General features: G+C 45.2%; 2 protein-coding genes across 3 annotated transcripts; one reads left to right on the top strand and one right to left on the bottom strand.

Annotated features, from left to right (window-relative positions):
- Positions 1-14,642: 14,642 nt before the first annotated feature.
- On the top strand, positions 14,643-15,248 carry RAB9B (RAB9B, member RAS oncogene family). The gene has a single exon (XM_044682764.1). The coding sequence runs from the start codon at positions 14,643-14,645 to the stop codon at positions 15,246-15,248; it is 606 nt and encodes a 201-aa protein (XP_044538699.1).
- A 27,305-nt stretch (positions 15,249-42,553) lies between these two features.
- Positions 42,554-57,919, bottom strand: PLP1 (proteolipid protein 1). 2 transcript variants are annotated; one of them, XM_044682558.1, is made up of 7 exons: positions 57,814-57,919; positions 47,299-47,485; positions 46,217-46,478; positions 45,058-45,226; positions 44,422-44,495; positions 43,702-43,767; positions 42,554-42,971 (listed from the first exon to the last, which is right to left on the bottom strand). In XM_044682558.1, exons 1-7 carry the CDS (start codon positions 57,815-57,817, stop codon positions 42,900-42,902), a joined length of 834 nt encoding a protein of 277 aa, XP_044538493.1. In that variant the 5' UTR covers positions 57,818-57,919; the 3' UTR covers positions 42,554-42,899. The 2 variants fall into 2 exon arrangements, with proteins under 2 accessions (XP_044538493.1, XP_044538494.1); XM_044682559.1 differs by having other exon boundaries at positions 46,322-46,478.
- Between the last annotated feature and the right edge of the window lie 12,781 nt (positions 57,920-70,700).

Genomic DNA, 70,700 nt, shown 5'->3' with positions numbered 1-70,700 from the left:
GGGGGGAGTGCGCTGTGGGGGCGGGCAGCAGGAGGGACGCATGCGCGCTGCCAGGGATGGCAGGGGAGGGGGGTCGAGGAACGTCTGCCCCCACTGTCCCTCCCTCCCAGGAGCCCCTGGGCCGGCCGCCTGTACCCCATGCCCCGCCAGCAGCTCCCAGCTCTGCCCATTTTCCTTTCGCTGCCGCTGCTGCTAGCATAATGCCACCCAGCCTTGCCCACGCACCGGAGGCCTTGGGGGCAGTGCCCAGTTACAGTCTGCTGTGCCCTTAGTCTCGGAGGCCTAAGCTGGCGAACAAGGGGGCCAGCTAAAGGAGATGGATGCTGGGCATTGTGGGAGGCGCAGCCCGCTCTCTCAATCCAGGTGATGACTTCTGTTGGGCCACAACAGCGGGGGCATGTCATCCCTCAGCATGGGCACGGCAGCCAACCTGGCAACCCCGCAAAATGAGTTTGGGGGAACGGAGAGGGTTTGTTTTTCTCCAGAGCATCGGATGATGCTGGGCGCTGGTGCTGCTGCTGGTGCTGCCCAAGTGTGTGTGTGTGTGGGGGGGGGGGGTTAGGGGGAGGAGATAGTCTGGACTTTAAGAACAAGTGTCTTCTCCCGGAAGGGGCTCTGCTTTTTGCCTAAGGGGTCTCTAGAGTGCAGCTAGGGGTAAAAGAAGCCCTCTCCCTCCTCCGAGCCAGCAAGCGAGCGAGCGAGCGCAGGGTTTTCCACTTGATGTGATAGATACCAACCGTGAGCTAAGTGCTGTGTCACAGCCAGCTGGGCTTTTCCCACCTCGGACTCCTCCTTGGCGCATAGTGCCTGCCGCCAGAGCCACTCTCTTCCACATATTCTGAGGCCAGCCTTGCTTTCTTTCCCCTTCATTCCCTCAACCCACACCATTCCCTCCTTGTAGCTAGACAGTAGAACCCCACTCCATATTCGTCCTGGGCGATCTATGGATTCCCAATTGGAAAGACTCCCTCACCTGATGGCAACTGCTCTCATTGCCATTCTCCTGTGCTCCCTCTCCGTGATCAGAATAAAATCGGTTCTTTTCAAACGGCTAATTCTTTCCTCCCTCTTGGGCCGCTCCCCCCCTCCCCCATTTAAATCAAGGACTATATAAATGAGCTGCAGTGTGAAAATTGCTGAGAAACACTGCTCTAGTGGATACTTCATTCTGGGGTCAGCATGAGTCAGAGCAGCACACTGAATGAAATGGATAAATGATTCCTAGATGATGTTTCTAAGTCTGCATCTCAAAAGAAATTGAGGGAGGAAATCCAATTTTAGGGCTTTTCATTTGAATCCGTTGAATCCCATTTCCCCCAGGACAGGCTACTATCAGAATTATCTATCTGAGTACAAATATCATTCTGATTGTGGGACGTAGACAGAAGAGACTGGCCTTACATGTTTACGTTCTCAGACTGCCTTGGACAACTTGTTGATACCCTTGGACTGTTACATTTACATCTTTGCAGCAAGTGCATTTTGGGAGAGAAAAATGGTTTGCTTTGCCCCTGTACTTTGCCACTTCTTCTCATGGTATTCCTAAAAGAGCATCTCTCTCCTCTACCAACAGTGATTATTACATGATAATAGAGATACTACTATTACAGGAAGAATTAGGATGTCTTTTGGTTTTCATTTTGGGAAAGGAACAATGTTCTTATCAGTTCAACATTTTTCTTTGTTTCAGAATTAGAGAAAGAACATTGGAGTAGGAGTCAGAAGACCTGAATTCTTGGTCAGAATCTGCCACTAACATCTTGGGCAAGTCACTTCTGCTTTCTGGACCTCAGTTTCCTTTTATGAAAAATGAGGGCGTTGAACTAGACAATCTCTAAGGTTCCCTCTAGCTCTGATAGTCTATGGTTCTATGACTTCCACAAATGGAACTCCTTATTTTTATCTGAAAAGTGCCACAAATGATAATGCTTTTGTTATACTCTTAAAGTAATGACAATACAAGAAAGAGTCAAGAACTAAGGTGATTTGTTAACCTGACCAGACAAGCTGATTAGAATTTAAGCTCAAATCACATGGTTGCATGAAACTGACTTGTACATAGTCAGGTGAGATTTTATTGCAAGTATACACAGGAACAGGTAGGAATGAGGTGAACCTTAGTTAGGCGAGTATAATCACTACAGACTGATACTGACAGCCATACTCGCCACATAGATCATCTCAGTTCTGGGGTACATAGCAGACTATGGTGGGCCAAAAAAATATGAGGCAGCAGTTGGGATACCAGCCTAAGCCTATGACCCTGTCAGGGTCTTGTCACTATTTTATTTTTTTTTTAATTTTTTAAATTTTAATTTTGAATATTTCCCCCTAGTTACATATTTCATGTTCTTTCCCTCTCCCTGACCCCCACCTTGGCTGATGCACAATTCCACTGGGTTTTACACATATCATTTGTCTTATCACTATTTTAAGATGAAATTTTCCTAGCTTTGCCTTATACAATTCATGTGCAAAAACAGTGGAGGCAGAAGCTAGGGAATCTGATTTCTGAGCAGCAGAAAAAGCAACAATGAAGATATGGTATACCAGTACATTTTTACAATACAAGATCTGGACCATTTGAGCTGATTCACACAACTGCTTTCCTCTATATCCTATCCCTTTGAAAGAATATATTCAAGTCTTGATGACATATTGGCTTATTGGGTGAGGGTAGGGATGGATAAACTTGTGGTTTTTGTTGGCATGATGACTGCCACTGATGTTTACCAGGCAATACATACAAGTCATTACGACTTCATTTATCTGGGGCAAGGAGGCTGTGTCACCACATTTATGGCTCCGGGGACTAATCTGATGGCACAAAAAATGAGATTCCACAGACAGAACCAAGAAATTTTCAAACTAAGTGCAGGCCGCCCCCCCTAAGAAAAAATGATCTACCCCAGGGGTTATGAGAACAATGTCTATAAGCAAATATGATATAAAGGTAGGAAGAAAATATATAAAACTGTGGCAATTGAAAAATTATTATTGCGGTTTACTTTTTCCACATGCCATCTCTGTTTCCACTGTGGATTCCCATGGTAGGGATATCTTAAAATTGTCTTTTTTTTACAGTATGTCTCTTCTCATTTCAGTCAATTCTTATGAAAATTTGTTTCTTCTGTATATACACAAGTCGAGAGCTACACAAAAGATCATTGGGTGTATTTTTAAGGATTAGAGGAACTTACTGTAAGAGAGGGAGAAAGACATTCTTGTAGAGATATTGATGGCATTTTATAGAGTTTTCTTTTAAAACCCTTAACTTCTGTGTATTGACTTATAGGTGGAAGAGTGGTAAGGGTGGGCAATGGGGGTCAAGTGACTTGCCCAGGGTCACACAGCTGGGAAGTGTCTGAGGCCAGATTTGAACCTAGGACCTCCCGTCTCTAGGCCTGGCTCTCAATCCACTGAGCTACCCAGCTGCCCCCCATTTTATAGTTTTGGCCTAGGAGTTACGGACTGATATTGCTTAGTTTTGTTGGGCCTGGTTTCTTTAATTCTGTCTTTATGATGAGCAAAGTCTGATTCCTGAATCGCCAGTTCATAGTATATGATGTCATACTATCCAAGAGGTATACTAGTCAGGTCTATGGTCCACCAGGTTGGGGGCTGCCCCTTTCAAGGGAGGAAAACAGTAGCGTAATCAGAAAAGTCCTGCCATCACCTTCGTGAGGCTGCTTCACTAATCCTTACTTCTGCTCCTATATAACCACCTGGGACTGATTTCAATATTCAGTTGTGTTCTTCTGAACCATTATTATGGCTTCAGTGCTTCTTCATGAGCACTTTAGGAAGTGACCTATTGACAGTCTCCCTCTGGTAGTTGGTTACAGATTCATCAGCAAGCTCATCACTTTCAATAATAACTTCTTGCATGAATTTGGCCTTCTAATTTAGTAAGTCCATTTCTCAAGTTTCTGATGTGTCATGTAATAAGGTCAAAATAGAATCACAATCAAATAGTAAGAAGCAATTGTGATCTCAGTTGTTTCTGCCTCACACAGTAAGTTCCACTATTACGGTCATCACAAGGGATAGGTAGCACAACCAACAATTGGTCAACTATCATATCAAAATTGGCAAGAAACTATACATGATTAATTCGTAGCAATAACATTGCATGAAAAAAGTCAGGGAATGATACATCCTTCATACCAGTTAAGTTCCTGCTAAGTCTTTCCAAAAGTTTCCATCAGTTTTCTCAATTTCCTTCTTTTCCAATTCTCCTAAGTTTCAACCCTACATTTCATCCAAATATGGCATATTGGTTGGTCATAATATAATCAAAACCAAACTTGACATCAATACAGGAGAAAATAATTACGTCAAAAATAAGAATATGGAATATACCAATATTGAATAAACAGAAGAGCTTAAAATGAATTTAAACTATTAAAACAATAAGTAAGATCTTCCAACCACACACTCCCATGATTCCATGTTGTAGAAGTTACAAAATAGTCTGTGTATTATCCGCTCAACATTCAGGTTTCTAGGAAACAAAGTACAGAGATGATCATTGTTCACATTTGAGTATACGGTGTAGGCAGCTTCTTCTTGATAAGAAAATGATCCCAGATGACAATTCATATTTCAGTTCAGTTTTAGTGTTGGTGCTGATTGACTTTCTTAAACAGTACATAATGTCCCAATTGTGCATTCTCATTGTAGTCAAGATAGATCCAGTTCTTGTAACTGGAGTCATTTAGAAGAGGTCCTTTCTGTTCTGTGCTTTTATCAGGATATCTTCAAAGGTGGCTGAGCATGCTTTATCTCGGGTTGTGATCTTTCAGAAGGGGCAAAAGACCTCCTTGACTTAAGAATGCTTGTTATGTGCTTTCTGCTGGATGGCTTCAAATGCAATAATAATTACAGAACTACTGTTCTTCAATCAGTGGAAAGAAAAAACAGGAGCAACAATAGTTGATGCTGATCATCTAGGGCTACAAAGTTTATAAACAATCCCATATTTGATACTAAAATACTCTAGCTACTATATCATCACATGAGAAACAGATTTTCAAGAGTAATTTTTCTTTTTTTTTTTTAATTTCACTTTTCTCAGTATCAGAGTGCCTTTGCTTAGTATGGTCCTAACCTTTTCTCAGCTAAATGCTATTGTAACTAGATGCTGATTCAATGCCAGTTTTGTTCAGCATTCCAAGAGCCTTTACTGGCCAAATATGTATTTCAAAACTAAATATAGATACACACAAATCAAGCAAAAAAATTACTACTATAAAACTTTAGGCTCTCTCTTGTACTTCACTATTTCTAAATTATCTAGGCTAAAACTGCTATTTAAAGACTAAAATGGTTGCAACTTGTAGCTTCAAAGGTTTTTGTCTTCTTCTTTGGAACTTCTTTCTATATTCAAAAAAAAATCATGTTAAAAAAGGGCTCTTGCAGCTACCCCATAGGAGAGGAAAAGGGGGCTACTGTTTAAGAGCTGACAAAGTCATGGTAGGGTCAAGAAAGCGTGTGGATTAGAAGACTAGGAGTTAAGGAAGGCCTAGAGAGAACAAAGAAAGTGAGAGAATAATTTGTTTTATTCTACCTTTTTCAGAAGGGAAAATCATTCACCTTCAGAATTCCTCGGGTCTTATATACAGGTTTCTCTCAGAACAGTCAAGGATTGAGAAGAATGTTAGCTCCTTGAGGTGTGCTCTGGACTACTGGGCCATATGGGAAGGGGGAAAGCGTTTTTGTTTTGGTGGATTCTAGATCAAACTGTCTCATGTTTAGGAAGACAGGTGTGAGCTACAGACTACCATCAGGGAAGTCAGCATGGTAGGGCAGAAGTGTTGAAACTTGGAGCCAATTAAGGAGATAGAGTAAAAGGAGCACTGGATTTGGGTTCAAAGGAGCTAGATCTGAACCCTGGCTTGGCCAGCTACCACCTAGAGATCTTCAGCAAGTCACTTAACATCATCCGTAAAATGAAAGTTAACACCAACTACTATTGTATGCTCCCAAGGCTCCATTATAGAGATAACTTCTGAGGTCCCTTCTAGCCCCTAATTATGATCTTAGGATCTTTGGGGATCAACAACTGCCACAAAAGAGAGACAAGCTGTAAAGGCCAATGAGGAAAAAAAGGGGCCTTCTGCTGTTTGGAGGCAAGACCCAAGTCTACAGCTATGAAATCAATGGCTACCTTGGATTGCTTCCCTAGGGAAGGTAGGGGAGATATAAAGTGGTTTAAGAGAAACCTTGCTACAACTAGAGGGAAGGGTAGGCATGATAACATAAAAGCCAAAGCTTTAAATTCTCCTGGTCCACTATTCACAGGGACTGGATATACAATTTTTCAATTTTAGGACTGCTGGTTTAAATTTACATTTAACCAGGAGGTACTTGCTTGCTTTCCAGATTATAATTTAAATGTCCCAAACCCAGAATTCATAAAAGTATTTCCCAGTTTATTATAATATAAATCTATTCGAAACTATAATTATGCTATGACCATAGATACTCCAAGATCACATGATTTGTGCCTATATTCTCTTTTATTGCCTACATTGCTCATAGAAATGCACAGACATACTTCTCTCTATATATATCTATATCTATATCTATCTATCTATCTATCTATCTATCTATCTATATATATATATATATATACATATATATATATATTCCAAGTCTTAGGAACTTGGAGCCTCTTAGCTTTAGCCATAGTATGTCTTAATAGATTATACCTGACCACTCACATTCTCATAGGTCTTTCTTTGAAAACAGGAATGTCCATTTATTATGCTGAAAGAATTAAAATAGATATTGATCATTTGGGGAGCGACTTAAGCCTCAAGACAAGTATGCGAGTCATTGTTGATCAGAATAGGCATTAGCCTTATCAGGTAAGTTCTTAGTTTGAGGAACTTAGCTTTAGTAACTTCTGATAGTAAATCACACATACTAGGGGAAAGAGAAAATAATGGCCTGGAAGGCAGAGAGTTCATGAAAGGGAATAGGCATCTTCGGATAGGATATTGGGAACAGAAGCAGAGGCTTGCAACTCGCAGTAAAAGTTCATCAAGGAACTAGACAGAGCAATAAAAACATACCTTTCCCAGGTTGGTTCTTGCTGAGGTGCTTTGGAAGTCTTGAATGGAAAGAAAAAGCCCGAGACTGAGTCTTCCAACCCTCAGAAAGAGAGAAAGATCTCAGAGAAGAAAAGGGGGTAGGGTAGGTAGCAAATGATGGCCAAGTACCTCTTCAAGCCAGGGAAAGAGAGCACAAAACAGCACAAAAAATACCTCCTCGGAGAGAGGGAGCAAAAGAGAAGTGTCCATCCTCAGTCATCCTCAGCTATCCCTGGTTTCAGGAAGCAAAGCAGAAAAGGGGTGGGATAGCTCAGGAATGAACTCAGGGTACAAACGTCAAAATTATTCTGTCTGCACCCCCACAATTTAATATTCCATGGGGTAGGTCATCTCAGTCCACCACCACACAGAAAAAAACATGAAATTTAGTGGACATGCAATGTTATTGATACCAATTTGTATTCCGAAAATTGATGAAATGCCCCCAATTAGAATCAAATAAAAGCCTGATTTCCTCCCCATTATAATTTGCATCAGATTCATAATTAACAAAATTGTGACTGTAATGACTTCTTCCAAATGATTCTTTTCTTTTACCTTCTTTCTTAGAACTGATACTAGGAATTAGTTCCAAGGCAGAAGAGTGCTAAGGCCTAGGCAATTGGGGTTAAGTGACTTGCACAGGGTCACACAGCTAGGAAGTATCTGAGGCCAGATTTGAACCCAAGACCTCCTGTCTCAGACTTGACATTTTATCCACTGAGCTACCTAGCTGCCCCCAAATTACTCTTTTACTAGCAGAATTCAAATTCTTTACACAAATTCACAAGTATCTGCATAATCCTTCACAATTAATCGTATACTGAATTTATTCCCCAATGCTGGTCAGATATGAAGAGATAAGGCAGATATTAATTTAGAATCCAAAATTTTATAAACTTTAAATGACTAATTCAAAGGACCTGACTCCAAAGTTGTTTGAAATTTCTTTTCACTGATAATCATTGTCCTCTCTATCCTTAGACACACAGGCAGATACACACACACACACACACACACACACACACACACACACACACACACACACGAACAGTCAGGTAGATGCCCAATTATTTTTTCAGAGTCTTTTTCATTGGGTAGCTTATTAAAGAACAGAACAGTAAATTGTAAACTAAATTAACTCCTACCACACTGGTGAACATAATTAAGCAATGGACTCATACATGTATCTACGTACACACACACCTACACATCACATCAGATTTAACACAGGACCATAAATCCAGACTTCAAAGTCATAAATGCTTAAAGGAAATTAGACTTTGACTAATGTTTCCAAATATGTTATTTCAAGTTTACTGAATTTGATTTTTCATACCCCTGTGCTTTCCCCAAATCACAAGCCCTTCTCTGAGCTGGGGAGGAGAGAGGAGAGGGATGACCACTACTATTTTTTTTTACTTCACCTACTCCTCTTGGAAATAGTTTAACTTTAGTTGCCTCCTCTGTTCTCCATATCTTCACAACAGACCGTATACTCAGACAGGACTTTTTCCTTCTCGGCTATTGCCTTTTTCATTAGGAGGGAAATGAGGCCGTCTACGTGGCCATTTTTATTTTCTTTCAGTTTAGTCATCCAGTCTAGGACAGGAAATTCCATCTCCTTCCCCTTCACTTTCTTCTTCTGACCAGGCTGCCCTGCCATCTCCCTAGCTCAAAAATTCAGGTGCTACACCCAACTCCGTCGGCCTGATCAGACAAGTTGATCAGAGATAGAGTTCAAATCCCAGGGTGCAGGAAATGCTGAAACAGGACTGACTTATACTTACAGAGTGAACTGAATATTTTTGCAAGGATACACAGGAACAGATGGCAATCAGCTTCCTGAATCTGGCAGAAATGGCAGGACTCTTGGTCTGGGAACGTGAAGCAGCAACCAAGACACCAACTCTTCCCTGAATGAACCCAGAGCTCTCTCCCTAGGGTAGAGGTTTTTATAGCTCCTCAGAGGTGGGGGTGGCAAAGAATTGCTAGAGCTGGGATTTGTCACTGATATTTGCTCCCACAGGGCAGAGGAGGCCAGCCCCAGCCTGTGATCTGTTACAAGCTTTATCACTGTTTCAGGATGTAATCCTCCCTCACTTGGCCTTGGATAGTTGTTACTCAACCATATCTGACTCTTCATTACCCCGTGGACCATACTGTCCGTGGGATTCTCTTGGCAAAGATACTGGAGTGATTTAGCTTTTCCTTCTCCGGTAGATTAAGACAAACAAAAGTTACGTGACTTGCCCAGGGTCACACAGCTAGTAAGGGTCTGAGGCTAGATTTGGACTTGGGCCTTCCTGACTCTAGATCTGGATCCACTGAGTCACCTAGCTGCCTCTGGCCTTGTATAAGGCATCTTCAAAAACAGAAGAGGTCAGGACTAGTGAATCTGATTATTGAAAAATAGAAACTTAATCAGAAAAGCAAAACTTAAGATGTGTATAGTAGCATATACCTACTGCATAAAGGATCCATAGAATTGATCAGGGGGAAGGGTTTTTGAGCTGTTTTATATGCAAATAATACAACTGTTATCTTCCAGAGTTGAATTTAAATATATCTTCAGAAAACTTTCCCCACAGAAACATGAATAAAAATGATTTCAACTTCATGTAGCAGAAGCCATACAGAGCATATATTCAGACATAATCCTGAGGGTCTATAGTAACACACACACACACACACACACACACACATAGTAAATGATCTCTGAAAAAGAAAAAAAAGATCACCTATTTTATAGATGTCTCCTAATAGTAATAATAATCATTACCCCCTCAAAGTCGAATCTCTGATCATATTAATATTATTATTAAAAATGACAACAACACTCATTTCTACCACATGTCAGTTTGGTGTCATAGAAAGACCTCTGGCTCTGGAATCAAATCCTGCCTCTGAGACTTTGGGTTCATTACTGTAAAATAAGCGAGTCAGACTAGATAACTAACCCCTGAGTTCCTTTGCAGCTCTAAGTCTATGATCTGGATTCAATTTTTACCTCTAACACTTCCTAGCTATATTATTATGAGCAAGTCAGGAGACTTCTCTGAGCCTTGGTCTCTGAAAAGAGGATAATGCTGCCTCTAGTACTTCACAGGGCTGTTGTGAGGTTCAAATGAGAATTACAAAATAAGAGGTACCTGGATCGTCAGAGGCCACACCCAAAAAAGAATCTCCAACAAGTGGCCATCATCACCTAATCTTCACATGATATAATGTAAAGCCCTCCAGATCTCAATGCTTTTCAGCTTGCCAAAGTCCTTCCTAAAACTGTGGTGCCCAGAACTGAAGACAGTTCCCCACGTGTGGTCTTTCTAGGACAGAGTACAGAAGGATTGTTGCCTCCACAGGCTTGGACAGTCTGCTCGTCTTCACAAAGCCTAAGATTGCATTCGGGTTTTTTCTTACCCCCACATCACTTCTAGATGCACAACGAGCCTGGTCCAGCAAAACCCCCAGCTATTTGTCAAATAAACTATTATCTAGCTGCACCTCCCGGCTATACCATTTTGTACTTGTGAAATTAATTTATTTGATCCCAAATTAAAACTTCATTTATCTTTCAAGTAATTAGATTTGGCCTAGTGTTGCTGCTTGTCAAAATCTTTTTGTAGTCTGACTATGCTTTTTTGTTTTTGCTATAGAAAAGTTCACAAGCAAGCCATTGATACCAATGACAAACATTTTAAATAGCACGGGGCCCAACAGTTATCTCTGGGGCACTCCATCTAATATCAAACCATTGAGAACTTCTCTTTAGGTCCAGCCATTAAACCAGTTCTGGATGGTTCTAGTTGCAGTATTGTTTAGTCCACATCTCTCCATCTTGTAGAATAGCATGAGAGACTTTATCAAATACTTTGCTAAGACTGATAGAAACTTTACCTCATTTCTCTGATCGACCTTTTGGGAACCTCGTCATGAGAGGAAATAAAGTTAGTCTGGCATGACCTGTTCTTTTTTAAAAAATATTTTATTTATCCTTTTTGTATACGGCTGTCCCTGATGATCATAGCTGCAGAGTCATCTAGGCCAACATTGTCATTTTAAAGAGGAACCGGGGAGGCAATGGATGTGATTTTCCCAAGCTCACACAGGCAGTTAGCTTCAGAGGCAGAATTTGAACCTACATCCTCTGATTCCAGAGCTATTGCTTTCTCTGCTCTGCCTCTGCAATGCCAACTTCCCTCACCTCCCCCTAAAACAGACCCTTCTCTTATAAAAGTGAAGTATAGTTGAATACAACAGACCACCGCATTGGCCATGGCGAGACTAACTGCTCTCAGTGAAGTCATGCTGATTCTTTGTGATCATCACTTCATTTTCTAAATGTTCACTAACCATCCTTTTAATAAGGTGTTCTAGAATGTGGTCAGGAGCCCCTCACCCTGAGGAGGTGTCCCGAATCCTGCATCTTACTAGTAGGATTTGTGGGCCAAGGAGCAGAAGTTATTGTTGCAAGGGAGCTATGATGCATAAGTATTTAATTGTCTCAGACAATCAGTGAAACTTAGTGAATTTACTATTAGTGAAAAGGTACAGCTTCAAAATCGTTTGTGCATTTCCCAAAGCAGTCACATGTGGGCTTTCAGATTCTTCCACTATACTCCTAGCTAGCTGGTAGTTTGGTTTCCATAGCCACTCCATTGGCCCTTCCTTCTATTGAGCTTATCCACAGCTAGGAAATTATCACTAATGAGTTGGATAATATGATCACTCAGCTAAGAGTGTAACTGAGTTCATTTCACACATGCCATTGATAGCTATCATAGCATGTCAAGAGTCCTATTTCCTAAAATTATCTTTCAGATACACACAATGAAAAAGAAAGTGTGCTAACAGCCATTCCATCTCCACTCAAAGGAACATTTGACCAATTGAGCTGGTTTCAAAAGCTTCAAATTTAGAACAGAACAAGGCATAAAGCAGGGCTTTTGTAATTATGAGGGAACTTGAGAAATCTAGAGCAGTGATTCCCAAAGTGGGCGCTACCGCCCCCTGGTGGGTGCTGCAGCAATCTACGGAGGCAGTGATGGCCACAGGTGCATTTATCTTTTCTATTAATTGCCATTAAAATTTTAAAAAGGGGGCAGCTGGGTAGCTCAGTGGATGGAGAACCAGGCCTAGAGACAGGAGGTCCTAGGTTCAAATCTGGCCTCAGGCACTTCGCAGCTGTGTGACCCTGGGCAAGTCACTTGACCCCCATTGCCTACCCTTACTGCCTTGGAGCCAATACACAGTATTGACTCCAAGCCGGAAGGTAAGGGTTTTATTAAAAAAATTTTTTTTAATTAATTTCCAGGGCGCTAAGTAATATTTTTTTTTCTGGAAAGGGGGCGGTAGGCCAAAAAAGGTTGGGAACCACTGATCTAGAGAGTCATTATGGGTTTAAGTTCCAGCTCTCATACATATGAACTATGTGACTGTGGGCAAGTCACTGAAATTCTCAGTACCATAGATGCTGACTTCTAGAAAAATTAGTGGAAGGAGTTTCCATCCCAGGGAATTCCCCACCCCAATGACATTATACCTCCCCTATCCCAAAAGGGGCTGTGCTTAGTGACTTAGCAATTAATATCTATTGATGAATTGGTCCATTATTTTAGCTTGTATTCCTTGACATTTATAACATTAGAATATTAAACAGTAGGATAAAAAAGTTGCTTGATATTCTAACAGTATAAAGACTGTAAGACCCATTTGCTAAATGATTTTCTGTTTATACTTACCCAAAACAAATTATTTTTTGAGTTTTGACTTAAGAATATATTTTGTGAGATGAAGGTGTCTTATAATTTCACCAAGTCTTGTATTCATTTAATCACTCAATAAAATCAATTTATTATGCTCCAGGCTTAATGCTAAGTGCTGTTCCAAGTAAAAATATTAAACTCTGTTCAAGATCGACTACCTTAAATAAATGACCAGTCCTGAGAAGAGAAAGACAAGCAGTAGTGTGGCTTACAGTTTTGCTTTATTTTCTTTGTATTACTGTGGACACTGTGAGGGGTAGAATGGTGTAATGGTTAGAGAGAAGGCTTTGAAGTCAGGAAGACCTTGGGCTCTAGTCTTACCTCTGACACATACTGACTGCGTCATCCTGGGTAAGTCGCTCAATGTCGGAGAATTGTAAGACCGTAAGTTTCATGGGAGGCACTGACCTGCATGGTAGAGGGATTTATCTCTTCTAGGAGTTCCCTATATCAATAAAATCATAGGTCTAATCCCTTGCCTACTGTGAATATTAGCTGGTGTGACAATTTAGGATATATTATCCTTTTTACTGAGGCAACTGTCCTATTAACACCCATGAAAATGGGGCTTTTCATAAAAAGTAACAGAAGTAAGCCTAGTTCTAGTATAGTTCTAGTATACTCTTTTGTGCATTCCCTCCGCTAATTATCTTCTACTAGCTTTGCTTTGTTTTATAATCAAAGGCTATACTAAGAATACAAATTATGTTATATTTGAGACAAGTTATGAGTTATGGTTCTTGCAGCTTGAATTCTTTCTTAGTGTTAACTGTACATAGTAAGTAGAAGCTGTAGATTTTAAGTTGAAGTTGCTACTTTTTTCTTTTCCCTGTGTGTTTTGCTATAGGTTTTTGGAAATTCCATTTCCCAAGTTTTTTTTTTAGAAAGGGGGGAAAAAGAAGATTAAAGTCATGAAAAAAGAAACCTTTGTAGAAGCATTTCTATGAATCTCTCTCTCTCTCTCACACACACACACACACACACACGACTTAGCCTTTCTAATATTTAATTACTATACATACATACATATATATATGTATATATATATATATACACATATATCAGAGATTTCTGGAGGGAGGGTGAAAACTTCTTGGTGTCTTACTAAGTTTGCAACGTATATGCTTCTACAGGCATTGTGGCAAGGGCACTCATGGGTGACTCTGTTACCATCTCTCTTTTTATCTCTCAAAATTCTAACATTCCCTTTAACTTCATCATTCTTGCAGATTTGTTTAGCTCCCACAGTGACCTAATCACTGTATGTAATTTGTCTAAGATACCTTCCAGATGTTCCACTGGGAGATAAGCTGCCATGAACCTTTGTGAAAATTCATGAGAAAGTCTATTTTTTCCCCCGAATGACACTCATCACCAGTTTCAGTAAAGTCGAGATCATAGTAGATCCCTCACTGATAGGCAAGCCTCTCGAGACTAGAAACTCTTTAACAAACTTTGTACTTCTAGAACCTAGTCCAGGCTTTTCAGGATTAGAGGTCTACTTCAGTACGGGGCCTTCTCCTCAGCTACCTGGGAACCACTCAGCAGCAGATCTCCAACCCCAAACCAGTCACAGAACTAGTGCTATTACCCTGTGAAATTCTTGTCCATATCTTCTCTTTAATCTGCCAGTTAAATTATAGAGCCTTCTACTACAACACAGAAGAATTCAATATAGAGTTGTTTATAGTTTGCTTGGGTTAAACAATTTTCCTTCTTATTTTTCTCTTATTTTCAGATTGTCTTGGTCACAAGCCCAGCCCTACCTGCTGCAGCTACAATGAGTGGGAAGTCCCTGCTCTTAAAGGTCATTCTCCTGGGGGATGGTGGAGTTGGGAAAAGCTCCCTCATGAACCGTTATGTAACCAACAAATTCGACTCTCAGGCTTTCCACACCATAGGTGTGGAATTCCTAAATCGAGATTTAGAAGTCGATGGTCGCTTTGTGACGCTCCAGATCTGGGACACTGCAGGTCAGGAGCGTTTCAAGAGCCTACGAACACCATTCTACAGAGGAGCAGACTGCTGCCTCTTGACCTTTAGTGTAGATGACCGGCAGAGCTTTGAGAATCTTAGCAGTTGGCAGAAAGAGTTCATCTATTATGCAGACGTGAAAGACCCTGACCACTTCCCCTTTGTAGTCCTAGGAAACAAGGTAGACAAAGTTGAAAGGCAAGTGACCACCGAAGAGGCCCAAGCCTGGTGTTTAGAGCATGGGGATTACCCGTACCTGGAAACAAGTGCCAAAGATGACACCAATGTCACTGTGGCCTTTGAAGAAGCAGTGAGGCAGGTTCTGGCCGTGGAAGAGCAGCTGGAGCACTGCTTGCTGGGCCACACTGTTGACCTAAACAGCAGCTCTAAAGCTGGGTCTTCATGTTGTTAAGGCAAGAGCTTCTTGAAAAGTATACCCAACATTGATTTGTCAATAGTAAAAAGAGAGATGATTTCCAGGTGCATCCAAGAGTGTCCAGAAAAAGGGGTTTTAGATGTTATTGGTGACTATCAATCAGAGCCTTTCAAATTGAAGTTGGGAGGTGAGAAGAAAAAGCTTTATGGGGAGCAAGCCAAATGTATCTGTGTGTGATTTCCGCTATTTCCCCTTCCTGCATATATCAACCAGGGCCTTCAAGGAAGATTTAGGTCTTGAGTGAATTAAATAGTTTCACATTTGCAGTATTAATCCAGAACCCGCTGTGAAAATGACGCTTTCAGCAACATGGAGTTGGAGAGCTACAGGTATCACTGAACGTGTTTCCACTAATGAACCAAAAAGGGTTTCCATCAGACTTTTCGAAAAGCAGTTCCTTACATTTCGGCCAAAGGAAAGACATGAGTCTTGAGCTGTATTTTGACAAAAGCAGTCATGCATCGTGAGGCTGGAATAACTAGGAATGCAGATGTGTAACAATGTATGTTGCCTTGTTGAAACCCTTCTATATATTTTTCTCCTGCTCTGAGCCTTTCAAAGAATACCACCTCAATGCAAGACAGACTCATGCCACTGGGAACAATATTCTCCTTCTGTTTGAAATGAAAAGACTCTTCAAGTATTCCAACCTTCTTTGGAGAGAAATGGTTGATCTGCCTTCACTTTGTACCCTTGCCACGTAGAGATGCCACTTCTGTGTCACCTTTTCATCAACAGAAGACTTCTGCCTGATCTTCCTAATGATGATGACAACGACAAGTGTCTTTGGTCATGATTCACTGCATTTGGCTTAGATGGACCTTTTGGCCACCAGAATGAGCTCATAAGGAAGGCCATTAAGGAAGATGCTGGGGGATAATGAAGCTCCCTCACAAAGTTCTTCAAGTGCAAGTATTTCAAGATATTTTATGAAGAAAAGTAAGCTGGCTTGGTCTGCTGTTTCATGAGGCAAAACTATGACCAAAGGGTAAAAGTTACAAGAAGCAGAAAACCTTTTTCAATATGGGAGCTATCTACCAGTGGCCTGGAGTGCCTTGAGAAGGCCTCATCATGAAGAGGCATTCAAGCAGAGGCTGAGTACCAACCTATCAGAGAAGCTATAGAAGGGATTCCTGTACTGAGTGAGCTCTCTTCCAACTCGACGTCCTAGGAGTCTATAATGTATGTTTCAGTGCCATGTAATTTTTACAGATTGGTCATGGGCTGGCAGCCCAGGCCCGAGAGAGCAATGTGCTAATGTCTTAAGAGTCTGCTTTGGTCTTAAAATGCTGTTTTCAAGTGGCTTGTCTTTAACAGCAACTAGTCAATTAATTCTTTTTGCTTTGGGACAATAGCAGGAGATAGTCTTAAATTCTTAAGTTATCATAACATGTCCTATTGTAAACATTATGAAGAGAAAACACATAAATTCAACTGGGGTTGGCCAACTTTCGGCCACAATGGCTGCTGGATCTAGCCAACGTTATTGAAATTTCTAGTCCAGAACAGAGTTTTATGGTTTGATCTATCTGTCCTGTGTAGCCCGATACCCTCTTTGATAAATATCTAACCCAATGGTGAATTACTGATAGAAATCACCAGTAAAGGGATTTTTTTCCTGAGGGCAATTTTCACACTTTTACAACTCGCTACAATTCAGAAAATTCACAATTTCACAAGCCTATAGTCTATAAAAGTCACATAAAAAGGTCACCTTACACAGAGAGGCTAACCCGGCCAAAAAGTCCAGGCCTTCCAAAAACATTAAAGTGGCATGAACTGTCATCAAATAACCATACCCAAATTTCCAATTCTAGATCTGGCCCCATTACTCCTACTAAGCTTGATGTCAGACATCAGAACTAGAACTGGCCCTCTCCCCTTCCCCCCTCAACTCTTAAATCTAGGTTCTCAAGCCGAGTTCACCTACAGCCACCAACAATGATTTCCAAGTCATAAGATCCAAATGCAGTAGACACACTAAGGTGAAAATTTTCAAGTTACTGTAGTCATAACTAGTTATTGTTAATGCTCCTTTTTTAAAAGTGCATGAGATACGGGACCCCTCTTTCTATTTGCATTCTGCTTCTGATAGCTTCTCCCTGTAGATCTTGGGCCTTCATGAAGACCAACATGGACTAAGTCTCCAAAGGACTTGCATATGGTTTGTTGATTTAAAAATCACATAGCTCTAATGTTCTTGGGCCTGCTTCCTACCTAAGACAAATGTTAATCATCTTGAAGGATCAACTGAAGCCCCATTTCTCTTCTGTACCAATTTCCCTGCAAAGTCACTTCATGATCTCTTACTAACGGTACTTAACTGGGATTCAAGCAGTGGTATTTTTGATGTGCAACACCCAGAGGGGTGCCTATGTATATAGTATGGCTAATGTAGAGAAGGGCCAATTTAAGCCCCAGAAACTGTGCAGAAAGGGTTAGTGAGTAATGACATACCCTGGAATATTTAGTGTCAATGATGTGGGGTGGTTGTTGTTTTGGCTTTTTTTTTTAAGGAACGCTGATTTTTTTTTAATGAGAAGTTCTTCATGAGAACAACGTGTAGTTTTTTAATGGTCCATTGAAATGTCATATCAAATTTTAATTTAGTTCATTTTTCTGTAATAGAAGAAAATTCCAGGGGCCTCAAAATTCAATTTGTGCCTGCCTTGGCCATCTCAATTTTGCCCTATGGCAATCCACACTCCTTGTTGCTGGTGCTGCTAAAAGTCTCAAGAATTGTGTTTCAGGTGTTTTGATTCAGCTATTAAAATTCATCTGTGTTAAAGTGAATTTGTGTAATCATGTGTTTTTGTTACACTTTGAATAACCAAGACTGTGGTAAACTTTTCCAGGCCTCAAACTCAAAAAATCTTCTCGGTTCATACTGATCTAATCAAATGTCCTCATTTTACAGGAATGGGAACTGAAATTCAAGTGGTTACCCTAATTTGGAGCCCAAGGTTTCACAACTGGGATTTGAACTCAGGTCCTCTGACTCCAAATCCACTCTTTCCACTGCACCACAATGGACAAATTGCTACTTATTGTTCCGGCTCACAGGAAATAAAAACAAAGAGGAGTGGAGGCAGGAGAATTCGAGGTTTATTTTTTGCTATCTCCTAATGAATCACTAGATGGGACTAACAGGTGTGGTAGAAAGAATGCTGTATTTGGCTCTACAACTTACTAGCTGTGCTGTCTTGGTCAAGTTGCCTAACTTCTCTGGGCCTCAGTTTCCTCAACTGTAAAATGAAATGACTCATCCAGCTCTAGATCTAGATCCATGAACTGAAGACTCACTTCTCCTATTCTTTAGAAGAATTTAAAATAAAATATTAAATGATTATAAAATGTACTACTAAATTTAAACATACTACCTATTTTCTTAATGCCTAAAAAGTAAGGGTTCATAGTGCTTTCCTCACAGCATCCCTGTGAAACAAGTAGTACAAATATTGTCTTTACTCTACACATGGCAAAGGCCTCCAAGAGTTTCAGTGATTTACTCGAGGTCATACAGCCAAGAATAGAGCCAGGACCTGAATGCAGGTTTTCTCAAACCAGGTTCTGTACTCTTGCTTCTATCACCAAACTAGTCTACACTGATGGTATTTCAGTTCCTACCTCTATCTTCTGACCAATTAAAAAATAAAATGACAAAACAAAGAACTGTTCAAGTTGCCTTTGAATACTGGATTTGGAATCAGAGGTTGCTGATGTTCAGTCATTTTCAGTCATGTGTGACTCTTCATGATTTGACTTAAACATCGCTCACCTTTGCCTGCTGGAATCTTCATTCACTGGGTGCCACTAACACGAGAGTTAGCCCTTACTCTCCATTGTATGGATGAGTCCACTGGAAACTGTTCTTGTGGCAGAAGCGGGTCTTTGATGAGATTTCACTTGGCCAGCATTTTGATATAGAGGAGGGAGGGAGGAAGAAGAAAAGAGACTTTGACAGAAAGAATGCCATGTGGCTAAATGATCTACTATGCTGGGAGCTCTGTCCTAAAGGGAGATGGGATAGGCTTCCTTGGCAAAGATACAGGAGTGGCTTGCCATCTCCTCCAGTTCATTTCACAGATGAGGTAACCAAGGTAAATAGGGTCTCCCAGCTAGTATCTGAGAACTCAGACTTGAACTTGACTTTTGGCCCAGAGCACTATCCACTGGGCCACCTGACTTTAAATCTCAGCACTGTCACTTACTAGCTATGTGACCTTGGGCAAATCATGTCCTCCTCTTGAGGCCTCTATGTTCTCTATAAAATGAGGGGGTTAGACCAGATAACCTCTCCAATGTTCATTCCAGCTCTAAATTTTGATTCTGCAATTTTGTGTCTCTAAAGATATCTACATGAGAACATATCGTACTTGCTAGTGACTTTAAAAATGCTATCCCATCTCTCTTCAGGACAGCAATCCCAGCACAATAGATAATTTAGGCACATTGCATTCTTTCTGTCAAAGTCTCTTATCTTCCTCCTCTATATCAAAATGCTGGCCAAGTGAAATCTCATCAAAGACCCGCTTCTGCCACAAGAACAGTTTCCAATGGGCTCATCCATACAATGGAGAGTAAGGGCTAACTCTCGTGTTAGTGGCACCCAGTGAATCAAGAGCACTAGGGATTCCAAAAGAGGCAAAGGTAAGGAATGTTTAGACCAATCTAAATTTCTTAGAAAGGCCAAAATAAATGTTAACGAGATGTAAAAAATATCTTCTAGTTCCTCCTAATTGGGCCCTCAATCTGGGTGTCCACCCTGAGAATGTTTGTGGATAGCACAACTCCAGAGAATCTGGTGTCCATTCCTTATGCAACTCTGAAACTGAGAGTGACCTTGGCCATCTAGACCAGTGATGGTGACCCTCTTAGAGACCGAGTGTCCAAACTGCAGCCCTCATGCTGCATGTGAGCCCCCCACCTTACCCTAGGCAGGAGAGGGAGGAAGCACTCCCATTGGGATGCTGGGTAGAAGGACAGGTCATGTGAGAAACGTCCCCAGACACACATGGAGAAAGGGAAAGGAGCATACCTCTCCGGCACTCATGCCATAGGTTCTCCAACAAGGACCTAGACAAACTAGTAACTAGAGACATCTTTGAAATTCCTCTTTCATTTTATACCTCTAGTTAAAATTCAAGCCATCTTCTAGTAAATGCACAGGCAGTGATAGGACCTATGAGGGGCTTACAAAAGTCACCTGATATTCCTCACAGTTATTCCTGGTCACCACTAATGGGGGATCTGGGTCTCTACTAATAATACTTCAGCATTTCCTTTCTCTTTCCTTTCCAAAAAGATCAGGAGTGAAGCAAGGATGTCCATTATCAGCATCAATGTACAATACTGTACTAGAAATGCTAACTAGAGCAACAAGAGAAGAAAAAGACATTGAAGAAATTAGAATAGGCAATGAGGAAATAAAGCTGTCATTCTTTGTAGATGACAGGATGGTATACTTAAAGAATCAACCAAAAATTTAATCAAAACAATACCTTTAGCAAAATTGTAGATATAAAATAGAAAAAATTTATAAAATATAAAATAAATCTACATAAATCATCAACATTTCTTTATACTACCAATAAAGTACAGCAGCAAGAAAGAGAAAGAGAAAACCCAATTCAGAATGACTGTAGACAATATAAAATATCGAGGATTCCACTTGCTGAGACAAACTCAGGAATTATACGAACACAACTACAAAACCCTTTTCACACAAATAAAGCAAAATCTAAACAACTGGAAAAACGTGAATTGTTCAAGGGCAGACCAAGCTAGTATTATAAAAATGACAATTCAACCTAAATTAATGAGCTTCCCTATTCAGTGCCATGCTAATCAAACAACTAAAACAGTATTTCGCTGAGCTAGAAAAAAATAACAAATTTTACGTGGAAAAAACAACAGGACAAGAATTTCAAGAGAATGAATGAAAAAAAATATGAAGGAAAGTGGCCTGGATCTCAAACTGTGTTATACAGTAGAAACCATCAAAATGATCTGCTGCCAGCCAAGAAATAAAGTAGTGGATCAGTGGAATAGATGAGGCATTCAACACAAAGTAGTAAATGACCACAGCAACCTAGTGGTTGACAAACCCAAAGATCCCAGCTTTTGGAAGAAGAATTCACCATTTGACCAAAACTGCTGGGAAAACTGGAAAACAAAATGGCAGAAATTAGGTACAGACTAACACGTTGCACTATATACCGAGGTAAATTCAAAATGGACACATGTATTTCCTTTTTCCTTTCCAATGACTAGTAGTATTTATCTGGCCTTCAAAGTTGTTGCTAGTTACTCTCTGCCTTGCTTTATTTGAAGGAAGCTGGTTTAGGGAAGCCCTAACTTTCTTTGTCAGTTCAGAGATTTCCTCCTATCTTCTCCATAGGATCTCACATAGACAAGGATAAATAAGGATAAAGCCTTAAGACAGAGATTTTTACCTTGAAAGAAACCAAGTATTCCAGCATTTAGCCTGGGATGTCACCACTACACCCTTGCTCTGTTTGAGGGCAGAAGAAAGGGCATGGGATTTGGGGTCAGGAAGAACCTAGGACTGAATAGCAACTTAGTCTGTGAGACTCTGACAAAGTTGTTCCATCTCTTGGGAAATCTGTTTCCTCCTCTGCAAGACCAAGAAATTGGACTAGATGGTCACTAAGGCAGTCACTTCCAACTAGAAATCTTTGGGCACTGAGGCTGCAAAAAAATCTTCTTGTACAACTTACTCCTTGCCTAGAGAAAATTCCTTGTATGTTTATTTATGTTGATGAGGACAAATCATCCGAAACCAATGGATACAGCGGGGCCTTATACTGAAACTGCAAAACCCACTTAGCAGTTGCCCTTCCTGAAATGTTTCGTTGCTGTTTTTTAGAAACAGGCCTTCTCTTAAATACACTCAAACCAGTTGAGGCCAAGTTGTGTCTGAAGGTGGGCCATCTTTCCTCACTTCTGGGACTCTTTTTCTAAAGCTGAGTGGAAAACTAAGGCCCTGCCCTAAAGACCTGGGGAGGAGGGAACAGGGGAAGGAAGGCCTCTGGCTTTTATTAGGAGTGGGATAAAAGGAACCTGTGATTTCACTGGAATAGACAAATCCCAGGTGTGAAAACTCTCTCTTCCATTACAAGCTGCCACTTTCTCTGCAACAGAGTCTTAGTTGCCTAGAGCCAGTAGAGATTCACTGATTTAATCAGGCTAAGCCTCAGGAACAGGATTTGAACCCAGGGCCTCTGGGCCCTCATTATCTCTCTTTAGTAAGATCATCAGGGTAATTCAAGCAGAATTCCTAATTTATCAAAATAATGAAGGAAAACTTTTTTTGTTTGTTTTTTTTCCCCCCTCCGTCATGGAGAGCTAGTGTGATATAGTGGAAAAGGCCCTGGAAAGGAGCTTTGAGAGACCTATGATCTAACCCTGACTTGCTGTGTGACTCTGAATAAGTCCCTTGCTTTCTCTGGGTTTCTGTTTTCTCCTTTGTAAAAAGATGAGTGGGCCCAGGAGTTCTCATTCTGACTCTCTGTCAATGTGCTCTGTGCTCCAGAGTAGGAAGTATGTTTGTGACATACAGAGGCCCCAACCTTTCCCTTGCCCTTTGTTAAAAGGTGACCTGTCCTCACTGCAGAAGAACATTTTCTAATAATAATAATAATAATAATAAGAGCTAACATTAGTGTGACATTTTAAGATCGGCAAAGAGCTTTACATATGTTGTCTCATTTGAGCCTAACGACAACCTTGTGGGGTCGGTGCTATTATTATCTCTATTTTACATATGAGGAAACTGAGGCTGAGAGAGCTTAAATGACTAGCCCGGAGTCACATAACTTAGTAAGTGTCTGAGTCAGGCTTTGAACTCGGGCGCTCCTGACTCCTATTCCAATATGCTATCCACTACACCAGAGGCGTCAGACACATGGGCCACTGGCCAACCCTCCCAAATGAGGCAGGAACAAAATAAAAGCACAAAAAATAGATAACATTACGTTTTATAAGGAAATCAAGATGTGGGTCAAAGATGCTGGGCTCAGAGGCTTCTTTTTCTATCTGAGGCCGATCCCTGTACTCAGCTGCCTCTCTGCCTCGCCTGCCTCTAACAAAAAAAAGGGGGGGAGCTGTATATTGTGCAGGACAAAAATGGTCACATTTCATAGTATTACAAGGTTTGTTTGAGAAACTGTTAGATTTTGTAGCATCTGCCAAAAGAAAAGTGCTCAGTATGTTTCCTTTGACCAAGCCGGAGGCTCAGCTCCTCTAATATCCTGTTCTCCCTGCCTCCTTCCCCTCCAGGGTACAGAGGTGATAAGGACAGAAGCCAGCAACATTTGCAGAAAGATATATTACAAAATTTCTTCTGGAGATCCTGGCAGAAATCAGAAAGGAGAAAATGTCACATTTTTCCCAGGAAGAACATGCTTTGCCCTGGCTCAAGACATGGAGGATTTCTAGCCCTCAGACACACAGCAACTGCCACAGTTGTCTCTGTGTTTTCTCTAAAATGGCTTTGCCTATTCAAAGGCAACCTACAGAATTAGAATGCAGGCAATAACTGCTGGAGTGGTGTGTTTCAGCAACGTTAACGCCTTTTAGCTTTCTGAACTATAGGCATTTGCATAATGAGCCTCGATGCAGAGCTTCTGATTTTTAACCAGACTGCCAGCTTCATATTCTTTTGTTAATTGACAAAAAAGCATTTGGGTAGTGCTCCTCTTGTGAAAGGAAATAGCTCTTAACTCAACACTGACTTTATTGATTAAAATGTTTAAAACCTGAATCTTGGCCACAGGGTACATCTGTGGGGAGGCAAGAAGCAGGTTTTGTCTTTTGTCATTGCTACAAGCTACCTCTACCTAGAAACGGCTTATTGAACCCCAATCCAATGAACGGCTCAGCAGAGATTCTTCTATTTGACTGACGAGTATTAATGGTTTTGGAAAAGTGCCCCCTCCTTTTCTGGCTAGAAGACCCACAGTGGCTCATTCTTGGAAAAGCCAGGAAGAAATCCAGAGTCAATAGAGGAACAAAGAAGACTTGGGGTGGAACTGAACCCAGGGCAGATGACAGACTCTCCACTGTCGTCTTTCACCTTGGCCACGAATGCGCCCATCTGCTCTGCTTTTCTGGGCTTCTGGGGGGTCGATTAGAGGCTTCGTGTCTCCATGATGACAAGAAAGATAATAGGAGGAGAGAAACAAGACGAGCCTTCAGTCGTTTTGTGGGCAGGCTGTCCTAGAACCAGTTTGATTTGGGGGACTTCAACTGAAGCTTCTAGAGCGATGCAGACACAGGCCGAGCTCTAAAGCTCTCACCCACAAGGGGGAAATGAGAGACCACAGAGTGACTCAAGCGGAGCTGCTCTCCTCACACTTGAATATGAACCCCAAACAGAAAACTGAGCATTTCAGTCTCTTGCTTCCTGAGATGCTCCCAATCTACAGCCAAACGCTTTCATTGATTTGGGGTACAATACTTACTATGTGTCAGCCTAGTTCTGTTTGTTTGCTTATTTTCCCATTATAGAGAGCTAGCGTGATATAACGGTAAAGGCACTGGAGAGGAGCTTTGAGAGACCTATGATCTAACCCTGACTTGCTGTGTGACTCTGAATAAGTCCCTTGCTTTCTCTGGGTTTCTGTTTTCTCCTTTGTAAAAAAGATGGGTGGGTCCAGGAGTTCTCCAGGGTTCCTTCCAGTTCGGAGTCTCTTTCAGCTCCATTCATTTACTAAAGTGCTCTGTGCTTCAGAGCAGGAAGCCTGGTGGTGATGTGCAAATGCCCTGAAGAACGGTGGGCCTTCACAGCACAGGTGCATATGTGTGATGGGGCAAAGGGGGTGTACAGTGGAGTACAAGTGGGCTTTTGAGAAAAAATATGACAAAAGGAGAGGGCATATCTAAGCAGGAGAGCAGTGAGAGCCAGTGGCTGCAAGACAAAAGGAGATGGGAAAAATGAAAAGAGGTCAAGAACCATTAGCAATCGTGTACGATCGTCTGCTTCCTTCGCTCTATGTTCCTTTGGTCTTTCACTCAATGAACCTCATGTAGTTGTACAGCACAGATATATGTGGAAAATATGAAAAAGAGGAGGAGAAGCCTGGTCCAAGCGTCCAACCTTCAATGCACCAATGTCGAGCCTTCGCCTGGAATGCACTCCTACAAAAGGCTTTTCCTGATTTCCTCCCTACAAGAATGATTATGCTTTGTATTTTTTCTGTGTTTTTGTCAGGTGTTGGGCATCTAAGCTGGGCCTAGAGTCAGAAAGAGCCTAGTTCAAATCTGACCTCAGATACTTACTAGCTGTGGATCTTGGGCAATTAACTATGTTTGCCTCAGTTTCTTCCTCTGTAAAATGAGGTAGAGAAGTAAATGGAAACCCTTCCATTATCTTTGCCAAGAAAACTTTCAAATAGAGTCACAGAAGAGTCAGACACGACGGAGAAATGACTGAACTACAACAAAAATGTTGACCACATCCCCAATCATGTCCGCATCAACCCAAGTGTTCAAGCAATTGTTTTTCTTCTGTTTCCTCTCCTGCTGTTCTTCCTCTGAATATGGGTATCGTTCTTTTCCATAAATCCCTCAGAATTGTTCTGTCCAATGCAACTATCAATAATATGTAAATAAGTCTTGATTGATGACACATGTTCAAACCAGTGGAAATTCGAGTTAGCTATGGGTGGGGGGAGCTTGAGGGGGTGAAGGGGAAAGTAAAAACATGAATCATATAACCATGGAAAATTTTTCTAAAAATAAAAAAATTAATAAAATTTAAAAAATGTTGACAACAAAATGTCAGCCCCTTGAGAGTAGGAATTGTTTCTTTTCTTTCTTTAGGTCCTCAAAGACTAGCAGAGTACCTGGCACGCTCAGCATTTAACCTGTTACCGAGGATGTGTCCCTATAAAAGGCAGAAATGTCCTCATTAACACCACATTTGAGACTTTGGGGTCTCCTTGATCAGAGATGAATGAGCATCCTTGCAACCATTGGCCACTAAAGATGACTGAGTTAGGGCTAATATAACATTTCAGAAGGAGAAAAGACAAATCTAGAAAAAAAGCTAGAGCTGAGATGGATAAAGAGATGAGGGTTAGATGTATACAGAGGGCCATTACCTGAAGGGAAGTCTATGAGGTCCCAGGATCCCTGAGAACCATGTGGCTCCCAAGGATAGCCTTGAAGATCTGAGTTCCTGGGCCCAGAGGGAGGAGGTCTGGGATGAGGCAGCTGCTGACGCAGAAATACTGCAAAAAAAGAGAGAGCCCCGTATTAGGACTGTGAGTGAAATCCCAGGTCCAGGCCCTTTGTCCTGAGTGCCTGTAGTAGCCAGCTCACAGGGTGGTGATTTGGGGGAGTTGATGAGAGAGGATCTGTAAAATACTTGATACAAATGAAAGCAGCACATAAAGGCCAAATTCTAATCATCTCTATCTTATAGGTCTCACAGCTCACCTCCTTCATCAGGAAACATCTTTTTACCTGGTTTTTTTTCTCTCTGGCCCTAACCATGGCCAGAATAAGTCTCAGGACTCAGTTGGTACAGTTAGCAGGGATCCCAGAGGGTACAAACCAGATGTGAACAAGGATACCCCCCTACAGCATTCTCAACTAGGGATTATCCAGCCTTTGCTTGAAGACTTGCAGTGGGGAAAACCCCACTGCTTCCCAGGACAGCCCCTTCTATTTGGAGAGAACACTTATTGAGAAAAGCTAATTCTGCATTTCTTGACTGACCAAACTCACAGACTTTTCACAGTTTTTCTATGGCACAGTGGATAAAGCGCTGGGCCTGAGGTCAGGAAAAGTTAAATTCAAATCTATCCCCAGGCACTTACAAGCAGTGTGGCCCTGGGCAAGTCGTTTAACTCCGTTTACCTCAGTTTCCTCCTCTGTAAAATGGGGATAATAACAGCACTTACCTCCCAGGGATGAGAGGATCAAATAAGTTAATGACTGTAAAGTGCTTAAAACAGTGCCTCACACATAGCAAGGACTGAATAAATGTTGGCTACTGTCCCTATCAAAGAAAGAGGTAACCCTAGAAACTCTTGAGCAAAGTAACCTTATAACCACCAAAGGCAAAAGCTAGTAAGCCTCCTATTGGATTTCCTCCCTAAAACCCTTACCTTCCAACTTAGAATCAATTCTAATTCAGGGCAGAGGGTGGTAAGGACTAGGAAAGTGGAGTTAAGTGGCTTGTCCAATGTCACACAGCTGGGAAGTATCTGAGTGCAAATCTGAGCCTAGGCTCTCTCATCTCCAGGCCTGGCTCTCTATCTACTGAGCCACCCCACTCCTATTGGATTGAGAGCTATATCTTCTCCGCCCACCCCAAGTCAATCCTTTAAGAATGAGCACCTGGAAAGTCTGGCTAAAACGTCAAAGTTCATTCTAAGTAGCCGTAATCAATGAAACATACATAAGAAGAGTTCAGTTACTGCAAGGAATAACTTTTTTTCTCTGACATACATTGTTCTGTACTTCTTTGGCTCAGAGATACCTGGCAATCGATTATAGGAATTGCCAAATTAATTGATGCTTTGGTAGTGGTTCCTTGCCCTGTTCATTAGCTTGAGCCCACCGGCATAAAGCCAAGGCTGCCAAAAGTTGTTCTTTAGATTGAGATGGATGTTTTCCAGGTGCTGGACTAGCTGCGGTTAGAGGCCCTGCTGCCTCTGCAGAGGGTATATGTTCTTGTCTGTCTCTTTGGAGCATTCTCATACTGTGGTGAAATCTGGAGGTCCTCTCCGTCAAGAGCTTCCTATTGTCACCTCCATCCTCACGACAATAGTTATTTATGGGGATGACCCTGTGGCACTTACTGCAAGCTCAAAAACGACTTTCTGGCTCACCAGAGACAGGCGATGCTAAATTCAGTGTACTGCTTAGTGTCGGGTATATTTCATGATAATTCACACATGGCCCAGAGGATTGGAGAGCTTCGAGAACATTTATCTATCTATTTATTTTTTTTTTAAACCCTTGTACTTCGGTGTATTGTCTCATAGGTGGAAGATTGGTAAGGGTGGGCAATGGAGGTCAAGTGACTTGCCCAGGGTCACACAGCTGGGAAGTGGCTGAGGCCGGGTTTGAACCTAGGATCTCCTGTCTCTAGGCCTGACTCTCACTCCACTGAGCTACCCAGCTGCCCCTATTTATTTATTTTTAAATAATGTCCATGGTTACATGATTCATGTTCTTTCCCTCCCCTTTTCCCTCCCCCCTCCCAGAGCCAACAAGCAATTCCACTGGGTTATACATGGATTATCACTCAATACCTATTTCCACATTATTCATTTTTGTAAGAGAGTCATCTTTTAAAAACCAAAACCCCACAATCTATATCCATATAAACAAGTGATCAATCATATGTTTTTCTTCTGTGTTTCTGCTGCTCCCACAGTTCTTTCTCTTGATGTAAACAGAATTCTTTCTCTTAAGTCCCTCAGAATTGTCCTGGATCATTGCTTTGCTATCGGTAGCAAAGTCAATTACGTCTGATCATCCCATAATATTTTACTCTCTCTGTGTACCATGTTCTCCTGGTTCAGCTCATTTTACTCCACATCAGTTCATGGAGATCTTTTCAGTTCATATAGAAATCAAGCAGTTCATCATTCCTTACAGCACAATAGTCCATCACCATCATATACAGCAGTGATTCCCAAGGTGGGTGCTACTGCCCCCTAGTGGGTGCTGCAGCAATCTTGGGGGACGGTGGTGATGGCCACACTTTTTTTTGTATTACATTCTATTCTGAGTTCAATAAACAGTTTCATAATTTCCAGGGCGTGCTAAGTAATATTTTTTCTGGAAAGGGGATGGTAGGCCAAAAAAGTTTGGGAACCACTGATATACAGCAACTTGTTCAGCCATTCCCCAGGATTGGAGATTTTTAAAATTTTATTTATTTTTTTTTACCAATTACACATAATAAATTTCCACATAAGTTTTCCAAATTGTCTCCCTTCTTCCCTTCCCTCCCCCCCTCTTGAAAAGGATTAGAGATTTTTAACTAGAAGGGACTTTAGAGGTCAAGTCTAATTCCTTCATTTGACATATATTAAAACTGAAGTTCTATGAAAGGAAATGATTTGCCCAAGGTCACCGAAGTTGTAAATCCTTGGCAGGTCTGGGATTTGAACCTGGGTCCTCTGACTACACATTTAGTGGCCTTTCCATTGTTCTATCATATGTAATGATCATTAACCAGAATAGACCAGCCCCCAGATAGCAAGAGTTTGTTTTCTTTTTCCTTTCTTCGCATTGTTTTGTCTTGTTTATTCTTTGGTAGTGGAGATTAATAAAACACCTCCCTCCTAGGATCAAATAAATCCATTTTTGTAAAGTGATTTGCAAACCTTAAGGTGCTCCATAAATACTCATTTTTATTAGTAGTAAAAATAACAAAAAATTAAATAAGCCTATATTTAAGAACTTAGATCACATCCATATTCTTTCAGATATGTGAGCTGGTCTCTTTTATGGGTGGAGAAGGTCATAAAATTATATACATTTAGAGTTTGAAGGCCCCTCAGATCTAGTCTCCTTATTTTACAAATTAAGAAACTGTGACGGGAAAAATCAGACAACTTGCCTAAGCTCACACAGGCTAGTGACCCTTGGCTAATAAGTGGAAAGAAGACAGCAGCTCCTTTTCCCTCATTTTTCTCTTATCTGAACTTTATCATTTAACCTAAGCCATATTCCCCCCCCCCTCAGTGTGAACTAAAATCATTCATATGAATTAGCTCTAAGAATATTCAAACATTGGTTGGATTTATTGATTACTAAAATGTAATTCACCTATTTCAAAGACTCAGAGTTAAAATTTGTGTGTGTGTCTGTGTGTCTGTGTGTGGACTGTTTCACTTCAATTCAGGCAGTCAACTAGCATTTATTTACTAAGCACCTAATGCATGCAGGAGCTGTGCTAAGTTCCAGAGGTTCAATTGCAGACCAAAAAAACATCCCTGTTTTCCAGGAGCTCACAGTTTAAGGGGAAAGGTAATAGGTAAAGAACTATGTAGAAAGGAAAAAATGGGGATAATCAATGGAGGGAAGGTATCAGCATTCAAGGGGATCAGAAAAGTCTTCTCATAGAAAATGAGATTTTTAACTGGGACTTGAAAAAAGCTAGGGAGGTCAGGAGGGGTGATGGGAGGGGATAGTATTCCCGGAATGTATATTCCAGCAAGTATAAATGCCCCAAATTGGGAGATGGAGCATTCTGCGTGAGGATCGGCAGGGAGGCCAAGGTCACTGGATTACAGATTATCTAGAACAGGGGGTCGGCAATATATGGCTCTCGAGCCATATCTGGCTCCACCTCCCGACTGGCCAGTCTGGGCAAAGCCCCAGGATGTGCCCCACGGGGCCCTTCAGCCCCTGCCCCATATTCCAGCGCCTTCCACCTCCATCCTCCTCCTTCTGCAGGCATTTATGGCTCTCATGGCCAAAAAGGTTGCCAACCGTTGATCTAGAAAGAAGTAAAGCATACCTACTATACACAAGGCATTACTCTGGACTCTGAGCTAGTGGATGGATGGCAGGTGAGAGGAGACATGAGGCTGTAGAAGGAGAGATTACTTCCAACCAGGGAAATAAGGAAAAGTTTCATGTAGAAGGTGGCATTTGATCTGGGCCTCTGCTCAGTACTTAGGAATCTGGCAGGGAGTACGGAAACACGCCATTCTAGATTGTCTCTAGTTTTTTACTTTCACAAAAAAGAGTTGCTATAAATATTTTGTTATAAATGGGACCTTTCTGTCATATATAGCTATATCTATGAGCCACTTAGCTACCCTACATATTATTTTTTTTAATTAACCTGTTTGGGACAGCTAAGTCCTGGGTTCAAGTCTGGCCTGAGACATTTCCTGGTCGGGTGACCCTGAGCAAGTCACTTAACCTCCATTGCCTAGTCCTTACTGTTCTTCAGCCTTGGAACCAATACATATTATTGATTCCAAGATGGAAGGGAAGGGTTTAAAAAAAATTAACCTGTTCAAAATTTCTTACTGCACAGTAGTTTTCCATCACAATTATATACCACGACTTATTCAGCCATTGTGCATTGATGGGCATCTCCTCAATTTCTAGCTCTTTGCCACCACTATAAGAGTTGCTACAAATATTTTAGATCATATAGGTTCTTTTCCTTTATCCCTGACTACCCTGGGAAACAGACCTGACAGTGTTATTGCTGAGTTTTTATAGCTCTTTGGGTATAATTCCATATAGCTCTCCAAAATGTTGGGATCAGTTCACAGTACCAACTTATATTAGTATCCCCATTTTTTCATACTCTCTCCAATATTTTTCATTTCTCTTTTTATCATTTTAGTCAATCTGATTGTGTGAGATATCTCAGAATTGTTTTGGTTTGCATTTCTCTAATCAATAATGATTTAGAAGCATTTTTATATGACTTTAGATACCTCTGATTTCTTCACCCAAAAACTGCCTGTTCATATCCTTTGACCTTTTATCAAGCAGGGGAATGACTGTTCTTCTAAATGGCATATTCTTATAATTATATATATATATATATATATATATATATATATATATATATATGAAAAGAATTCTTATACATTTGTCAAAGTTCTCGATAGAGTTGAGATATGAGACTTTTATTCAAGAAATTGTAAAATTTTCCAGTTCCGTGCTTTCCTTTTAATTTTGGCTACAGGGGGCAGCTGGGTAGCTCAGTGGATTGAGAGTCAGGCCTAGAGACGGGAGGGCCTGGGTTCAAATCCGGCCTCAGACACTTCCCAGCTGTGTGACCCTGGGCAAGTCACTTGACCCCCATTGCCCACCCTTACCACTCTTCTGCCTAGGAGCCAATACACAGAAGTTGAGGGTTTAAAAAAAAATTTTTTTTAAATTTTGGCTACATTTGTTTTATTTGTACAAAACTTTTTTAATGTAATATAATCAAAATGATCCATTTTAAAGCTCACAATGCTCTCTCTGTTTTGTTTATTCACAAATCTGATAGGTAATATGTGCCATGTTCTTCTAATAAGGACTCCCTTTATGTCCAGATCATGAGTCCCTCCCTTATCCTATCCCCTCCTTCCTAGTTCTCTCTGCTTAAAAAGGCTTTTAGCTTCTTCTGGGTATCTATGTTATTGGATCTTGGACCCAGTTCTGATGGGAATAAGGTTCCAGCCCTAGCAGCCCTCCACCCCTTCCTCCCTGGCACTGTAACCGTTTTTCTATTCACCCTTCTTTGGGGTGAGATAATTGCTCCATTTTGTTCTGTTTGTTTTGCAGACCCAGGCCTTCTCCCGGTGTCTATGCTCTTTCAAACAATGTTAAAGAGTTAGAGAAAGGCTTCCCATACAGGAAGTAAACGGTTTGACCTCATTACATCCCTTATAAATGGCCTTTCATGGTTACCTTCTTGGGGTTCTCCTGATTGCTGCTTAGTTTTGGACTCTTCCCCAAGAACACCTGCAAGGCCTTTAATTCATTCACTAGCGATTGTTATCCTTCGGCCTCGTTGGGTTCTGTACCTTTTGCTCATCCTTAGGAGGATGTTCCGGGCCTATTTCTTGGCCAGGTACTTTTTGTTGGGGTCCGAGGTGTGGAGGGTGGAGGCCTTTGACCTCTTGGGTCTTCAAATGGGCCATGCTCCAAGGTCAGGTGATCTTCCCCGCCCTGGCCATGCCCAGGGCCCCCAGCACGAGGTCACCACAAACCCCCCCCCCCCACCCGGGGTGCCCGAGCCAGCAGCAAGTGTCAATGAGGCCCCGCCCTTCCGCTCTTGTACAGAAATTACGAACTCCGCTAGCTTTTCCGGCAGGGGCCACAGCCAGCAAGGTCCGGCCCCTGCAGGGCCCCACTGCTCCTGCGCAGTCCGTATCTCCTCAGCACGCCTGCGCCCTGAGACCAGCTTCCGTCAGAGGCCCTGGCCCTTCCGGATCAGCTGTGGAAACCCCACACAGTGGGAGGTGGTGGGGGGGTGGGAGGGGGCATAAATAGACTCCCTAAATTGAGGCTTAGTCCCCGGGGCTTGTTGTTTGTTCATTCTAGTAAATCTGCCTCGAGGCTTCAATCGGGCCAGCCCACCACTGGGAGGTCAGAGTTTCCCCAAGTTGTCCTCAGCTGGAAGACAGCTTTATCCCAATTTTTAATTCTTTCTGCTACTCTAACAGCTAGTTCGAGGCATTATTTTAAGCGATTTGTGGGGGGATTGGGGAGAAGTAGCTAATCGTATGCCTCGTCCCACCATCCTCCCACAATCCTCTCGCCAACCCCTTCCATATTGCCAGTTGACATCTCGCATCCTCTGACAGTTTGTCGGGTGCAAGGCAAGACTCCGGAGTTGTTTTAGATTATATTTTCTTCTCACTAGTGACTCGGAGGATTCCGTTCATGTGGGCGTGACCTAGATTTCCAACCAAGCCTGGGACATTTTGTACTCTGCCACTTAGGCTTGGCTCCGGGCTGGTAGAGAGAATGGCAAAGCTGCAAGGCAGCATTAGCCGGAGGGCTCTGTGGGAGAAGCCGTGCATGAGACCACACATTCTCTTCAGAGGACCCCCTCCAAACAGGGCCATGAGAAAGAGAGAATTTGGAAGCTAAGGGCATGTGGAGGAAGCCAGGTCTTCAACACGACCCTCATTTCCAGCTTGCTTCCCTACAGATTTCCATCTCAGGGCATTTCTGCGTGGGGCGAGATCGGGGCCTCTTTGGGTTTGAGTTAAGCCATCTCACGGGAGTGTTCATTCACTCGGGTATTTTATGGTACATTCCAAATCCGATCTCACTTTTGTATATTCATAGCCATTCTTTGGGGGACCAAACTCCAAACAGTGCCTTGGAGTGGAGTGGCCAGGATTCCACAGATCTCTATCAATGCCTCTTATGATCTGCATGTAGACAACCCAAGCATCCATGCATGCCTAAAGCACATACCTTACAAGGTTAACAGTTTGCCTTTCTTTGGGGAACTCTTTGTTCCCATCTCTAGAGCACTTCTCTATCGGAAAATGGATTTTAGTGTAACTATGCATCTTGGGACATCGAACTTGAGAGAGATAACTGATAGGAAGCTCCCCCCCCCCCATGCTTGTAGGCATATCACTTTTGTTTGTTCAGAGTCTTTTGAATTTTGTGTATTCAAAATTGTTTATTTTATCTTTAATGATAATTTCCTGGATTGTGGTAAAGGGAACTCCCTTTCATAACTGGATCTTTTGAAATGTTGTAACTTTGAATATTTAGTTATATATCTATTTGTAGCTAATTGTGCTGCTTAGTATAAGTCGCTTTTGTAAACCAAACTGCTTCCCAAGTTTTCTAGATAGTTCTTATCACATAAAAGTTCTTCTCAAAAAAGTTTTTGTTCTTGGGTTTATCTAACACTGGGTCACTGTGCTTGATTATTTCTGGGTGTCGTTTATCAGTCTTGTTCCCTTGAGCTCTTTTTTCTATTTTGTAACTAGTATCAAATATTTGTGACAATTGCTTTTGAATATAGGTTGAGATCGAGTAATATACTATGTAGCCTCGGTTCCTACTTTTGCTTTTATCACTGTCCTGGGGATTCTCAAATGTTTGTTCTCAAAAATGATTTTTTTAAAAATCAAGTTCTATGAAGTAGATCTTTGAGAGTTTGATTTAGCAGTACATCTCTGGAGGCAATGGTGTGCCCTATCTTGCTGCCATATGGAAAAAACAACCATTCTTTGTAGAAATCTAGATAAATATCATCACCTAGAGGGAAATGGAGAAGCACAGGCTGCCCACACATAGGCTAATGTTGAGGGTCTCTATTCTGGTCCCCAGTTTCTTGGTTTTCTATTTCTGTCTGCCTAGCTTATGTACAGGGGAAAGGTTTGCTGGGGTTAAAGTCAAAAGCCCTGGATTCACACTCTGTCTCTCCCACTTAACTACCCATGTGGCTTTGAGAAAGTCAGTTAACATCGATGGACCTCAGTTTATTCAACTGTGAAATGGAGAGAGAGAACTAGATGGCTTGTACATTCCCAGCTCTAGATCTGTGATCTGAAGTGAATCTTCTCCTGTTATTGCTTAAGAATGTTCCAGAATTATTTCCTAAAGTAGGATATTTAGACTTTCATTTCACCATGTTTCTGTGGAAGGCCTTAATTCTTAGTTTTTTTTCCCCTATTCATCCTATTTTTGTTCTGTTTCCTAGGTTTGAGGTGTTTTCCTATGTTTGGCCAATCTTATCATTTGCTTTTGTTCAATTAATTTTTATCCTTCAGTTCTTACAGCTTTGTAAATCCAAATCTTTCATTCTCTTTTTACATTCTAGCTTTTGAAGATTTGTTTATCTTTTGGACTTTTTTGGCCATCTAAGTCTAAATTGTGCACTCTCCTGCTCTAAGAACACCCTCAGCTCTCAGGAATTTCAGGAATCAATTCTGACCCTATTTCCTAATTACCTGTCTGGACTTCTTTCAGGTACTCCATGGGGTCTGGAAGAATCCACTGTTGGTTGTTACCTTGCAGATGTCCAAAACTACTTCCTTCCCTTCTTAATATTTGTTCACTACATTGGTTCTGGCAGTTTGGTACTCTGGAAAAGGATGCTAAATTTGGGTACAAAAAGAGGCAAAAGACAGTCCCTGCCCTCAAGGAGCTAGTAATCTCTTGGGAGAGACAACAGGCAAATGAATATGTACAAAGCAAGCAATATACAAGATAAATAGGAATTAAGTAAGAAAAGGAAAGGGTTAAATTCAAGTTGAGGTGGGAAAGACTTCCTGTAGAAGATGAGATTTTAGTTAGGATTTGAAGGAAGCCAGTTCTCAAAGACTGGGGGTGGGGGAACCATTCTAGGCCTGGAACATGCCCAAAGCTTTGAGACAGTGTAGTTTGTGGAATAGCAAGGAGGCCAGCATCACTGGGCCAAAGACTGTGGGTTGGGGAATAAGGTGGAAAAGACTGGAAAAATCGGAGGGTGCTAAGCAGATCGTTTTGTATGGGATCCCCGAGGCACTTACTGGTTGTGTGGCCCGGGCCAAATCATTTAATCTCTCCAGACCTCGGATTCTTCATCTCTAATGGGGCAGCTAGAAGAGAAGACTTCTGATGCCCCCTACAGTTTTAAATCTGTGAGCCTGGGACCTTTCACCCTTGTATGTTTTTACCAGAAATGCTTGTTGACTACCGTGCATGCTGTATTAAGCCTTCTTGTTATAATCCTCTTCCTTTTTATCCTAGATATGGCCAATACAGACTTTAAACTCAGTTTGCTCCCTTCTTCCTTTTCCAGCAGCCTTCACTTTTGTACAGGGCAGATAGAAGTATGCTTCCACTTAGCTCTGGGGTCCAGGCTAGAGCTGGGGAAGCATACATGGGGAGGAATGATTTTGCTTCTGCTAAGAGGTCATTAGCTAAATTTTGGAATAGGGGAACATAGGGAGCCAGAGCAGTGAAGGTGAGAGGCCTCACTTCTAGAACATGTACCCATGCTGGAGAATGGTGGAGAATAAAGTCCACAGAGAGTCACTTCTGAGGCCCAAAGAGGAATGAGGGAGTTAACAATGCTGGTCTGGGCATGTTCCTTAAAATGGAGGCTCTAGGAAGAACTGTTCAACTAGAGGAGGGGACTGCAAGGGCAGAAGGATCTTCCAGGGCAGTGATTCCCAAAGTGGGTGCTACCGCCCCCTGGTGGGTGCTGCAGCGATCCAGGGGAGGGCGGTGATGGCCACAGGTGCATTTATTTTTCTTATTAATTGCTATTAAAATTTTTAAAAATTAATTTCCAGGGGGCTAAGTAATATTTTTTCTGGAAAGGGGGCAGTAGGCCAAACAAGTTTGGGAACCACTGTTCCAGGGAGAGAGGATACTAGGTCAGTAATGGCAAACCTTTTAGAGACTGAGTGCCATGCCCCACCCCACCCCTTCCCCCAGACAGGGGAGGGAGGAAGTGCTCCCACTGGGCTGCTGGGCAGAGGGTCGGGTGATGAGAGACACCTGTGGAAAGGGGGAGGGGAGTGGCCCCAGTGCTCCGCTTCCCTCCAGCTCTGCTGCTTATGAGGCTCCCCTTAGGCCAAAGTTCTTTACCAAGGTAGGCTTTTTCCCTATTGTGTTCATTATAAAGCGTCAGCCTCCCACTGTTATTTCTGTCTGGGACTCCTTATTTTCTTTGTTACCATTGTAAAACCAATCAACTATCCTCTCTCATCCTCAGTCCCTAGTTCCCCTAAAACGGTGTTTAAGCTTCCCAATTTTAATGGTTCTTTGGAATGGTAAATGGTTAGCTCTCCCAGGGGGTCAGTGATCAGAGCAACGAGGGTCCTGGGGACTCTGTATGGGTTTGTAGCGCACAGTTCTGAGTGGAGGCCTAATAATGCACTCACTCCCTTTTGCCTAATTAAAAAGTGTTTTTTCTGATTATTTAATAGTTCTGTGTTTTTTCCAGTTTAACACTTCTGTGCACTCCCATTAGGCAGCTGGGCAGAGGGGTGGAGGATATGAAACAATGTCCTCAGGCATGGTGGAGAGAGGGAGAATAGCTCTGCTGAGTCCCTCTGCCTTTCTAGTAAAGAACTCTGGAAGGAGGGGTTTGGAGGGGAGGGTGGCCTGCATTCCCACAGAGAGTGCCCTGGATGCCATCTTTGGCACCTGTGTCATAGGTTTGCCATCACTGTACTAGGTCATGGTGGTGAAAAGTCTCAAAAGTCAGGAAGTAGAAGCTTGACCACCACCAGAATAAACCCAATGTAACATCAACAACAAACTCTAGATGCCCCCAAACAAGCTGGAAAGTGTACCAGGAATCCAGCAAATCTTCCTCAGCCAAAAGTTACTGATTGGCATTCTTTCCCATCAGACAGGAGGAGGAGAAGTCTCCACAATAGTGTTCCTATTGTTATGATTGTTCTCTAGTATTTAGGGGAGCTTAATGCCTTTAGATGGGAATGGGGAAAAATAGAGCCTTAACTAGCCAAGAGCCAGCAGGGCTTTGTCTTGAGACCTTGGCAGATCCCCAGGGTGGGGACAGGGGGGAAAGTTTGAGTTTCTTCCTTGGAAGGTACCATCCTCGAACCTTACTTTGTAGTCCTCTTCTGGCTCACACCAATGTTATCCCCATTTAGCCCCTCAGCATGGCACCCCTTTAACTAGGTCATTTCCCCTCCCTCACAACCTCAGCAAGGACTAAGGCTGGGATACTCCTTTCTCAAGTGTACTCACCATTGGACTGTCTCTGCTACTTATTCCTCTACTCTCATCTTCACCTTCACCCCCTCAACCCCACCCCCCACTAGGTTTCTTTTTCTTACCTTTATAAATCTCCATCCTGTTTCTTTCGAGTTATCCTTTGATATCTCATGTTGGTACATGAATCTGGAAGAGACCTCGGGGCCATCTAATGCACATATGCCAACATTAGCATCCCCTTTGCTTTGTGATATTCCCATCAAAAAGTCAACTAGCCTTGAACTGAAGACCCTTGAGGCAGCCCATTCCCCTCCGGGGTCACTTGGATTGCTAGGAAGCTTCCCTGCTGAATGAAGTCAGCCCCCCTGCTGTTCTGCCTGCATTCCCAGCTCTTTGGGTCCTGGGGGGGGGGGGGAGAACCGCTGACCCTCTTCACTGTGACATCCTTATACTTACAGCCAGCTGTCATTCTGCTTCTGCCAGTTACTAACTGGGTGATTAGACCTGAGCTTCGGTTTTCACACTTACACCTATAGAAAAGCAGAGTAGTATGTATGACCCAGTGCTGGATTTGGAGTGAGAGGGTTTGGCTTGCAATGCCACCTGCTAGCCTCTCTGTCCCATAGGAGCTCTGGGATCTTGAGCAAGCCTCCACTCCCTACCTTCACTTTTCCCTGACTCTTGTCCCCCATGGTGAGAAGATCCCTTAGCATCATAATGTTTTCCCCCCACTGTTAAGGAAAATGGGCTTCTTTTCTCAGGGTATCACTTAGTACTGGGTGACTCAGTTGTTAAGGCCAAAGAAATGCAGTCTGTCATGCCTGACAGTAGGGAAATTCAAGAGGGGAAAACTGGGGAGGGGGGCAGCTGGGTATCTCAGTGGATTGAGAGCGAGGCGTAGAGACGGGAGGTCCTAGGTTCAAATCCGGCCTCAGACACCTCCCAGCTGTGTGACCCTGGGCAAGTCACTTGATCCCCATTGCCCACCCTTACCACTCTTCTGCCTTGGAGCCAATACACAGTATTGATTCCAAGATGGAAGGTGAGGGTTTAAAAAAAAGAGGGAGAAACTGGGGGGGGGTCGGTATATGAAGGTGGGCTTTGCCACCCATATTGTCTCCTTGAAGGCAGCCCAATGAGCAACTTTGACTTCTTTGACTCCTGCACCACGTGCATTCCGTGGGCTCCAGCCTATATTTTAATGTGTGTTTATGTGCATGAATGCTGTCACATGTAAGGCAGGATGACAGGGTAGCAAGTCACAAGTTGTCAGGGCTAAAAAATACAGTTTTGTTTTCCCATGGCTTGGGTGTGGGCTGACACCCCCATTGCCACCCTCCACCCTAACCTCCTTGGTGCACCCTCCGAATTCATCCGCCTACAGCACCCAGGCCTTCAGGTTGTGGCTCAGATAGGGTCTGCTCAGTGTGCACTGGCTGCAGCCAGGCCTTCTACATGCTGCTCCTGCAGCACTGTGACCACTGCTGTGTCCTGCCCCTGAGAACTGTAAGCAAATGTTTCTGGTTTCCCCCGCTGCATCTTGATCTCTGGCTGCTCCAAACACAAAGGGAGCTCTTTCAGGACAGACAAAGGAGGTTTATGATATGTGGGAGGCCGGGAACAAAGGGTTCTCTCTGTTACCAGTTTCTAAGAGCTTGGAAACTAGCTCTAGCTCAGGCTCCAAGTACACGGCCAAATGGGGGGGGGGCGGGTTGGGGAACATGACTTCCTTGGGAACTGGAGCTCTGCTCTGCTCTGCTCCACTGAGGCAAAAACCCTCCCACCCTATTAGCACCCTGAATCAAGGATCTCCCAGCCAGGGCCAAGTACCTCGAAATCATCTCTTTTCATGACTTTTGCTTGCCGTGGCCCAAGCAGCTTAGCCTGGAATATTTCTAACTGCCAGGAAGCAGAATTGTGCAGGTTAAATCAAAACCACTTCAAAGGCGAGGCCTCTACTCTAGCCTCTCCTGCTTTGGCCTTGACTCATGGATTCTTCTCCCATCACATTCCTGCTCAGCCAGACCACTGAGCCTTAGGCAAAGGTGATTGGGAGCTAAAGCTATAGTAGGGGTAGGAGCCTGGAACCATTAATAGGAGGCGGCCATCTTGGGGGGGGGGGTGTTCTGTGTAAGCCAAGCTGGTTTGGCCTGCTCATAACGGAACTGTTGCTGTTGAATCATCTGTCCCGTCATCCCTCTACTCGCCACCAAAAAAGCCATCCCACAGTCTGGTTCCAAGTTAAAGCGACGCTAGGGTTGTTCCCCAGCTCCTCTGAGTACGAGGGTGTGTGTGCCACAAAACCATTTGCTCGGACAACTTGGTTTGATTGAGAATGATTTTAATTTATTTTCTTGAATTTTATAAAATTCATCTTGTAAGAAGGCTCTAAACATTTTATCCTTTATGCATGTTAAAGTGGAAATTCGAAATCAGCAATGAAGAAGATACTCTCAGTTGATTAAATACTGTGTGTGGGTATATAAATGTGTGTGGGGGTGTATTTATCTCTCTATCTATTGAGATCGAGATCTCTCTCTCTCTCTAATATATCTATGAGGGAAGTTGAGGAAAGGTTGGTTATTAAGTTAAATCAAAAGAAAATGCAAGGCCTAGACTACTTTTACTTTCCTTGATCTTGATTGGTTTCTTACTAAGGCTTTCCCCTCCCCTCCCCCACACAGTTTATCTAATCTTGTTTGAAGAAATATTTTGTCCTTTTGAAAAGATCTCACATATCCAGGAATGCTGCTGAAGCGACTTTGAAACAAAAAGAAAGAAAGAAATCTTGTCTGCACCCAAAATCCTTCCTTTCGCAGATAAACAAAAAGAGGAGAAGATGCAAATGAAGGAGCCAGCTGCCTAGCTTCCAGATGCCTTCCTCTCTGTCCTTTTTCTCCTTGGGGAGAGTCCGCCCTTATGTTCTGTGGGCCTCTGCTCTCTTTCCCTCCCTCGCTCTCTCTCTCTCTCTCTCTCTCAAATACCAAAGGACAGTACTAAATCACATCTTCCCTCCCTGGCTAGAAAGAATGACCAAGTCGGTTCTTTAAATAGAGGTTTGTTTTGCATGGAGCAAAAGGGCAGTTTAGCAATGTTCTCAACCCAAGGCCCCGCCTGTGGCCTTGCATTCTGCACGGAGATGGCCATATTTCAATAGTACTCATGACAGTTTCAGGCCTTTTGCCCATAAAAGAGAAATAACCTGAACAGTCCAACAAGTAGCCTGCAGCTCTTTGGGGCACGAGACCAAAGTTGCAAAGAATGAGAGAAAAAATCAGGAAATGTGACATTTACTCTGGTCAGAAACAAATCAAGATCTTCAAGTCACTGCCTAGTTACTACGACAAACACCACCCCGGGAAAAGAGCACCATTGTGAAGGCATGACCAAATGGAGTGCATCAGACACAGCTAGTTAATGGGGGGGGGGGGGGAGGGAAGGGCACGCAGAGGCATGGAATCCAGTCAGCCTGCATCTAGCGGAGGGATGTCTTCGGTTCTACTGTCAGTCCAATGCTATCTTTGGATCGTTCTCTCTCACACAAACTTGCGCTCCTCTCTACTTCTTGGTTGTCATGGTAGCTGTTCTATCATCACGGTTATTTAGTGCTAAGATGCTAAGAGCTTAATGTTTCGGTTCCCTATCAGTGTGTAAGGCTAAGGGTCTCCTCACCTGCGCAGAAACCATGTTCCCTTATGCTGTAAGTAGGGTTGGATGAGTTAAGGCTTAACTATTCCATCAGCTCAGGGTCAGTGCTCTCCTTCCATGGCTGAAAGATCCTTGCTCTGACCCTCTTCTCCCAGTTACGGTAGGCAGATTGGGGCAAATTTTCACGTTGACAGGGGCAATCCTCCCTATCCCCCACCCCCACCTTCTCAAATAGCAGTAAGAAGAGAGGAGAGTGTTCCACTGTCTATTACAAGATCACTGGCCCCTATGGAGGGTGATGAAAAGGCGATCTCTCTCTCTCTCTCTCTCTCTCTCTCTCTCTCTCTCTCTCTCTCTCTCTCTCTCTCNCTCTCTCTCTCTCTCTCTCTCTCTCTCTCTCTCTCTCTCTCTCTCTCCATCTCTTCCCTCCCTCTCCCCCTTCTCTCCCTCCCTCTCCTTTCTTCGCCGTCAGTGGAAGGACCTTGGTGAAGAAGGTACCACCTGGTCCTTGGGAGATGCTTAAAAAGTGCACACTTCTTTATGAAAGGAAGTCCCCTTCTTTGCCATTTCCCATTTCTAGCAGGAAGAGTTGAAAAGCCCAATGCTATAAAGAGGTACAGAAGGGAGATGATAGAGAACGGCCTCCAGCATTGAGTCTCTCCTTTCTTGTTATACTTGTCGATTATGATTACACGAGGAGGGCCAGTCAGCACTGAAGGCAGAGAGTTAAGATGGGAGATGCAGCAATGCCTGGCTGTCTGGTTAGAGCCTGGCTGTTAGAGAAAGAAAGGGAATTCTGGGGAAGTGCTGCCCTGGAGATTAGAACTTGGTGCCTCGGCCCATGAGTTTCAGGACAGCAAAGTTGTATGTGGCCGCGATCATGAAAGTGAGCTGAGAGAAAAGAAAAAAAGAGAGTGTGGATCATCAGGAAAACTCCGCTTTACCCAAAACAATATGCCTTAGTCCTTCCTCCTGAAAATTTGGCTGGAAGCCTTTGGAGTTACTTCCTTTAAGTGGCCTGCTCCCATACGTTCAAAGCAGAGTGGAACAAGCACTAGACTTGAACCTGGCTCTTCTGACTAGGAGGCACAGTCTCCTGCTGTTAGTATGAGCAAGTTAATTAACCTCTTCCGAAAACTAGGAATGATACCTTGTACTACTTATCTCACCTGGTTGTAACAAGATGGAGATGTTGATAGTTTCCCTGGCCCGCTTTCCCAGGGGAGTACTTTGAGGGCCTCACTGAATAGCTCAACTTCTGGCACAACCCTTTGGCATGACCCCCTGGCCCTGGTACCAAAGCAAGTGCTCAGTGGTGGCCCATGCCCAGCCATGGCCACCTTTCACGGTCCTGTGAGAGCTTCTCCAGATCGCAAGCCCAGCCCTTCCCTTCCTGCACATCCTCTTTCTTCTTTCCATCTATTTTTCCTGACTTGATAACAATTATCAGATTAAAGCAGCCCAAAGAACACAGTGTGGTAAGCCCTATTTTGTTCTAACAGTGTCTTCCTGCAACAGTTGTCTCCCAGGGCAGAGAGGCCCTCTCTTCCTCCCTATAAGTAGGCTCCTCACCTAAGCTAGTCGGGCACATTTCTTGAGATAATGAAAAGGGTTAACTCACCAGGGAAACCAGGGTGGCTGCAGCCCCGATGAAGGCCGCAATAAACAGGTGGAAGGTCATTTGGAACTGCAAGGAAACAGCCAGTAGTGAATGCCAAGAAAGCAGCACACGTTTGGCCAGCTGTTGGCTCACACGTGCATTCTGTATCCCCAACTACATGGGAACCTTTGTGGGGATATGCACTGAGCCTTCTTTGCTCTCCCCTGCAGAACATCCTACGGTGCCCAACACTCTCCTAAAATCCCATGCCCATGCCCACGAGCCCGCTTCTTTCTTCCCTGGGAATTGCTCCCCTTCCGCGTCCTCAGGGTATAGCATCTCTCTGTCTCCCAGCAGGGATTAAGAAGAAATTCTGAATTTCTTCTTAAAATCAAATGAAAAATTTCTCAAAGAAAGTTTGGATTGGCTTTGCAAAACCTGTGAATAAAACTGCAGAGAGCTATTTGTGGTCTTTTCCCCAGAACAGCAGCAAGTTCCCTCTCCCCCAGGTCAGAAGCATTTCACCTCCTCTCCCTTGAGCCATTTTGGCCAGTGGGCCCCAGCCTTCCTCCAAGACGTGGATTGCTCTGGGGCAAGGGGATGGGGGGGAGGGACGGGGAATCAACTTAGCCCAAGCCTCGAGTGACTCAGATGAGCCCATGATGCCACTGCTGAGAGTGCCCTGTGCTGACGGCCACAGGCAGGAGCCCTCGCTGCCAGCAACCTCCATGGGCCACTCACCTCGGCTGTTTTACAGATGGACAGAAGGTTGGAGCCGCACACCTTTCCAGGGAAAGCATTCCAGGGGAGGACACCTGAGCAAGACAAAAATGAGCTGTGCAGGGGAGGCCTAGAGCCCAAAGAAGGCCTGCTCTTTCTAGGAAGAGGAAGGCCTTGGGGTGTGCTGCCCACAAAAGGGAATGCTCCATTGGGAGTCTGTGGGCCTAAAGGGCCTACTTTGCTGTGGAGATAACAGCCGACTAGAACATACCCGTCAGCAGTAAGACCAGGCTAGAAAATTCCCACTATCTTCAAGGAAACCCTACCCTAGGGAAAAGACTACTCAGGCTTCCATTTATTTGGCAAGGATGAGAAAAGCTGAAAAGAAAGCCTGCAGAGAGCCGAAGCTGCCTTCTGGGGGAGTTTTAATCAGCCGTAAACCCAGGCAACCAAATTTCCCTGACCTCCGGCTTATCTGTGTATATGTTGTGTAAACTTCCTAAGGGAAGGGGCTCTACCTCTCCGTGCTAAATAAATGCTTGCGGAATTGGATTTCCTCTGGTTTAATGGTGCCAGATGGCCTCACGACCTCAAGGGCATTGGCCCACCCACCCACCCTGGGACTTCATGTCTTGGCATCTAAGAGGTTCTACATACCATACATCCTGGCATCAGCACAGAGACTGCCTATGCTAGCTGAGGTCTTGCTGGGGAAGGCAATGGATTGGCAGGTTGTCCAGGTGTTGAAGTATATGTAGACAGGCACAGCAGAGCAAGCAAACACCAGCAGCCAGACAACTGTCAGGGCATAGGTGATGCCCACAAACTACAAAAACAACCCAGATGACCAAGAAAAGGAGGTTACCAAGCAGAGACATGTGCAAGCTGGCTCACAAGCCAGGAGACCCCTGAGCAGTGTGTTCCACACACCGGAGATTCCCAACAACTGAAATGAGAGAGGGGCACCTCTGCCAGGTGGCATGGGACAGTTATCACCCTGGGTTAGAGAGGTTTGCAAGTTAGTTCCTGGGCAGAAAAGGTGCAAAAAGCCGGAAGCAGGTCTTGAAAGAAAGCCGTGCCCCATCTTTTCTCCTGCCTTAGGCTGAGCCTGGAAAACGTTCCCAGTTGGGAACCATTCTGGCCCCCAAACAGAACCCAAAGCCAATTGCAGATCGAACCTGGGGCTCCCATACAACTTTTCTAAGCCAAGTGCTGGCAGCAGGGGGGCTGGGGGGAGTGGCTCCTTAGAGCGTTGACAGAAAACATGGGGACCACTCTGGCCTTAGCAAGAGACTTTTACAGGCTCCCAGTCTAATCTAGTCCAACCCCTTCAAGATCCCTTGAGAAGCAGGCCTGGAGACCAGAACTTCCTGGCTTCTGCCACGCCTGCTAATCACTTCATTGCCACAACTGTTCTCCACTTATATCACAGGCACTTCATAACCCTTAACGGATGTAAAACTGAGCCATTCTGAGGGCCATGTTTAATTGAGCCTCTGATAAAATAGTTTCTTAGCCTAGGAGGAAAAAGGGCACGCCAGCAGAGGTCTTAGAAATGTCTTGCTTGAGCAATCACTTCCCCAGACTACCTTGTCTTTTTAGAAACTGATTTTGCCAGGGACCTATGGGAAGAGGAGGCTGAGCCAGCTGGGCACCGTGTTCTTCCAGACCCTCTTGCTCCGGAGTGGCCACCCTTCCAGCCTTGGACAGCTGGGCCCCTGCAGAGGGCCCAGCATCGGGCTGGAACAGGGCCACAAGCTCACCCCAGACTGCCTCCCACCCCTTGTTATTCCCACAAAATCCGGAGGATGATCACCTTGTCGGGATGTCCTAGCCATTTTCCCAAACAATGACACACCCTCTCCAAAGAGTGAGCTTGATGTTGGCCTCTGGAACCCCTCCCCTTCGGGCCCCCTGTTACCGTAGCGCTCAGGCCCTTGCCGCAGATGGTGGTCTTGTAGTCGCCAAAAATCTGTCGGACAGCACCAGTGGTGTAAAAGCCCTCAGCCAAAAGGAGGGCCCCATAAAGGAAGAAGAAAGAAGCGGTGCCATAAATAACATACTGGAAGGCATGGATCCTGGATGAACAGACAGAAAGAGAAGGGAGGAGAGAAGCCTTGTTAATTCAGGGCCCAGCTCCTCTTTTGCAAAGTGAGTTCCTTGGCGATGCTGAGAGATGCTCTCTAGAAGGACCTATGTTTGCCCCCCTTCCCCAGCAAAAAAGGGAGAGAAAGACAGGATAGGATATCCACAGTGGCACAAGCATGACCCAGCTCTGCCCACAGGCCAGCCTCACTTATCCTGTATTCTCAAGTACCTAGGTGCTACTCCCTTGTCCTAACCGTTGGGGGGGGGGAGGCTACCTCAAAAGGAGCTAGGACAGGAAATAGGCTAGAGATGAAGAAAGGATGAAAGGAGTGGATGTCTAACTTGCTACAATATCACACTGAAAAGGCCCAAGGGAAGCTTGGGGGGAAAGAGATACTTGGCCCTGGGCCTGAGCACAGTCAGGTACTAAACAGGACACACCGAGGACAGCAACTCCTGTTCTGTCCAGCAGACATGTATCCCCTGAGTCCACCATACCTACCCTGATGGAAGGTCCAACTCAATCAATATTCACCATACCTAGCAGAAGTTAGACAGAAAATAGGTGAGCAAACAGAAGATAGGTGGGCAGCTTGCCCTTTCCTGAGCTTGGGATTTCTTTCTCAGGAGAGCTGGAAAGGGGCAGCCCCAGAGAGAAGATTAAAGGGGTCCCATCATGCTGAGCATCAATTCCCTGTTGGCATGTTAGAGGCTAATTCTAACAGCCAGTTCTGGCCACGGTTTGGGATGGGGAGAGGAGGGAAGGGACACAGAGAAGATCTCCAGGAAAGAGAAAGGGAAAGTACTTACACATTAATGAGATATTCATAGTCTTGGTAGTTTTTGGAAAAGTAGGTCTCAATCAACTTCTCTGTGCCAGTGAGTGCCTCATGTCCACAGCCACAGAACAGTGCTACCCCAAAGAAACACAGCCCAGTGGCCACGAGGGAAGCAAAGGGTGCCCCGACCATACATCTTGCACAGCACTCTAACAAGCCTAGGAGAGAGAGGAGATCAAAAGTCAAGGGTTTAGGGCAGTGATGGTGAACCTTTTAGAGACGGCATGCCCAAACTGTACCTTCAAGCTGCCTGTGAGCCACCCCATCCCTGCATTACCTCAGACAGGGGAGGGAGGAAGTGCTCACATTGCACTGCTGAGAAGAGGGGTGGGGCATGTGAAAAATGTCCTCAGGCACTGTGGAGAGGTGGGGACAAAGCAGCCTCATCTGGCACATAGAGGCACACATGCCATGGGTTTGCCAACACTGGTTTAGGGCAATCCTGATGGCACCGTTACACCACTCCATTCTCTGGCTGACAAGCTCTATTTGAATAGCAACATCAAGTCCTCAGGCTAGATCCCAGAAAACCCAGACTGGGTGCTCTGGAATTGGCAAGAGACTCAGCCTCAAAAGAAAGATTGCACCTGCTTCTTGAGTACAGACTGAACAAATTACAGCATATGAAGAATTCAGAGAAGCTTGGGAAGACTTACATGAATCGATGTAAAAGAAACCAAAAAAAAAACAGTATGCAAACCATAGAGTGGGTAAAGCAAAGCACTACAGAAGCCCTCCAAGCTTAGAAAGACACACTCACCCTCCCCTTAGGGGAGACTTGGTCTAGGGACAGAATGAGACAAGGGAAATAGCTTTTCCCCAAAGTCCAAAAAATGCATTAATCAAATGCATAACTCAAAAAGGAAAATATATCCTAGAAAGACTCATAAGAAATCAAGGTGAACCTGGGAGAGATTCAGTCTGCTCACTCTCTCCTTTTGGTCCCCTTGGTTTATTTTTACACTCAACCAACAAATACTTAGTGCACAGTTCTGGTATATCCTGCCCTCGAGAAGCATATGGTCTAATCGGCAAGTTCAACTAGATCCTCAATGATATAAGATGCTAAATGAACGGTACAGACAAAGGCTGCAGGAGTTCTGAGAGTGTGACTGAGTCCCTTGGGGCTAAATGGAGGAACTTTAATGTACGCTGTGCTTAGAGGGAGGACAGGTGATAAAAAAGAATCACTCACATTCTTGTGTCCTGTTCTTCACTGTGGCACAGAGGTAAAGATGAGATAGAAGGTGAACAGTCAGTAAGTTGTCAGAGCAAGGCTTCGCTTCAGTTCCAACTGCCATTAAATACCTATGATGTGTCAGACACTGTGCTAGGCACCTGGCCCAAGCAGCCTGTGACCTTCAGAAGCTCCCATGAGGAGGGGCTCAAAGCTCTTCACACCCTTCACACACATTCCTTCTCACCTTGAGGCATGATTGGCCTTCCCTGGATTAGGGAGCTGCATGGATCTGGAAGGAGTTCACTCAGGACAATGTTTATGTTTTCTTAGCTTAGGAAGATGGGGGACAGTCCAAGAAGGCAGAAATGACTACCAGGGGAGGCGATGGCACTGGCAAATGCAAACAGGGCACTTACTGCTCTCTCCAGACCTAATGATTTCTTTAAAATTTTGCTTTGTTCTTTGTATCCTGGCTTGGCCAATCTCAGCAGCCAATGAACCACATTGTGGTCCTATCCAAGCAAGAAGGCAGTAAAGCACGAAATGCCTTTCTGTGGTGAGAAAAATATCCCAAAGAAAGGGAATCAGGTGTCTTTGAAATGCCAACAGTCTCTGATGAGGCTAAATTCCAAACCCAGTCTCTTGGCCCAACCAGAGCTAATATGTGTATGTGACTCAATGCAGGAGAGAGCTTGCCCCCCAGTCAATGCCCTCTTCATCCAGGGGGCTGCGAAAGAGAAGAGGCCAAGCAAAGGACAAACAGAAACAAAATGCATTGGAAAGCCTGTGACCCACCAAATGACTAGGATCATGGCCTGGAGTTGGCTACCTTTCGACAGGATCCCTAAAAGGCAGAAGGAAAGTACATGACTGGATGTTCCTTCCACGTTTATCCAAGGGGGGAATCCATCCAGACAATTTTTTTCTACGTTATATTTTGTAGACCTCTGGACTTGGAGTCTGAAAGAATGAAGTTCAGATCCCGTTTCAGATATTGGAGTGTCCTGCTATTTAAAACAAATAAACCTGTTGTGAATCCCTTTATAAAGCGGAGAAAACTTAACTGTTTGGTCAGCTTGAAATGTTCCTGTTAGGGACTTTCTCAAAGCAGGGTACCTATTGCCTGATTTCCTTTAGACCCACAGCATTTTCTTTTCAGCCTTGCCCATAGGAACATCTGATAATTGGCACCGTCTAGTTACATTACAGAAACTTCAATGAAAATCTAAATCCTGGTAGGATTGCCTTCACTCACAGAGCAAACATACCATCATTGTAATCTTTATCTTTGGAATGTCAATAGACTCAGGTAGAGCTAAGAATCAGAGACTGGCAGAAATGGAAGGGGCCTTTGATATCCCTGATTCTGATATCTTCAAGAGAGAGGGGAAGCAGAGATTCAGAGAAGTTACGCATCAGCTCTACAGCCCTGGCTTGGGCCTCCAAACATACCGAAGAGTAGACTGTGCACGGCTAATAGGGAACTGTGTTCTACATGACTTCGTACATATAATGAGTATCATATTTCTTGCCTTCTTAATTGGTAGGGGAAGTGGGTGGTGGAAGGGAGCAAACTTGGAACCGAAAACAAAAATTAAATTTAAATTTAAAAATCCTACATACTAATACCAAAGACTTCAAAACCCAAACTCGAACCAAAAAAATGGTCACATTAGCAACAAAATAAGATCCCTCGGCCTCTTCCTTTGGACCACGGTGAGTGTGTCAGGCTTGTTTTAAGGATCAAATAAGATCATATATATGTAAAGTCCTTTATAGGCCTTAAAGAGCTAAATATATATGAGCTATTATTATTAGTGGTGGCAGTAGAATTAAAGGATTCAGCCTCTGGTTAAAGTGACTATTTCGTCCAGCCGTATTCTTCATATCTGTCACCACAGTGATATCTACCCAGATCAGGAATCCCCTCTGTCTATGCCACCCCTGACAAATGTTTATCCCGCCTCTACTTTCAGGTGTTCAGTGACAAAGAATTCGATGTCTCTTGAAGCAGCCTCTTGTACTCAGGGTTGGAAATTTGGCCTTTATACTGAGATTAAACCCCACCTTCCCATCACTTTTGCTGCTCTCCAAGATAAAGCAGCCCAAGTCTAATTCTATTTGAAGTGCTTTGGAATAAGCAGGACCAAGAGGCCTGCATATAGAATGTCCACAAGGACGTAAAGGAAGAACCCAGCAGGACCCTGGAACTCGGCTCAAGCACTGAATATCAGCCAGTCATCTGAAGCTGAGAGGCGTCACCAGTAGACTACAGAGGATTTACTATTCTATACAATCCATGTGTCTGCTTTGCCTAACCATATACTTCTTTGTTATGAGGGCAGAGAGAGGCGAAGCCTTTTTTAGAGCAACATAAAAATAAAATAAAAGCCTGTGGGGGCAGCTGGGTAGCTCAGTGGATTGAGAGCCAGGCCTAGAGACGGGAGGTCCTAGGTTCAAATCCGGCCTCAGACACTTCCCAGCTGTGTGACCCTGGGCAAGTCACTTGATCCCCATTGCCTACCCTTACCACTCTTCCACCTATGAGTCAATACACAGAAGTTAAGGGTTTAAAATAAAAAAAAAACATTCAAAAAAAAATAAAAAATAAAAGCCTGTGTGCTCTGGCCCTCGCCCCTCTGGCTTCCATCCTTTGGACATAGTCTAGGCTGTTAGTGTCCCTTCTAAGATGTGGTGCCCACGGCTGACCACAGAACTCGAGCCGGGATCCAGTGCTGTGTCGCCGCTGAGAATGAAGTATAAGTTTAGTCAGCAAGAACTTTTCAAAAGAGAGCTTGGATAGGCCTGGACTTCTGTTTGCCCACACAACGTGTGAGAGTGCCAGAGAGATGGTGCCTCTTAGTACAAACCTGGAAATGAGTCTTCTGCCTCTAGGGAGTGAAGGGAAAGTATATTTCTTGTTCCCAAGCCATCACACCCTTTTTTTGTTCTGAGTTAAGAGAAAGGGAGACTTTGAGGTAGACAATGGAGAGGTTTTCCTTCTGTGTCTCCAACTCTCTGTTCCTCGCCATTCTCTCTCATCCTAATCTCTTCTTCTAAAGAAGGGCCCTTCAATTCCAGGAGGGGTCAGTGATCCCACTGCTTCCTTCTCACCCTGGCACAAGGTCAGGACTGAGACAGAGCCCTCCACAATTTCCAGGACAAAGGGGCTTTTTGTACCAGGGCCACCTCTCTCTGGCCTCCTTAGGATTCTGTTATAGGGGCTGGGGGTGGATGGGGGTAGGAATAGGCAACAATGGAAATACTCTGGGTAAGTAGAGGGTTAAGGGTGCCACCCACAGCAACTGCCAATCACTGTCCAGACTGCCCCAAACTGGGCAGGCCCATGCAGTAACAATCAGTGGGACCAAAGCTGCATTTGAAAAGGTTCCCCCCCTCCCCAGCCTGGTACATTTGCTCTGCATGTGTATGCTGCTCTGAATAGCCAGAAGACCTTCCTTTCGGATGCTCCCAGCTCCAGCAAAGGCTGAACTGGGAGAGAGGGAAGGGTGGTATTTGACTTGCCAACAACAGCTCTGATGTCCTTTCATTCTCCATTTCCCTAGACCTCAAACACCCTAGCATAGCTCTCTTGGTGCCTCATTTGCAGCTAAAAACAAAGGAAAAGAAAAAGCAGAAGTTTCAGCAAAAAATCCAAAGGCACCAATGAAATCAATAGCACTGGATAAATCTATTGCTTGTTAGCTAGAAGCAGCTCCTCCATAATGTGGAAACCCATGTCTGCCCATTAGCACTGGGATCAGCACCAGGACTAGGGACAGCAGCAAGACCAGGACCAGGACGAAGGTCAGTCAGCATCAGGGTAGTTGCTTGTCAGAGCCATAACTGGCACCTTTGGCTCCTGGGGCAAGCCGCCTGAAAGGCACCAGCAAAATCGCCTTTGAAATTCACAATGCGAACATAAAAAAGGAATTAAGGCACATTCAGGTGGCATCTATGCCCAGCAATTCAGGGCATGCAAATAACCCCAGGAGCCCTGCCACGGTTACATCCCCAAATGGGAAAAGCCAGGAATATGGGTCCCCAGAATGCCGATGTCAATCCTCAGTCTTACAACTAGATGAGATCCAATGGAAGTATTTAGTATTTACAGTGCAAAAGGCCAAATGGTTTGCTTGAATCAGGAGAGTGTTTTAGGATCCTTTCTTGTCAGAACACTTTGGTCTTGGGAACCTGCAGGAGAAACTATGTGACAGTTAGCAGATGGCAGCATATCCTCAGACTCCTCAGGATAATACAAGAAAATCTATGACTCCTGATGTTCACGGCACATATCACTGTACTGGATGGAGCCTCTCTACCACTCTGTGACACAGGCATTGCAGGTATTATTATTTCCATTTTATGGATGAGGAAACTGAGGCTGAGATGAGTAAAGTGACTTCCTTCAGGTCATTCAGCTAGGGAGTCTCAGAGATGGGATTTCGATCTAAGTCCTTCCTGAAACACAGTGCCCCATACTTTCCATTTCATGAGGAACAGCTTGGCATAGTGTGAGGAACTCTGGCCTTGAAGAAGGAGACAATAATTATTGCATTACCTACATCCTAACATCATTTGAGAAGAATGCTTTGCAAATTTTAAAGCAAGACAGAAATGTGAAGAACAGTAACAGTTGAGAAGGTTCTGATAAGAAACCATGAAGAAAAGAAATGATACCTCCTGGTGCCTGCCTTCAAGCGCATTTGGCTTGGAGTCAGAAGAGCTGGCTTCAATCCCAGCTCTGCCACCTACTACCTTGCAGGTCCTTAGGCAAGTTACTTCATGGGGTTGGGCCTCAGTTTCCTCATCTGAAAAATGAGAGGGTTGGACTTGGTGACCTCTGAGGTCCCTTCCAGCTCTAAGATTCTGTTTTCTTGGGATCCTTTCTCTCCAGCTAGACTAAAACCTGTGAAAACATTAAAAGACAGTGTAAGACCGTGGCCAATCAGAAAGACTCTGGGCAACCAGGAAGAGGAAAGTTCGGCTCAGTTCTGGCTACAGGGCATTCTTTGCCAATTCTCTATCCTGGTTGGCCAACCTTGTCTAATTCAGAGTAAGCCATCATTGGACCTGAAGTCCTTTCACCTCGATGTTCTGCATGACGGTCCAGTGGTCCCAAGATATATTTCCAGCTGGAGATTTGGGAACTATCACTCTGACCAATGCCAACCTGAAAAGACTGGACTCCACCCAAAGCTATCACCTTTACCAGAAGCTAGCTCCCCAAGTCTTCATTCCCTTCCCCATCTTCCCTTTGGTGGGGGACTCACCGGTGGAAGGTCAGCAGCAATGAAGGAACTCATCGAAGGATGGGAAAGACAGGGCCAGCAGAAAGTAGCCCTGCAGAATTCCTAGCCTACCTCTTTCAGTTATTTGACAGAAAGGGAACCTAAGGGTATCCTAAATAATACGGCATGCTCCATTAAGAGAGAAGCTTGTGGAATGTTGCATGCAGTTTCAGATAATAATTGTCGTTAATTTTATTTCATTATAAAAGACCTCGTGAAATGGGGATATTCTGTAAATATTTGTAACCTTTTTAAAGTACATCAATAAAACAAGAGAGAGAGAGAGAGAGAGAGAGAGAGAGAGAGAGAGAGAGAGAGAGAGAGAAGAGAGAGAGAGAGAGAAAGAAGCTTGCCTCATCTCTACGTCTCAGACGAGGAACCCATCTCACCCCCTCCACCCAGGACCTGCCCCTATCAGTAGAGCCTTTCTTCATAGGGTCTTATGGCAAACAGGGCCAAGATGCTAGAACAGCTGTGACTGATACTGGGAATGGATGAGGTTTGGTGAGTGGGTTCTAGGCCTGAAAGAACAAACAGCAGGCAGAGGCAGAGAAAAACAATAAGCCCTCTGCCAAGATGAGCATAGTCAGACAAAAAGCCTTATCTGTGAGCTGGCTTCCTTCCCCATTCCATGCCTTTTTTCTTTCCTCATTTGCTGCCTTTGCAGTGTATCTGGCTTCTGGGGACCAATCAAAGCCAGCCTGGGGTATGGGAGTGGGGAGACCAAAATGGGTGAAGCCAGAGGCAATTTGCTGCAAGGGGTTACTGTGTATCCTTGCCATTAGTTTGCTGAGGAAGTTTAGCCAAGTTCCTTCCTTTTTCTCAGAGTCTAAGGTTTTTCTCATCAGTAAATAAGAGAGCCGGATGAGGTGATGGTCAGTATCCCTTCCATTTCTGCTATTTGGTGACCATTAGAGGATGTGTCCATTTGGGGACAGACTTCCCTGTAGCATCGGCATCTAGCCCATTCTGCCAATCTTTGAGTACCTTGGTTAGAAGGCAGAAGTGAGGACGTGGTCCAGAGAAAGCCTGGGCAAACCCATGTGCTCAGGTGCTACTGACCTGTGAGAGCTTGGCCAAATCCCTTCATATAGGGAAGGGAGGATACATGCCATCCTGGGAACGGGTTCCAGCCCCAATAGGTTTGGAAGCAGGTTTTCTCTCAGGTTCCAAGTCCCTAGTCCCTGGCCCTCCCTTTCCTCCCTCCCACAAAAATTCTAGAAAGCTTGGGTTTAGCTGCCAACCCCCTCAGGAAAGCAGACCCGTTTCTCTATTTCTTGCCTCATGGGACCATAGGATAGAAGGAGTTCTAATCCAACCCTCTCATTCAGATGGAGAACCTGAAGCCCCAAATGCCCCAAGTAATAGATAGCCAAGCAGGGAACTGAGCCTAGTTCCTCTGTCTGTAAACCCATGCCTCTCCTCCCTTCCAGGATGAGAATCTCTTTCCCAGCTGTTCTCCCAGAGCTCACTGGTCACCTAGCTTTGGCAGGGAGGAGGGACAAAAGCTCGGGAATGGACTGGTTAAATAAGAACTTGTTGGTTTGGTCCCTTTGCAGTTCTCAGCTCCCCGACATCTCCCAGGTAACCTTGGGGCTGCTGTGATGGGGCCCAGTTTGTCTTCTGGTGGTCTGGGGTGTTGGGCTGAGCCATGACCCTTGGCCTTCAGACTCTTCTCCTGAGCCCACCCCACTCACACACTGAGCCAGCCCAAACTCTTCCTCCTCAGTAAACAGCAGCCCTTTGAGTGAAGCACAAGATGTCTGGTTACCAGGGCAACAGCCATCATTCCCAGACAACAGACTAAAGGACGCCTCTAGGAGCCAAAGTTTTGTTGCTCTAAAAGGAGTGATTAATTACCAAAAAATAGAATCAGGTGCTCTTCTCGGGCTCTTCTGCCCCATTGTTCTCATCATTGTCCCCCACCGAAGCCACATTATACAGTGCTGTCATCCACACCACCCCAAACATCATCCCTGCACCCTTCCCAGGGGCCAGGACTGACACTCCAGCACTCTTTAGTGTCCTTGCAAGAATACAAGAGGAATGGGTATACGCTGGCTGGGGCCCCACCCTGTGGATCACTGCAAGGTGGCCTCATTTCCATGTCCCAAATATGTGGGAGCCAATGAATATGGCTCATCCCAGAGCCGGGTTCCAGTACTTTGCCTCTCCTTTTAGCAATCCCCTCTAACTGAGGTCATCTTGTCCTGCTCAAGTCCTGAGCCTGCTCCTGGCTAGTGAAAAGGCACTGAGTCTCTCCAAGTTCACTCCTCCCTTCACCCTCATCCCTTCCTATCTAGAGCCTGAGTCACCCATCACTCCCAGTCCTCTCGTTTTCCCTAGCCCATAGGGCAAGGACTGGAGTCCAGCATCCCCCTCTGTATTGCCCCCCAAGGATTCCATTTCTGACACCAACACCTAGAATGCTCTAAGAGGTCATTCTGGAAGGGCTCGTGAACCCGAGGGCGCCGGAGCCAGTCTAGAAGTCAAGCCGTCATGTGCTGGCAGAATACAGCTTTTAAGGAACGTCCCCATTCACTGCACGGTTTAATACTGTTGACAACCCTACTGAGGGAAGGAGGGAGGGAGGGAGGGGCAGAGCGATTATTATTATTATCCCCATGTTCTAAGTGAGGAAACGGATGACCATATTTCTGTAGCACTTTTCCATAGAGTATCTCTCTTGAACCTCACAACAACCCTAGGAGGGAGATGCCGTTATTAGCCCCATTTTACAGAGGAGAAAACTAAGGCTCAGGGAAGTTAAGGGACTTTCCCAGCTAGAAGTGTCAGAGGTAGGATTCAAACCCAGATCCTCCCCAACTCTAGCCTGATTTCTCTACACCACATCATAAGGCTGAAAGGACTGTTAGAGACCATCTAAGCCAATTCCTTAATTTTACAGATAGGGAAAGGAAAAGCTGAGGTCTAAGGCAATAAGGGATTTTAGAAATCAAGGCATCCAAATATTTCCTTTTACAGGAGGCCACTGAGGCCCAAAGAGTGACTTGATCATGGTGGTACAATTAGTGAGCAACAGAACTGGGAACTCTTGATTCCTCTGCCAGATCTCTTTCCATGGCACTCTACTACTCGAACAAGGCCTGCAAAGAGACAACTCTGTACACCGAGGCAACTAGATGGCACAGTGGATAGAGGGCTGGGCCGAAAGTCAGAAAGACCCGAGTTCAAATCTGGCCTCAGACACTTAGTAGCTATGTGACCATGGGCAAATCACCCTTCTTCTGTCTCTCTTAGTTTTCTCATATGTAAAATGAGGTTAATGACGGCACCCACCTCCCAGGGGCGTTGTGAGGATCAAAGGAGATCATTTTTGTAAATAAGCTAAAGCTAGCACAGTGCCTGGCACACAGCAAGGACTATATAAATGCTTGTTTCCGGAAAGCTCTTTATGACTGCCCGTCCCACTGAGACTTTACTAAGACCCTTAATTCAAAAGTCTGGGGAACTGGAGCATCCTTCCTATAGGAAGCCTGCATTTCTAGAGCAGTAAAGGGCACACTTTGGTTGCCAGATGGGCTGGGATAGCTCTACCCCAAAGCCCCTGCTTAGGAGAGAAGATGCCAGAGGGCAGCAGCCACAGGCTCCTCTGTGAGCCGAGCCTCCCTTCCTTTAATCTCCCAACCCAGGAAGAGATTACAGAGCCCAGCAGCTGGGGAAGGGGAGGCTCAGACACCGCTCAGCTTCTTTGAGTTCTGAAGGAGGAAGACAGAGAAAAATGGAGCGAGGCAGAAGGAGAAGGGCAAATGTGGCCCCCTTGGCTGGAGGGGGCTGAAAGGGAGAGAAATAAAGCAGTGGGCACCCAGGACCCTCAGGGAAAGGAGTCACTAAGGCACCAAAAGCAAATGCTCTGATGCAAGGATCAACAGAAACCCAGGACCAGGGCTCCGGTCCTAGAATTAAGAAGCCGGAAAAGCTTACCCTGCTGCCCTGAACTCCTGGCCAGTGCAACCTTCCAAGCATCTCTGCCTAAAGTTCTTGGAAAACTCACCCATGTCTTTGGGACTCCGGACTCCAACTGGGCTTGGCTGTTTATCCCGCTGTGGGCTAGCTGACTTGTTTCAGCGAGAAGAATCCTGGCTGCTCTCTCCTCTCCCTCCTCGTCCTTTACTTTTTCACTCTGAATATCTTTGTCCTCTTCTCCAGCAAAGAAAAGGGCTTTCTGATTGACAGCCAACCCCCTTAAAGGGACAGGCCTCCTTTCCTCCTCCTCTTCCTCCTCCCTCCTGCCCCCCTCTCCTCCCCTTCCCCCCCACTCCGGGATACTCCCTTCTAAGTCTTAGGACTTGTTGTATCTTCGCCTCTCCCCTAGAGCTGCCAGATTTTATCTTATTCGCCTTTCTTTGCTGCCCGTGTGGTTTTCCACGATTCTTCAGTAGCACCAGAAATTGTGGCTTAGGGGGCAGCCAGGAAGAAAGTTATTCTGATAGCCGGATGGCACAAGTTGGGGAGATCGATGGCACTGGGAGGACGGGGTGGAGTAACCCTTCAAACAAGAGAAGCTCTGATAACCCAAAACCCAGGTCAGCCTGGAAAATGGTTAGTTGCCTTGCTCAAAGTGAACGATCACTCCACAAACACCAGTTCCACACCTACTGTGTGCCGGGCACTGCGCCAGGTGCTGGGGACACAGAGGCAAAGCACGAAATGGACCCTGCCCTCAAGGAGCTCCCATTCTGATGAAAGCCCTAACCCTGGGAGAAAGGCAGTGGCTGAGACACACAGACCCAGAGCAAAGCAAGAGGCAGAAAACCTAGCGGGCCCTTCGAGCACTGATTAAGTGCCTACTATGTATAAGTGCTGTGCTAGGCCCTGGGGACCCAGACATGAAAAGGCAACAATCCCTGCCTTTCAGGGGTTGATGTTCTACTTGGGGAGGGGGCAGCGCTTGGACACAACTAGGTCAATACGGTCTAGTCCAAGCAACGTCAGCCCAGGAGATGGGGAGCACTGACAACAGGAAGAATCGGAAAAGGTGTCCAGTAGGTGAGGCCACAGCCTGAGCAGAGGCACAAAAAGAGGAGATGATGGAATTCTGGGTATCAGGAATAGCAAGTAAGACAGTTTGGCTGTTACACACTTGAGGTGGTAGAGGGAGGGGATGAGAGAGTGGAGGGAAGAGACAATTCATGGGAAGTTAGTCTGGAGAGACAAGTTGGAGCTAAGCTAGAGAACTTGAAATGGCAAACAAACAGGGGGCATTAGCATCTTATTCCAGAGGGAACGGGGAGTCACGGAAGCATCTTGAGCAAGGGGTTTGGGGTTACAGACTTGGAACGGCAGCAATGGTTTGGGCAAGAAGAGGAGCAAGCCTGATGCTGACTGGTGGACTGAAAAATGGAGAGAGGGGATGGATATAAGAGATACTACTGGAGGGAGAAGTATTCTCTGTTTCCCAAGGGCTAGAGGAGCTCCTAGACTGCTTAGTGGCCAGTGTTGGGTAGGGCTAATCTCAGAAGGCTTTCTGGAGGAGGTGATTCTTAACATATTCCGGCCTTTGGAAAACCACATCCCTAACCCTTTCCCAAAGGTGGCCAGGTGCATGCAGAAGGGCCCGCTATGACGAGAGGGAGTCCCTTAGCCTGACCCTTTCTCAAGTGGCCTACCTCTGCGGAAGGGAAGGGGGCAAAGAGGACATTCCCTGGCTCCTTTCCTTTGTGCTCACTGTGACTGCTGCTCCAATCTCATGGCCACTTTGGGAAGTTTGTGGTGTTCCTCTTGCATTCCTGTGGGGTACAGAATGAGGTCGCCCAGGCCTGAGGTCAGGAATGGGCTAGCATGGGTCCAGACAGGCTATGTCCCTGACAAGGGAAAAGCTCTGAGGACCACAGAGCTGGAAGGGTCTTTGGAGAATATCAAATTAGCCCTCGTATTTTACTGAGAGGGAAACTAAGGCCCACTGGGGGAAAATTACTTGCCCAAGCTTGCATACTCTGCAACAAAACCCACACCCTCTAGCTCCAAGCTTAGGGTCCTAATTCTGTTCCCACTCTCCCACGTGGAGGTCATAGCCATCTATATGCAGAGACACCTAGCAACTTCCTGCAGCTCACACAGTCACTCCCAAAGGACACTGGGCCTGCTGAGCCTCAGCATGGCACTCTAGCCACCAACCAGACTCTACTACTTAGGGAGAGATTTGGGGAAAGAGTCTAGGATCCTGGGGCTCTTTGGTTTTTGCCTCTGTATCCCTAGCACCTGCCCTCAAGGAGCTTACAATCTCTCCTGGGGAGGGGGTAGGATGTGGCCTGCACTTACTGTAGAGGCTAGAAGGCCTCATTTCAAATCAACTCTACCTATCTGTGGCATCCTGGGCCAGGTTGCCCTGGAAGGGGAGCAAGGAGACAGGAAGGGAGAGGGCTCTACAGTACTGTGGGACGATCGAACATAATGGACTTTGCCATTAGTAACAACGCAATGATCTAGGACAACTCTGAGGGACTTAGGTGTGAGAAAGCATGCTATCCACAGCTAGAGGAAGAACTAGGAGTAGAAACGCAGAAGAAAACATATGATGGATCGCTTGGTTATACAGGTATATGACTGGGGTTTGGTACTAAGTGATAATCCACGTATAACCCAGTGGAATTGCTTGTTGGCTCCAGGAAGGGGGAGGGAAGAGGGGAGGGAGAGAGCATGAATTATGGAACCATGGAAAAAACTTTAAATAAAAATTTAAAAATAAATAAAAAATAAAATAAAATTGTGTCTAGACACAAAGGATTCCCGGAAGTCATTCTTACTCTGGAAGCTTGTAAACAGAGCAAAGATCAGCCTGGGCCTGCTTGGAAGAAGACAAGACAAATGCCAATTTACCAACCATATCCCCCCATTACACATCATCTGAAAGGGCCCAGTGGATACCAAAGGATGGCCTCCTGCCTGTACTCTGGATTTGGGGCCCAGCAGGGCTGCATAAGGGGCCTCTCTCAGGCCCTATGGGACAGCACCTTCATTGAAATGCCAAGCAAATAGAACATGGCCACGTGAGCTGGCAAGTGATTGGCTTTTTCCAGCTTCCACACAGGGCTTCTCTCTGCTCCAACCACCTGAGATCCCCTTGGCAATGCTCTCCAGAGCCCAGCTGGCTCCCCAGCATTCCCCAGGTATCCCTCCAGAGGGCAGTGCCAGCCTTCTCCGCAGCTGCCTGATGCCTGGAGCAGTGGGTGCCTCTGGAACAATGGAGGCTTGTATCATTAGTGGTAAACAGTTTGCTTCATGCAATGCTGAGGCCAACTGATAAGATCTGGGGGCCTAGAATAGCAGCTTGTGTTGGGGTGCCACTACTCAGGGCTCCCCACGTGCCTGATCTCCCAGCAAGATCACAGGAAGCAGGCTCTCACAGAAGCCAGAGGCCTAGCATGTCCAAGTGGCTGTTGCCACAAGGGCCCGGGAGAGGTGCTCAACCATTGTGGAGGCCAAGGAGGCAAATAGGAGATCACCAACTCCAAGATCTAGAGCTTGAAGGGACCTGAGAGACCATCAAGATAAGGAAACTTAGACCCACAGTGGTTAAGTGACTTCCTCAAGGTTACCCAAGTTGTAAGTGGCAGAGGCAAGATCTGAGGAGTCAGGAGGGAGGCCTAATCTCAGCTGAGAGGAAATTCGAATCCACAGTCTATATTATGTCCTGGGCTTCCTACCCTTTATGCCTCCCCATAGCAGCTGGCTTGGCCCTGCCTGGCTCCAGGGTCAAGTCCAGCCAGGTTGCTGGGGGGTAAGGAGAGGAGGAGAAGGAGTGGGGATGTTTATGGCACTGGCCATAGGAGCAAGGTGGGATGAGGAAAGCCAAGGGTACAGGTCCTGGGGCTAGGGCTCAAAGTCACTAGGCAGCCCAAAGCCAGATGAATCTTTTAGGAGAGGGTTAGGAGACCACCAAAGTGATCCAATAAGCCTAGATCCCTTAAGGCCCCTGCAACACTTGGGAAATGGGAAATGAGAAAACTAGTCTGCAAGCCCGTGGCAGAGAACAGGCAGACAATACAATCTCAGGATTGGAAAGCCCCACAGCAGCAGAGATGCCTGAAAGGGGTCCCCGAGAGGTCCAGGCCACTTGCCCATGATGATGTGCCAAGTCAAGGATACAGCCAGTTCTCCCGAGGTCCATGACATCTGCTCTTAGCTGCCTCTGGGGTCTACAGAGAGATGGATGGAGTCGTTGAATCCTGAACACCAAACCAAGCCAGTCTTGCCTTAAAGGCTTCCACCTTCCAAGACAGCCTGGGGATGGCCCTTAGGGATGGCACTGATGGGGACGGGGCTTTTCCTAGCATCTTGCCTTGGAATACAGATCACCTCTAGATCCCAATCTACTATATCACACATGGCAAAGCTAAGCAGATCATGTTTCTGAGCTGGGTCAAACAGCTTCTCATGTGCCAAGAGGCCAAGACATCTGAATGAGAGCCAAGGTGAAGGTTCACATTTGGGCTGGGAAACAACCAATGAGTGGTGGGCGCTGTACGTCTGCTCCCACACAAGGCATCTCAACCATCAGCAGACCACTAGGGCCTCCCTTCAAACCTTGACCTCTGAGATTCAGGCTGTTCCCAGGCATAGAAGAGGTGCAGGAAATTCCCTACAAAGATAATAGAGTGTTTTCTGGTACTTGAGTAAGTCAGTTCCCAGGAAAGAATTCTCCAGTCTCTTTCCTCTATTTATCTGTTGTTTGTCATGTATGTTTTCCCCCACTATCTTTGCTTTTTAATTAAAAAAAATCTCTTTGACCTTAAGTATTCCTTTTTTTTCAATGACAATTTTTAACAGTTGCTTTATGACCTTTTGCAATCCAAATTCTCTTTACTCTTTAAACTTTAATCCATGGTGGCCAATGGAGAATTGGGCCATAAGGGCCTAGGCGAGACAAGTTCCAAGCATCTCAGCCTCCCTGCCTTCCTTTAGCTCTGACCTCCTGGCTCCAGGCTTGAGTAGCAACTTCATGCAGAAGCCATGCCTCACCAATCCCACTCGAGGGATGAGAGAGAATAGGTACATTTGAGTCTGGGCTGAGGTAGCCAAGCCACTTGACTGCTCCTCTGGACCTCTCCCCCAAGGGTGTCCCTGACAGTGCCTGCGACCACTTTCTCTTGGCCCTCCGGAAAAGGGTCACTAAGCAGGTCTGCCAAGCACATCCTCCTGCTGTAGGAGGGACCCTCATAGGCTGGAGAGCCTCTAGCTGAGGCCTCCCCAGCCAAGATGCCTCCCCAATGCTCTGGCATGTAGTTCTGGACCTTCCCTTTCCTCAATGGGGAGGGAAACCACAGAGGAGATGGCCAAGACTCCCAAAGCCATCCTTCCCAAACAATATCTTGCTGAGGTGGGTATAGTTTAATTCAGTGAGCTGGGAGTAGCATCTGGGGAGCTTCACGTGGACCTCAGCCCACTCCTGGCCACCAAGCAGCCATGGTTTGAGGTCAGTTGCAGCCAGGGGAGCACAGTCCTAGCCTCCTGGCAGAGATAGGAGTATCTCCCCAACTCCTTCTTGCCCTAAGAAGTTGCTCCTCTATCTCCACCAGGCCTCAAAGCAGAGCAGGTTTTGCGGGCTCCTTGGATTCTCCTGGGAAACCACTGTCCCTCTCAAGTATGGCGGTTATTCTGAAGGCAGCAGCTCTGGAGATTTCAAAGGGAAGGGTGGCAGCAGCTGCCTCTTTTGTTCCTGTTCCCCATGCCCCCTTCTGCCCCATATGGCACTACTCTTTCCTCCACTCTGACTTCTGTTAAGTAGGTTCTCCTGCCACCCACCCTCTTTTTCACCCCATACACATTCAACAAGGCAGCCCCTAGTCTGCGAGGGAGGCTGACATGTTCTCCCTGATGCCAGGAAGAGTGAGGTCGCAAGGCCTGAGCCACTGCTCTCCTGTGTAAGGAAAGGTCACTACCTGCCTGCCTGCCTCCCAGACTACCTTGAGAAAGGGGCTCAGGGGGCACCTAGATGGCTCAGTAGACTGAGAGACAGGTCCAGAGATGAGAGGGGCTGGGTTCAAATTTGACCTCAGACACTTCCTAGCTGAGTGATCCTGGGTTAATCACTAACCCCGCATTGCCTAGCCCTTCCCACTCTTCTACCTTGGAACCAATATATGGTATTAATTCCAAGATAGAAGGTGAGGGTACTAGTCTGAGAAAGGCATTAATCACTTGGAGTATTTGGAGGAGAACAGCCAGGAGAGGGATGGTTTCCTGAGCCCATGTCAAATGAGAATTGGGTGAAAGGCCCAGGGATGTTTGCTCCAGAGAAGACTCGGGGCAGACAGGATGGATGCCTTCTGGAATCTGAAGGGCTGTCAGGTGGAAGAAGCATTAACATCATTCTGCCTGGCCCCAGAGGGCAGATATATGAGCAATGATGGGGGGAAATGATGAGCACAAAGAGACAACTTTAAACTTGGTGCTGGGAAAAACTTCCCAATGAGATCTAGCCCAAAGTAGAGTAGGCTTCAAGAGCTGGTTGGTGGGGCAGCTGGGTAGCTCAGTGGATTGAGAGCCAGGCCTAGAGACAGGAGGTCTTAGGTTCAAATCTGGCCTGAGACACTTCCCAGCTGTGTGACCCTGGGCAAGTCCCTTGACCCCCATTGCCCACCCTTACCACTCTTCTGCCTTGAGCCAATACACAGTATTGACTCCAAGACGGAAGGTGAGAGTTTAAAAAAAGAGCTGGTTGGTTCTCCCTTCCTGGAGGTTCTTCAAGCAGAGGCTTGATGCCCACTTATGGGGTCTAGGCTCGGGGGGGGGGGGGGGGGGGAACGGTACTAGTGTCTGAGCATCACTGGATGGCCACTGAAGGCTCTTCTAACTCCAAGATCTGGTGATTCAGTGATCTTAGGTCAGGGAGAGGAAGTCATGGGCAGTTGCATGTGTGCGATCCTGATCCGCTCCCATTGCATGAACAAGAATCAAGGCAGGCAGCTGCAGCGTTACCTAAATTGATTGTCCTCTGCAGAGAGCAAGGGAAATAGGGGGCCAGAGAGCCCCCCTCAGGGCAGTCACATGCTTCTTGTCACCAGCTGCTCTGGGCTTTCATGATCCACTCCACCAGATTCCTGATAGCTGGAATCGGGCCTCCTCTGAAACTGCCATCCCGGGGGCCTGGGCAGTACTCCCAAGGCCCTGGCCCAGAGGGACTCTGGGGACCTTCCATTTGGATAAGCCTAAAGTGAGTCCAGGTGACAGTCTTTGTGTCTTTGTTTTTATTCCAGTGAAGGGAAACAAGAGCAGTGGGAGAGGATTAGATGGGGTAGGATGAGACCCCCAGAGCTCCACAGCTCTATGCTAGCTACTTCTCTTCCCCCTCCCTTACCTAAAAGGCCTCATTACCTACAAAGAGGTCCTCACTGCCAGGAACAACTTCCTGAACACCAGCGGTGGCTACACTTCATTCCTTTGGCAGCCTAGTCCAGGGGCCGAAGTTTGAGCCCGTCAGAGTTCAGAATGGAGGCCCTGAGGTTCCAGGGCCCCACTAACCAAGTAAGGGGGAGCCCAGGCCACCATGAAAGAAGTCAGTGCTTGATCCGTGAACTGTATGACTGTTCTGGGAAGTGATCCAGAAAGTCGAAGTTACAAACACCCACCTCTCCCCAAAAGCAGTCAGAACAAATGATTCTTTCGTCCTGGCCATCTCTACCACTTTCTTTAATCCCCCGCACAACCTTCTCCCGCCCCCCCCCCACACCTGCAAAAAGAAAAAAAAATAGAAGACAAAAAGAACTCATAGCTATTTTTAATCCTGAGCTTCCTAAAAGCCAGCCCCATTCTCTCAGCCTGGTTTCTTCTTCCTGTGTTTTCACTGATTTGAAATCCTGTCATTCCTGGATCCCTTTGGATCACTAAGTTGTCTGGCATAGCCTCCTTTCTGTGGTCCACCTCCTGAAGAGACCACTAGTAACAGTGGGTAAATCCGAGCTCAGTGTGAGTCAGTCAGTGATATGGCAGCCAAGGAAATCCCCAGGACCAGGGAGAGGAGAGCACCACCACTGTCCTCTACCTTGAATGGGACATGGCTGGAGCACTGGGAGCAGATGTTTGAGTATGGTGCTTAGGGAAAGACACTGAGCAGAAGGAGAGCATCCATAGAAGGGCAACCAGCATGGGGAGGGCATGGAGTTAATGCTACAGGAGAATCAGCCGAAGCCACTGGAGACCGAGGAAGAGGGGAGGGACGGAGGGACGGAGGGACAGAGAGACAGATAGAGAGACAGAGAAACAGACTGAGTGTGTGTGTGCATGTGGAGTGGGGTGGTAGTCGTGATGAAAGCTACCTTCAACTGTCTGAAGGACTGTCACATGGAAGCAGGCTTGGCCTTGTTCTGCTGAGGCCCAGGGGGCAGTGTTGGGGGAAGTTCAGAGAGGCAGATTTGGATTGGATGTCAGGAGTCCTTAGTCAGTTCTCAGTCATATCTGATTTTCTGTGACCCCTTTTGAGGTTTGTTTGGGGATTTTTTTGGCAAAGATACTGAATTGGTTCACCATTACCTTCTCCAGCTCATTTTACAGATGAGGAAACTGAGACAAACAAGATGAACTGTCTTACCCAGACTCACACAGCTAGTAAATAAGTATCTGAAGCTGGATTTGAATTCAGAATGAGGAGCCTTTCTGACTCCAGACCTGGCACCCTATCCACTGTACCGCCTAACTGCCTAACTTCCTAGCGAATAGAGATGCCCTAATGAGGAATAAGAGAGGATGGAGAGGTGATTTGCTCTTCTTTGAGCAAGGGCTAATGACCACTGTGCATCTAGGAACTGGCCTGAGAGATGGGGAGTAACTGAGACCATAACAAATGGGCAAGTACGTCCTGGGCCAAGCTGAAAGAGTCCAAGCATGCAGCAGCAGAAGGCAGGTGCCAGAGGCCCCGAGATGGTCCTGGACAAAGTCTTAGCTAAGGCTAAGGAACCGAGATGTAAATTAGACACTTTGCCTTTGATTGGGGGAGGAGAGAGACAGCTACGTGTTCCATCTGGAAAGGCCTATGAGACTGGAAGATTCTACAGGTCTCTGGAAGATCAGGTTTACCAGAGAACAAAGGGCAGTTGTCTCTACCATTAATGGTCTCAAGTGTGAACCCACTGTCTTTGTCAGGTTGAAGAAAACCTGCCCTATATCCAATGTCTTGTTGGTCTGACTGTACTCATGGGGACTGAAAGTCATGTAACCTTTGTTGGGGAGATCCAAGTTAAATTCTGATGTTCCTAAAGTACAAACTTTGGGAGGAGTTAAAATAAGCCAAGTACTGATATTCTTAAGCAAAAAGCAGGGTGAAATATTGGCGGTGGAACAAGGCCTCCACACATCGGTGAGCTACCAGTGCCTGGACAGCCCAGCCACTACATATAGCAAGTGTCCTCTTTGCCCTCTAACATCATGGCCTCCCCTTCCTCTCTCACGGGAGTCACGAAAGCAAAGATGAGTCCTCAACTATGTCTCAAAATGGCACAGGAAGAACTCACTGGTTCTCAGGGCATCTGCACCCCTCCAGTGCTTCTGCTTCTCAGACACTGCTCAGTTTCTAAATGTGGTCTTTGCTGGCTATCCCACTTCCTTTGACACTTCTCAGAGAAGGCTCTGTATTGTCCTCTGTCTCATGGGTGTCAGCCTCATTTCCCTCCCAAGTGAGGAAAGCCTCCTCACGTGGCAGCCCCCAACCCTACCCCAAAGAAAGCTTCCTGATGTCAGAGTTTTTATACTCTCTGGATCCCTGAAGAACAGGGCTCAAATCCTGCCACTAGGACCAAGAGTAAGTCACTGCTCATCTCTGAGCCTTGGTTTCCTCCTTTGTATAATAGAAATAATAATACCTGTAATACTTCCCAGGACTACTGGAAAGATCACATGAGATATAACAGATGTGAGGTTCCTGGTAAGCCATCAAGTGCTATGTAAATGTCACTTCTTATTAAATTTCTTCCTGCTTCTCCAGACACTCAGATATTGATTTTTTGATCTTTAGTCTAAGGCCTTGGATCCCCTGTTGCTCCCTCACCTCTCTCAGTAATGGGTTGCTTGTCCAGCAGCACTCAGTCAGCCTGTAGAGGGTACAAAGAAATTTCACTCCAGAATGAGGATTTCTTAGGTTATTACCAGAAGCCAGTATAACTGAGTTTAGTGCAGTGATTGGGTGTTCAAAGTCAGTGCTCCCTGCTTTGTGCCCAGGCTGGTATCCATCCTCTGTCTCTTTCTCTGTCCATTTTCTGGATGAGGAAACTGAGGGTCAAAGGGCTTGTCCAAAATCACAGAATGACTAGTGATAGAGCTAGACCAAGCACCCAGGGATATGGCACTTGCCATGGGGCAGCACAGCCATCTCTCAGTAGTCCACAACTGAGCTTGCTAGCACTTCAAATAGACCAAGCTTGAGTTCAGTCTCTAAATGCTAGAAAGTAGGGCAAAGAGCAGGAAAATGGTCCTTAGGACAGGCCAACAAGAGCTATTTGGACTGTGGGGCATATGGGTCATGTCAGTTGTCTTTACTTCTAAACCATGAGGTGGGATTTTTGAACCCAGGCAGAAGCTGGACCCTAGCCACGGAACATGTCGATGAGTAGTAGGTGGCCTGAGCTGATCCTTCCAACCAAAATGACCAAGGGCATAAAGTGGTCGAAGGGAAAAGAAATGGCTTTGGTGGGCATATCCACTACCTAGCCACTCACCCACCCCTAGATGGGTAGTCCATTGTGTTCCAAAGGAATCATAGCAATCACTAATAGCCTGAGGAAAGAGCAGGGAAAGTGGGGCAGGATGAGGGATGGACCCTGAAGCTGGCCTATTGGCTGCCCTGCCCCAAAACCTTCCCTGCACAGTTCTGGACTCCTGAGTAATTGTCCTCCCCTCAATTCCGGGGGCTCCACTTGCCCAGTGACACAATGACCTCCCCACTGGAGAAGCCCTCTGGTCTGGCTGCCAGATGGATATGCAAAGGCTGAGAGGAGGGAGAACCACCCAGGGAGTGGAAAGGCAGGAGGATGCTTGCGGCTCTGCAGAGAGGCCAATGGGTTTCTTTCCATTCATTCAGCCTATCTCTCAGAGGCTGCTGGGCTATGCCACCGAGATGTCACATCTTGCTTCCCACATTCATCCCTCCAAGGAATCTTCTCTGAAGAGGATGTACCAATTATCCCTGAAGAGAAGGCCTGGGTCTCTTGTAACCAGAGAGATGGGAGCAGCTTTGGCTCCTGGTAATCTCTAACTGTTTGTGTTTGGAAACTGTAGAGGGCTGACTGGGGGGAGGAGAGAAAAGCCAACAGAACTCATCAAAACCAACAAACAAAAAAGCTGAGAAGAGCAGCTCCCTGATTCTCAGGGGGTGGGGGGGTTCTGCTCACCATGGCAACCAGCAAGCCTTCCAGCTCCCTCAGTCCTCCATCTGATCATTACTGAGGAGAGCTGCTTTGTCTAGGCTGCTTTCAATACTGGGCAAATTAAACTGGCCCTCGGGAAATAAGGAAGCCTCAAAGAGTGGGCATGGGGGCCCAGAGAGGAGAGAAAGGGGGGAGAATAGTATGGTTCTGGAACTGTCTAGGGAGAAAGGATGGAGAGGTCTTCCCATGCCAGTTGTTAGTAACCATCCAAGCCCAAGTCTTCCTATTCTCTTCCCCATTCCCCATTCCCCTCAGGCAAGATTTCACAGGAATTCTACTTGCTGTGTGGGCACAACAGTCAGCTCAGCTGCCAAAAGTGGCTTTCTCCTTGTTTATCCATCAAGCAGGAAGAGGCATAAAAAACAACCTTCAGCACACACTAAGACTGAGGGGCCCCTTCACTACCCCTCCTGGGAGCAAAGCCTTTAGTTGAGGGGCAGAGACATTCCCCAGGAAAGGCGCTCTCAAACCCTTTGTATTCCCTTTGCCCAAAGCCACTGCCTCGAGCCCAGGCAGAGTCATGTCGCCTGTGCCCAACCTGAGCCTATAGCCATCTGCCAAGTTGGGCAGCCCTCCAGATTAAATCAGAGGAGGAGGAGGGACCCATCTGGTGCCTCTTGGTCCAGTGGATCATGGGCTAGGACTAGGAAAAGACAGAGTGGGCTGGGGGCTGCTGAGGTGCCCGGGACGCTGGCACACTAAATATCCAGATGCCATTTGTAGCCTCAGATATCGAACTTTCTCCCTGAGATGGGATAAACCCTGGGAAATGAATGCATAGAGGTACTTTATGGCCAGACATCAGGACTGATTTCATGAGTAGGCAGAGTAGTTGGTGAGCCTGGGAAGGCCATCTATTCTCCCAGCATCCATTCTTGGTATTCTGATGCCTGAAATGCCACCATTAAAGCCTTCATTGCTTTGACCCCCTAAAAAAAGACCAGAGTAGGTTCAAGTTCCAACTCTGAAACTTACTAGATGAGACCCCACGAGCAAGTTTCAGCCTCAGTTTCCAATCTGTAAAATAATACTCCTTGTAGAGCCTTTTACAGGAAAGTTGAGGTACAGAAGTTGAGAAGGTACTTTATAAACTTTTGGGTGGCTCTAAAGGGTTACATATAAATATTAGTTGTTATTGTTTGATTATGATAAAAATGGAAAGGCCCTATTAGTTCATCGTAACTGTAGCAGTCCAACTATACATCAATCTTGATATCATTTTAAGGGTGCTCAAAAAGCTGACTCTAGTATTGCTTATGATTGATTTCTGTAACCTTGAGTTCAGTTGAACCTCAGCCTGGCCAGATTCCTAGCCCTTCCCTAAGGGAACACTGGTGGGTTATATCAGTCTCCTTAATCTACCTAAAACAATCAGTTAACATGTGTCCCAAGACCTCAGGCCATATGGATTCCAGATCTAGGTGTGAGCTCTACCTGTTCTTTTAGGTTCCAGCAGTTTGTGTCTCCTGAGGATTACCTCATAGTGCCAATGAGTCAGACCACTTGTCTAATTATCATTTTCCCT

The sequence above is a fragment of the Gracilinanus agilis genome, chromosome X (assembly GCF_016433145.1).
Source record: "Gracilinanus agilis isolate LMUSP501 chromosome X, AgileGrace, whole genome shotgun sequence".
In the NCBI taxonomy this organism is placed as follows: Eukaryota; Metazoa; Chordata; class Mammalia; order Didelphimorphia; family Didelphidae; genus Gracilinanus; species Gracilinanus agilis.
Note: the sequence above shows the minus strand (reverse complement) of the source record. Positions and strands in the feature narration are given on the sequence as shown.

Excerpts from the sequence above, each read along its gene's own strand:
- RAB9B (XM_044682764.1), top strand. The coding sequence starts at position 14,643 with ATGAGTGGGAAGTCCCTGCTCTTAAAGGTCATTCTCCTGGGGGATGGT.
- PLP1 (XM_044682558.1), bottom strand. Across the intron at positions 43,768-44,421 it reads CCATCTGTAAAACAGCCGAG|TTCCAAATGACCTTCCACCT; the intron begins GTGAGTGGCCCA and ends GTTTCCTTGCAG. Across the intron at positions 42,972-43,701 it reads CAGCCACCCTGGTTTCCCTG|CTCACTTTCATGATCGCGGC; the intron begins GTGAGTTAACCC and ends CTTTTCTCTCAG.